This window comes from Ranitomeya imitator, chromosome 1 (assembly GCF_032444005.1).
Source record: "Ranitomeya imitator isolate aRanImi1 chromosome 1, aRanImi1.pri, whole genome shotgun sequence".
Lineage (NCBI taxonomy): Eukaryota > Metazoa > Chordata > Amphibia > Anura > Dendrobatidae > Ranitomeya > Ranitomeya imitator.
The window spans coordinates 1,187,362,668-1,187,434,756 of NC_091282.1; the positions used below are offsets into that span (position 1 = coordinate 1,187,362,668).

General features: G+C 45.0%; 2 protein-coding genes across 2 annotated transcripts; both read right to left on the reverse strand.

The window, feature by feature from the left end:
• Positions 1 to 18,232: 18,232 nt before the first annotated feature.
• On the reverse strand, positions 18,233 to 41,297 carry LOC138657187 (protein S100-P-like). Its single transcript, XM_069744804.1, has 2 exons — positions 41,053 to 41,297; positions 18,233 to 18,421 (listed from the first exon to the last, which is right to left on the reverse strand). Exons 1-2 carry the CDS (start codon positions 41,188 to 41,190, stop codon positions 18,293 to 18,295), a joined length of 267 nt encoding a protein of 88 aa, XP_069600905.1. The 5' UTR covers positions 41,191 to 41,297; the 3' UTR covers positions 18,233 to 18,292.
• Positions 22,245 to 24,749, reverse strand: LOC138657186 (uncharacterized). The gene is made up of 2 exons (XM_069744803.1): positions 24,598 to 24,749; positions 22,245 to 24,506 (listed from the first exon to the last, which is right to left on the reverse strand). Exons 1-2 carry the CDS (start codon positions 24,609 to 24,611, stop codon positions 23,504 to 23,506), a joined length of 1,017 nt encoding a protein of 338 aa, XP_069600904.1. The 5' UTR covers positions 24,612 to 24,749; the 3' UTR covers positions 22,245 to 23,503.
• Positions 41,298 to 72,089: the final 30,792 nt, after the last annotated feature.

Genomic DNA, 72,089 nt, shown 5'->3' on the forward strand with positions numbered 1-72,089 from the left:
CACATCAGGAAGTTATTCGCTTTTTGGTACTGCATAATTTGCATGATGTGGTCGTGTTGGGGTTGCCATGGCTACAAACCCATAATCCAGTATTGGATTGGAACTCTATGTCGGTAACCAGCTGGGGTTGTCAGGGATTACATGGTGATGTTCCATTTTTGTCTATTTCGTCATCCATTCCTTCTGACATCCCAGAGTTCTTGTCGGACTTTCAGGATGTATTTGAAGAGTCCAAGTCTGATGCCCTTCCTCCGCATAGGAATTGTGATTGTGCTATCGATTTGATTCCTGGTAGTAAATTCCCTAAGGGTCGTTTATTTAATTTGTCCGTACCTGAACACACCGCTATGCGCAGTTATGTGAAGGAGTCCCTGGAGAAGGGACATATTCGCCCATCGTCGTCACCATTGGGAGCAGGGTTCTTTTTTGTAGCCAAGAAGGATGGTTCGCTAAGACCGTGTATTGATTACCGCCTTCTTAATAAGATCACTGTTAAGTTTCAGTATCCCTTGCCATTGATTTCTGACTTGTTTGCTCGGATTAAGGGGGCTAGTTGGTTTACTAAGATTGATCTTCGTGGTGCGTATAATCTGGTGAGAATCAGGCAGGGAGATGAATGGAAAACGGCATTTAATACGCCCGAGGGTCATTTTGAGTATCTGGTGATGCCGTTCGGACTTGCCAATGCTCCATCTGTTTTTCAGTCTTTTATGCATGACATTTTCCGTGAGTATCTGGATAAATTCTTGATTGTTTACTTGGATGACATTTTGATCTTCTCAGATGATTGGGAGTCTCATGTGAAGCAAGTCAGAATGGTTTTCCAGGTACTGCGTGCTAATTCCTTGTTCGTGAAGGGATCAAAGTGTCTCTTCGGTGTGCAGAAAGTCTCATTTTTGGGGTTCATCTTTTCCCCTTCTACTATCGAGATGGATCCGGTTAAGGTTCAGGCCATCCAGGATTGGACTCAGCCGACATCTCTAAAAAGTTTGCAGAAATTCCTGGGCTTTGCTAATTTTTATCGTCGCTTCATCTGTAATTTTTCTAGCATTGCCAGACCATTGACCGATTTGACCAAGAAGGGTGCTGATTTGGTTAATTGGTCTTCTGCTGCCGTGGAAGCTTTTCAGGAGTTGAAGCGTCGTTTTTGCTGTGCCCCTGTGTTGTGTCAACCTGATGTTTCTCTTCCGTTCCAGGTCGAGGTTGATGCTTCTGAGATTGGTGCAGGGGCGGTTTTGTCACAGAGAGGTTCTGGTTGCTCAGTGTTCAAACCATGTGCTTTCTTTTCCAGGAAATTTTCTGCTGCTGAGCGTAATTATGATGTGGGCAACCGAGAGTTGCTGGCCATGAAGTGGGCATTCGAGGAGTGGCGTCATTGGCTTGAGGGTGCTAAGCATCGCGTGGTGGTTTTGACTGATCATAAGAACCTTACTTATCTTGAGTCTGCCAAGCGCTTGAATCCTAGACAGGCCCGTTGGTCGTTATTTTTTGCTCGTTTTGATTTTGTGATTTCATACCTTCCGGGCTCTAAAAATGTGAAGGCGGATGCTCTGTCTAGGAGTTTTGTGCCCGACTCTCCGGGGTTATCTGAGCCGGCGAGTATCCTCAAGGAAGGAGTCATTGTGTCTGCCATCTCCCCTGATTTGCGGAGAGTGTTGCAGAAATTTCAGGCTAATAAACCTGATCGTTGTCCGGCCGAGAAACTGTTCGTCCCTGATAGGTGGACTAGTAAAGTTATCTCTGAACTTCATTGTTCGGTGCTGGCCGGTCATCCAGGAATCTTTGGTACCAGGGAGTTGGTTGCTAGATCCTTCTGGTGGCCATCTCTGTCACGGGATGTGCGTGCTTTTGTGCAGTCCTGTGGAATTTGTGCTAGGGCTAAGCCCTGCTGTTCACGTGCCAGTGGGTTGCTTTTGCCCTTGCCGGTCCCGAAGAGGCCTTGGACACATATTTCGATGGATTTCATTTCTGACCTTCCCGTTTCTCAAAAGATGTCTGTCATTTGGGTGGTCTGTGATCGCTTTTCTAAAATGGTCCATCTGGTGCCCTTGGTTAAATTGCCTTCCTCCTCTGATTTGGTGCCTTTGTTCTTCCAGCATGTGGTTCGTTTACATGGCATTCCTGAGAATATTGTTTCTGACAGAGGTTCCCAGTTTGTCTCGAGGTTCTGGCGAGCCTTTTGTGGTAGGATGGGCATTGACCTATCTTTTTCCTCGGCCTTCCATCCTCAGACTAATGGCCAGACCGAACGAACCAATCAGACCTTGGAAACATATCTGAGATGTTTTGTTTCCGCTGACCAGGATGATTGGGTGTCATTTTTGCCGTTGGCTGAGTTCGCCCTTAATAATCGGGCCAGCTCGGCTACCTTGGTCTCTCCATTTTTCTGCAATTCTGGGTTCCATCCTCGTTTCTCTTCAGGACAGGTTGAGTCTTCGGACTGTCCTGGTGTGGATTATGTGGTGGACAGGTTGCAGCAGATCTGGACTCAGGTAGTGGACAATTTGACCTTGTCCCAGGAGAAGGCTCAGCTTTTCGCTAATCGCAGACGCCGTGTGGGACCCCGACTTCGTGTTGGGGATCTGGTTTGGTTATCTTCTCGTCATATACCTATGAAGGTTTCCTCTCCTAAATTTAAACCTCGTTTTATTGGTCCGTATAGGATTTCTGAGATTCTCAATCCGGTGTCTTTTCGTCTGACCCTCCCAGACTCCTTTTCCATACATAATGTATTCCATAGGTCGTTGTTGAGGAGATACGTGGCACCTATGGTTCCATCTGTGGAGCCTCCTGCCCCTGTTTTGGTGGAGGGGGAATTGGAGTATATTGTGGAGAAGATTTTGGATTCTCGTGTCTCTAGACGGAACCTCCAGTATCTGGTCAAATGGAAGGGTTATGCTCAGGAAGATAATTCCTGGGTTTTTGCCTCTGATGTCCATGCCCCAGATCTTGTTCGTGCCTTTCATGTGGCTCATCCTGGTCGGCCTGGGGGTTCTGGTGAGGGTTCGGTGACCCCTCCTCAAGGGGGGGGTACTGTTGTGAATTCTGTGGCTGAGTTCACTTCTGTGGTCACAAGTGGTATTGCAGTCTCTGGGCTTCCTCCCTCAGGTGTTTTGGTGAGCTCGTTGGCTGCCTTGCTATTTAGCTCCACCTGAGTCTGTCTTCCTTGCTCCTTGTCAATGTTCCAGTGTTGGATCTGAGCTACTGCATCTTTCCTTGGGCCTGCTGCTCTGCTAGATAAGTGCTTCTAGTTTGTTTTCTGTTTTTTCTGTCCAGCTTGTTATTATCTTTTGCTGGAAGCTCTGAGAAGCAAAGGGGTGCACCGCCGTGCTGTTAGTTCGGCACGGTGGGTCTTTTTGCCCCTTTGCGTGGTTTTCGTTTTAGGGTTTTTTGTAGACTGCATAGTTCTCTTTGCTATCCTCGCTCTGTCTAGAATATCGGGCCTCACTTTGCTGAATCTATTTCATTCCTACGTTTGTCTTTTCATCTTGCTAACAGTCATTATATGTGGGGGCTGCCTATTCCTTTGGGGTATTTCTCTGAGGTAAGTCAGGCTTGTATTTCTATCTTCAGGCTAGTCAGCTCCTCAGGCAGTGCCGAGTTGCATAGGTAGTTGATAGGCGCAATCCACTGCTGCTTCCAGTTGTGTGAGGATAGATCAGGTACTGCAGTCTACAGAGATTCCACGTCTCAGAGCTCGTCCTATTGTTTTGGGTTATTGCCAGATCTCTGTATGTGCGCTGATTACTGCACGCTGTGTTGCCTGATTGCCAGCCATAACAGAGTAGTTTCCCGGCCTCTCTGGACAGGAACGCAGGAAATGATTTACCCCTCCACAATAAAGACACAAGCCCTGTGCCAACCTCTCCCTGCGACGCTGCTCCGACAACCTAACTCGATCCACCTGCATAGGTTCAGGAGCGGAAGAAGCAGAGGACTTGACCGAGGAGGAACCAGGCACCCAATTAGTCCTAAAGGATCTCCTCTCCCTGACTAATTCTCGAGAGCGCTCCTGGAAACGTAAATCAATATGTGTGGCCAGGGATATAAGGTCCTCCAGGATAGTAGGGGTATCCCGACCTGCGAGCTCATCCTTAATCTTGGACGAGAGCCCTCTCCAAAAAGTCCCTACCAGTGCCTCGTTATTCCACCCAAGCTCAGAAGAAAGTGTCCGGAAGCGGATGGCGTATTGTCCAACAGTAAGGTTCCCCTGTTGAAGATTAAAGAGGGATTCAGTGGTAGATGCCACCCGACCTGGCTCATCAAAGACCTTACGAAATGTGTCCAGAAAAATCTGTATACTGGCAACTACCGGGTCATCCCGCTCCCATAAGGGGTTAACCCAGGACAGAGCTTCTCCCTCGAGATGGGACACAATAAAGGCCACCTTAGCACGATCAGAGGGATATTGCTGGGGTAGGAGCTCGAAGTGTAGACGGCACTGGTTCAAAAAACCCCGACACAATTTGGGATCGCCGCTGTATCGAGGGGGCTTTCCCAAACGAGGACGAGGAAGGGGTACAGGATCTCGATGAGAGGCAGAAGCAGCGGCGGCAAACTGAAGAGAGTGAAGGCGGTCGTCGTCCGATGCCATGTAAGTAAGAATATGGGACTGGGTATCTCGCTGCTGTGCGAGCTCCTGCTGGAGTCCCACCAGCAGAGGGGCGTTACCAGGATCCGAAGTCTGTAGGGCGGTTAAACGAGAGTCCATAGACTTCATAACAGACATAATACGGGTCTGATTCTCCCGTAAGAACAACAACTCCTTCTGGGTTGCTGCGGAGGCACCAGCGGGGTCCATGGCCTGATTGTACTGTGACAATCTGACTGCACTCTGAAGAAATCTGAGCGCAGTCCAATAGTGACCGTGAGGACGGAAGAACCAGACAGAGAGTGGACCCTCTGGGTCACGGTACTGATACACCCAAGGGCGAGCGAACCCGAGATGACAACCCCTATACAGGGATAGTTGGGGAGCAGGCCCGAGGGGAACAATACCGCAACAGCTGGCACCAAGAGGGACAGCTCTGGAAAGGACAGAAGGGAAGGACGGAAGTGGAGGAGAAATCCTGGGAATGAAAGTAAAAGGGAGAGGGGAGGAAGGGACGAACCAAGGGAGACAGGCTGGGAAAACGGAGGGAAGACAGGAGGAGAATGAGCCTGAGAAAACGGACCAGACCGGAGCAGAAAAGGATCTGAACCAGACAGGGCCAAACGAAGGTACAAACTGCACACAACAATCAGGCACCTCCATTATGGAGGCGAGGCCTGATATAGCCCAAAGAAGTACCTGATTGGAGGAGACAGGAGCAGGGAGGGTCCGAAATGGTTAACTGGAGGAAGAAGTGCACGCCCGCATCCTAAGGCGCATGTGTGTAGCAGGTACAGGACGGGAGGGAAGAGGAGCGCGCACCCCACGCCGAAATCCCCCAGCAGCAGGAAGAGGACGCGGGGAACCGGCGCGACACTGAGAGCGGCGAGGAGAAATGGAGAGAGCGGAACTGATAGGAGAAGCGGCCGCAGCGTCAGAGGAGGCCGGTATGACACCGTTGGCCCGACGTACCGACGGACGTTGTGAAAAAACTGCACGACATGGGCAGCGGATGCAGTTTTTCAACGCATCTGCTGCCCATTCTGCAGTCCGAGGAGGAGGGGGCGGAGTTTCGGACGAGCATGCATAGTCAAAAATGGCGGACGCGACGCACAAAAAACATTACATGTAACTTTTTTTGTGCCGATGGTCCGCCAAAACACGACACATCCGTCGCACGATGGATGCGATGTGTGGCCATACGTCGCAATGCGTCAATAATGCAAGTCTATGGAGAAAAAACGCATCCTGCGGGCAACTTTGCAGGATGCGTTTTTTTTCTCCAAAACGACGCATTGCAACGTCCGTCAGAAGACGCAAGTGTGAAAGTAGCCTAATACAGGAGATAAAAGAAGGGCTGATGTAAGAAGAGGCTGCTCACATTGCTATCCACTCTGTCTTTCTGATTTGATACTCGAGATACGAGTCATGCTGAGGTAAGAAAAAACTGCTCATATCGTTGTCCACCCTGTCTATCTGATCTAATACTGGAGATACCAGGGTGCTGAAGTAAGGAGAGGCTGCTCACACTGCTGTCCACCATGTCTATCTGATCTAGTACTGGAGATACCAGGATTGCTGAGGTAAGAAGAGGCTGCTCACACTGCTGCCCACTCTGTCTCTCTGATCTAATACTGGAGATACCAGGGGTACTTAGGTAAGAAGAGGCTGCTCACACTGGAGTCTGAAATGAAGCAATGGAGGCTGGAATGGAGGTCCATCCTCTACAGCGATGAGCTTTTGATTTGAATGCATTGATAGCCGGACATTGATCTGGAGACCACATGAGAAACACCATGAAGAGGCCTTCATGAAGGAATGTCACACTAGTCTTACTCCTGGGATTATGGCGATGTGGGGTGACATAATGTATGGTAGCCGGACTCCTGTAGTCTTCATTCTCCATACACTAGCAACTCAGCTTTACATTGATTTGGTGGTGGAACCAGTGGTACTGCCATGTCTGAGGACATGTGTCCCAGGAGCCATTTTTCAACATGATTATGCCAGGCCACATATTGCTGTTAGCTGTCTAGTAGCCTAAATGTGCTACCATGGCCTGCAGTGTCTCTAAACCTGTCTCCCGTATATCTCAGCATATCTGGAACGTCATTGTTTGCTCAGCTTGATAGCATACAATTTTAAATGTTTTTTAAGGCCTGTGTTTGTGTTTCTTTATTGATTAATGTTAAAATATATCTTTTCCTGTATCCATTGAAGTTTCTTATAGATTATTTTGGATGTGCATTCATAGTTTGGTTAATGTGTGCTTTGTTGTATGACCAAGAGCTGTCACATTTTTCTCTTGTTGATTCAGTTGAGTCATCCAGCTGTAATGTGTGGAAACACAGGTATACAAAAGAAACTGTCAAAAGTCTAACAAAGGGGAAGGTCAACCATAAAAACTGCATTTTTTTTTATATAAAAGGCTAAGTCCAATGCTCCCAGCCAAAAGGGAGTTTCTTAATTAGGGACCTGGTTCAGACTACTGAGCTTGCCAGGGGAGAGAGACTTGGAATAAGGCCGGGATCACACATGCGAGAAACACGTCCGTGTCTCGCATGTGAAATCCAAGCTGTGGCACCGGCACTCCAGAGCGGAGCGTGCGGCCGCATAGCAACACATGGAGCTGCACGCCAGAGCTTGGATTTCACATGCGAGACACGGACGTGTTTCTCGCATGTGTGATCCCGGCCTAAAAAGGCAGCTCTGAAGTAGTGAGTGGCTATGGTCTGCTCCCTACTGATTATCTGTGGATTATCTCAGCCATGTAGAAAAATGTCCTGACTTAAAGTACCACTCTGTTTTTTTTACATTTCACCACCATATTGATATCAGTCATGTATATTCCCTATATGTAGGAAAATACTTACCGGCCACTGTCTTCTGTTGTTCCCAGTGCCACTCCGGTCCTCTTCTGCACACCATGTGACTGTAGTTATGACTGCCGACATTACTCCAATGTTTCCTGGGTGGTCCAGAAGTCACTTCTCAATGTAGGTATAAGGGTTTGCTCACATTTGTGCATAAAATCGGTGATAGCAATGTGAAAAAAATAAATTGCATTGCACTGGCACCAATCTTATTCAATGAGGTAGTGTTCATCTGCGAGTTTTTCCTCACCTGGAATTGGGGTGAGGAAAAATTGCAGCATGCTACGTATGGCCACGTAAAATAGCAGAGACTCAACAATGCTAGTCAATGGGTGTTGGACGTCGGATTTTTACCCACACATTTCATAGGAAATGCTACATTTTATCAGTCAAGTATAGTAGATTCACAGCATGAGCTGTCAGAATAGATAGAAAGATGTTAGTGAGATGTACAGTATAATCAGTGCTTTGTGTGTGTATTTTTCTGTACTTGTATTTCGGTAATAAATAAGTAAATGAAAAACATGGGGTGGGGTCCCCCTTATTTTTTTTAACCAGCTGAGGGAAAGCAGATAGATGAGAGCTGGTGTTATTATTCTCAGAAGGCACCAATATCCATGGAATTTTACAGACTATTAAAATCAGCTCACAGCTGACTACTTAGTTGTGCTCAAAAGTTTACATACCCCGGCAGAATTTTTGCTTTCTTGGCCTTTTTTCAGAGAATATGAATGAAAACACCAAAACTTTTTCTCCACTCATGGTTAGTGGTTGGGTGAAGACATTTATTGTCAAACTACTGTGTTTTCTCTTTATAAATCATAATGACAACCCAAACGATTCAAATGACCCTGATCAAAAATTCACATACCACATTTATTAATACTGTGTATTGCCCCCTCTAACATCAATGACAGTTTGAAGTCTTTTGTGGTAGTTGTGGATGAAGTTCTTTATTTTCTCAGATGTAAAGCTGCCCACTTGTCTTGGCAAAAAGCCTCCAGCTCCTGTAAATTCATGGGCTGTAGTTCATGAACTGTGCACTTGAGATCTCCACAGAGTGGCTCAATGATATTGAGGTCAGGAGACTGAGATGGCCACTCCAGAACCTCCAATGTGTTCTGCTGTAGCCAATTTCAGGTCGACTTGGCCTTGTGTTTTGGATCGTTGTCATGTTAGAACGTCTAAGTACGTCCCATGCGCAGCTTCCAGGCTGATTATTGAAAATTTGCCTCCAGTATTTGCTGATAATGTGCTGCAATCATCTTTCCTTCAACTTTGACCAAGTTTCCTGTGCCTTTGCAGCTTACACATCCCCAAAACATCAACGATCCACCTCCATGCTTTACAGTAGGAATGGTGTACCTTTCATCATATGCCTTGTTGACCTCTCTTCAAATTTAACATTTATGATTGTGGCGAATCAGTTCAATCACTCCAAATTACCTTGTTCCAGAAATTTTGAGGCTTGTCTCTGTGCTGTTTTGTGTATTGTAGGCAACATACTTTGTGGCATTTGCACAGTAATGGCTTTCTTCTTGGCAACTCGACCATGCAGCCCATTCTTCTTCAAGTGCCTCCTTATTGTGCATCTGTAAACAGCCACACCGCTAGTTTTCAGAGAGTCCAGTATTTCATCTGATTTTATCTGTGGGTTTTTCTTTGCATCCCGTACAATTTTCATGGGAGTTGTGGATGAAATTTTTGTTGGTCTACCTGACCGTGGTTTTGTTTTTACAAAGCCCCTGATTTTCAATTCGTTAAGCACAGTTTGAACGCTACTGACTGGCATTCCTTGGATATTTTTTTATATCCCTTTCCTGTATTATACAGTTCAACTATCTCTTTCGGTTAATCCGTTGACAATTCTCTTGGTTTCCCCATGACTCACAATCCAGAAACGTCAGTGGCTGGATGAAACATGCAAGAGTCTGTCTGGATCCCAGAAACTCACTCAGCTTTTATGCACACACGCTGATTACAAGCAAACAGGTCACCGGTGAGGATGTTACCTTTAATAGCCATTCAAACCCATTTGTGTCAACTTCTGTGCTGGTTATCAGGCCAAAATTACCAGGGTATGTGAACTTTTGATCAGGGTCATTTCAAAGTTTTGGGTTGTCATTATGATATAAAAAGAGAAAACACAGTAGTCTACTATATAATTGTCTAAGGGTCACTTCCGTCTTTCTTTCTGTCTGTCTGTCTGTCACGTAAATCCCAAGTCGCTGATTGGTCACGGCCGTTTTGCCGTGACCAATCAGTGACGGGCACAGTCCGGCAGCAAAATGGCTGCTCCCTACTCCCCTGCAGTCAGTGCCCGCTCCATACTCCCCTCCAGTCAGTGCTCACACATGGCTAATGGCAGCCTTAACGGACCGCGTTATGCCGCGGTGTAACACACTCTGTTAACGCTTATATTAACCCTGTGTGACCAACCTTTTACTGTTGATGCTGCCTATGCAGCATCAATAGTAAAAAGATCTAATGTTAAAAAAATAAAAAAAATAAAAAATCATTATATACTCACCCTCCGTCGGCCCCCCGGATCAAGCCCAGGCCTTTCCTGCTCCTCGCAACACTCCGGTGACGGGTCCATGCATTGCGGTCTCGTGAGATGATGACGTGCGGTCTCGCAAGACCGCTACGTCATCCTCTTGCGAGACCGCAATGCACTCTTGGGACCGGAACGTCGCGAGGAGCATTGGTAAACGCCTTGCCTGAATCCGGGGGGCCGACGGAGGGTGAGTATATAACTATTTTTTATTTTAATTCTTTTTTTAGCAGGGATATGGTGCCCACATTGTTATATACTACGTGGGCTGTGTTGGATACTGCATGGGCTGTGTTATATACTACATCTCTGTGCTATATACAAGTGGGCTGTGCTATACACTACGTGGCTGTGGCATATATTACGTGGCTGGGCAATATACTACATTGCTGTGCTCTATACTACGTGGCCTGTGTTATATACTGCATGGGCAGTGTTATACACTATGTCTCTGTGCTATATACTACGTGGCTGTGCAATATACTACGTGGCTGTGCAATATACTACGTGGCTGGGCAATATACTACGCGGCTGTGCAATATATTACGTGGCTGGGCAATATACCGTACTACGTGTCTGTGCTATATACTATGTGGCTGGGCAATATACTACGTGGCTGGGCAATATACTACGTGTCTGAGCAATATACTACGTGTCTGTGCTATTTACTACGTGTCTGTGCTATATAATACGTGTCTGTGCTACATAATACGTCTCTGTGCTATATACTATGTGGCTGTGGTATATATTACGTGGCTGGGAAATATTCTACATCACTGTGCTCTATACTACGTGGCCTGTGTTATATACTGCATGGGCAGTGTTATACACTACGTCTCTGTGCTATATACTACGTGGCTGTGCTATATACTATGTGGCTGTGCAATATATTACGTTGCTGTGCAATATACTACGTGGCTGTGCAATATATTATGTGGCTGGGCAATATTCTGCGTGTCTGCTATATACTACGTGTCTGCTATATACTACGTGGCTGGGCAATATACTACGTGGCTGTGCTGTATACTATGTGGCTGTTCTGTATACTACATGGCTGTGCTGTATACTATGTGTCTGTGCTATCTACTACGTGGCTGTGCAATATACTACGTGGCTGGGCAATATACTACATGGTTGGGCAATATACTACATGTTTGTGCTTTTTACTACGTGGGCTGTGCTATATACTACGTGACTGGGCAATATACTACGTGGCTGTGTTATATACTACGTGGGCTGTGTTATATACTACGTGGCTGGGCAATATACTACGTGGCTGTGTTATATACTATGTGGGCTGTGCTATATACTACGTGGCTGTGCAATATATTACGTGGCTGTGCTATATACTACTTGGCTGTGCAATATACTACGTGGCTGGGCATTATACTACATGTCTGTGCTATATACTATGTGTATGTGCTATATACTACTTGGCTGGGCAATATACTATGTGGCTGGGCAATATACTACATGGCTGTGCTGTATACTACGTGTTTGTGCTATATACTACATGGCTGGGCAATATACTACGTGGCTGGGCAATATACTACGTGGCTGGGCAATATACTACATGTCTGTGCTATTTACTACATGGGCTGTGCTATATACTACGTGGCTGGGCAATATACTACGTGGCTGTGTTATATGCTATGTGGTTGTGCTATATACTATGTGGGCTGCGCTATATACTACGTGGGCTGTGCTATATACTATGTGGCTGTGCTATATGCTACGCGGGCTGTGTTATATACTATGTGGGCTGTGTTATACTCTACTTGGCTGTGCTATATACTACGTGTCTGTGCTATATACTATGTGGCTGTGTTATATGCTACGTGGGCTGTGTTATATACTATGTGGGCTGTGTTATACTCTACTTGGCTGTGGTATATTTCTCTGCTGTATCTGTGTATCATGAATTGTGCTATGTTTTAAACCTGGAGCCGGCCCTGGCTTCACTGATTGGTCACGCCCGGCCGTGAACAATCAGCGACAGGCGCAGTCTGCCAGCGAATTGGCGCAGAATTTGAACCACGCTTCGCTAATTGGTCGCGGCCGGCTGAATCCTATGTATAAATTGCATTATTCTGAAAACTTCATAAATAAACTACATACATTTTCTAGAATACCCGATGCGTTAGAATCGGGCCACCATCTAGTATGACAATAAATGGCTTCACCCAACCACTAACCTAGAGTGGAGAAAAAGTTTTGGTGTTATCATTCATATTCTTTGAAAAAAGGCCAAGAAAGCAAAAATCCTGCTGGGTATGTAAACTTTTGAGCACAACTGTAAGCTTTACAGGTTATTAAAAAGAGGGACCAAAAAATTATGTGGGGTCCCTTCTATTTTTATTAACCAGCAAAGGCTAAGTAGACAGGCTGATATTATTAGCCTGGGAAGGGCCATGAATATTTACCCCTTTCCAAACTAATAACACCATCCCTCAGCCGCCCCAGAAATGGCGCTTAGCCTCGAATATTTCCGATTGCCTTCGTGCCTTGCCAATCAGGCCAATCAATTTTACCATACACGGAATGGCATTAAAAAAACAAACAATTCCTGAATTATTGATTTTTGTTTATCCTGCCTCCCAAAAATCAGAATAGAAAGTGATCAAAAAGTGTCATGAGCCCAATAAATGGTACCAATAAAAACGTAAACTCGTCCTGCAAAAAATAAGCCTTCACATGATTCTGTTGGCTGAAATATGGAAAAATTATAGCTCTCAAAATATGGAGTTGAAAAAATTAGTTTTTGAAAAGAGTGTATTTTAATGTGTGATAGCAGCCAAGCAGGAAAACCCCATATAAATCTGGTATTGCTGTAATTGCACTGACCTAAAAAGTAAAGTAGTCTAATCAATTATACTGCATGAAGAATGGCATAAAAAATAAATAAAACCAATTCTTCACCTGCTTTTGATTTGTTAACTCTGTGTCACGCTCGGACCAACATATGCCTGTCCCTAAGCTCCCCTAATGCTCTATGTGGGTCCTTCCCCCCCCACCGTACGTGCCTAGTCCCTGACTCCCACCGCAGCAACACCATTGACACAGGTGAGCTCCTCACCTCTAGTTGGTCTGCATAGAATAACTCTGTTACCGACAATCAGCTGATGAGTCATGTGACTATTTAAAGGAAGGCGGGAGTGGTTACCAACCAACATCAGCTGACCAACCTAAAAGAGCAACCAGCAAGAGACAGACATTAAATCTTGCTGGACCAAAAGTAAGAAACAACATTTAAATTTCAGAAGAACCAGAGCTGACACGAATCCCACAATGAATTGTAACATTCTGCCTCTCAAAGATTACAGTAAGGCGCACATTTATCCTGCGCTCTGCGCTGAGTGCTTACACCGCACTTTCCATGTAAATCTCTGAAATACGTGATTCAGATGAAACCCCCGGCAGAAGATTTCTTATAGTGAGACAGATGGAGGCATTGTGAATGCTGTCTGACCTGTGATCCAACAATGTCCATCTTTTTATTACGAGGGCATAAAAGTGCCACAGTTTTGTGCACCTCTGAAAAAAGGGAACCGCTGAACAGAGGCCAGACAGAGTCCACAGTAACTCTGCTGCCTCATTACAGTGAATGTATCCCTCGGGGATATCTTCTGTCCCATCACTCAGAGATGTAGATGGAAATCCCAAAGTAAGTGGTCAGCATAGAGCATCGGATAAATGTGAGCCCAAACGCTATGTAACATGTTCCCAATAAAAGCTTCAACTAAATCCACAAAAGTCCCTACTCAGGTCTGTCATCTGTCAATGGAAGTATAGGGGGCTTCCACGTCACTAGTAGTACAAAGGTTCTGGAAAAGCGAAGTGGCCCTCGCCCCTCAGAAAAAATTCAGCAAATTCTGTGCTTCCAAATTTAAATGACCCCCTCCCTCCTGAGGCCCACAGTGTGTTTAAACCACAGCTAGTGTCCACATGTTTGGCATTTCTGTAGCAATGAGAGCCCACCTAATTTACGAGTGCATGACCTAGGCACAATGTATGAGCAGCCCTACAACGTACTGCTGATCACTACAGCGGCAGTTTGCAATTTTTATTCAGCAATATCCAATGCTGCTTGCTTCTGGAGAACAATCTTGGAGTTGAAGTAGTCACTACACCTGTAGATAAATTCCCCAACGGGTATAATTTCCAAAAATGGAGTTACTTGAGGGATGATTCTGCTCTTATAGCACTTAGTGGCTCTGTATATGGAGTTTGTAAATGATTATAGAAAATTCTGCATGCACTCCAGGATACCTCCTGTATAGCAGTACTGCTTAGCCATACCGCGAGACTCAGGAGGGACGGATTGCTAATTGAAAAGAGCGTTCCGTCTCTCCCAAGTATTGCCGTATGGCTACGCAGCAATGAAGTATTTCTACATTCAGCAGAAATTGTGGGACAAATTTTGGTGCCCATTTCCCAGTGTGAAAATGTAAAAACCTAAAACAAAATATTGGTGGTTAAAATGTAATTATTTTTTTTCTTCATTACCCAATTATATAAAATTCTGTGACTCACCTGTGGTGTCAATATGATCACTGCACCCCTAGGCGAATTCATTGAGAGGTGTAGTTTGCGAAATGGAGTCTCTTATGTGGGATTCTGTTATCCTGGCACCTCAGGGGTTCTGCCAGTGTGACATGGCTTAAACCAGTCTCGCAAAATGTGAACTCCAATATGGAGCTTCTTCCCTTCTGAGCTTTGTAGTGTGTATTGACGTACTCAGGAGAAATTGCACAAGAAATTTTGGGGTCCATTTTCTCCTGCTTTTCTTTCTTTTTATGGGATTTTTTTTATAATTTTCATTCACAGCTCTGCATTATAAACTTCTGTAAAGCAGCTGGGTGTTCAAGGTGCTCACCACACATCTAGATACATTCCTTGAGGGGTCATGCTTCCGAAATAGAGTCACTTGTGGGTTTTTTTTACATCAGGGGCTCTCCAAACGAAGCGTGATATGGAAAGACCATTCAATCAAAGTCTGTGTTCCAAAACCACACTTTTCTGAGCCTCGCTGTGAGCCCAAACAGTAGTTTTCCCCCACATCTGGGGTATCGGCATACTCAGGAGAAATTACACAACAAATTTCTCCTTTTAACCTTCTGAAAATACTAAATTTGGGGCTAAAAAACATTTTTGTGGGGAAAATGTGATTTTTTTTTCACGGCTCAGTGTTATAAACTTCTGTGAAGCACCTGGGGATTCAAGTTGCTGGCAACACATCTAGATAATTTCCCTGAGGGACCCAGTTTCCAAAATGGTGTCACTAGTGGGGGGGTTTCCACTGTTTAAGCACATCAGAGGCTCTCCAAAATGCGACATGGCATCTGCTAATTATTCCAGCAAATTTTGCATTCAAAAAGTTAAATGACGCTCCTTTCCTTCCGAGCCATGTCGTGTACCCAAACAGTTTTCCCCTGCATATGGGCTATCAGTATACTCCGGAGAAATTACACAACAAATTGTAAGGTGCAATTTCTCCTGTTACCCTTGTGAAAATGCAAAATTTGAGGCTAAAAAACATTTTTGTGGGGAAAATGTGATTTTTTTATTTTCACGGATCAACGTTATAAACTTCTGTGAAGCACCTGGGGGTTCAAATTTCTCAGCAGACATCTAGATAAATTCCCTGAGGGGTCTAGTTTGCAAAATGGTGTCACTTGTGGGAGGTTTCCACTGTTTAGGCACATCAGGAGTCTCCAAACATGACATATGAAAAAGAACCTGGCACTCAACTTTTTTATCTGGAAATGTATTTTATTGTCAGCAACAAAATGTTTCGGTCGCAAACTGGACCTTCATCAGTTACTGAAAGTGTAAATAAAACAATATATAAACAAAAATAAAGGTAAACAAAGTATGTACAAAACTGGACATCCAGCGTATAAAGAACATGGCAATGTCACCATGTTGGTGACGTTGTTCCTGGCCTCAACATGACTGCACGCCGGACACGCCTACCCCCGTGACACGCAAGCGCCGCTCCTTGGAACGCACCACCATGTTGGTGACATTGTTCCTGGCCTCAACATGACTGCACGCCGGACACGCCTACCCCCGTGACACGCAAGCGCCGCTCCTTGGAACGCACCACCATGTTGGTGACTTTGTTCCTGGCCTCAACATGACTGCACGCCGGACACGCCTACCCCCGCGACACGCAAGCACTGCTCCTTGGAAGGCACCACCATGTTGGTGACATTGTTCGAGGCCTCAGCTAAACATCACTGCACGCCAGACACGCCCACTTCCGGCCGGTGGCACACAGGCTCCCGCGGTCAGTATATATATATATAGAGCCCATAATCGGCGTACATGGCGACAAACTAGCGGCGGACACCGCGTCAGCCACGCCACCATAATACGGTAGGATAACCTTATATACTGCTCGGTCACGTAGGATAAAGTCCTCCAATTACCATACTTTGTGTTTTGCACCCAGTAGGTTGTTGCTTTCACAGCCAAGCACAGATTATACACTCTGCATCTTTGATCGGTATGTTATGCTCCTCTTATTTCACAACGTCCCTGTGCCTATCACTCACATATCATAATTCTTCATTCCAGAAGCCAATTACCATCTGCCTACATGGGCATATCTCTTCTAAATAACTTTCACAGCACGGTATGTGACTACCTTCTTATAAATAGCCATTCACTATCCTCAATAGCATTGTGCCAATGTTGGTTGGTTCTATACTGTTTTTGGACCCTTCCAATAGCTACATTGCCATGTTCTTTATACGCTGGATGTCCAGTTTTGTACATACTTTGTTTACCTTTATTTTTGTTTATATATTGTTTTATTTACACTTTCAGTAACTGATGAAGGTCCAGTTTGCAACCGAAACGTTTTGTTGCTGACAATAAAATACATTTCCAGATAAAAAAGTTGAGTGCCAGGTTCTTTTTCATATTGCTATGGTGTTGGAACCTACCTGAGCACCACGAATCAAAAGCAGTGCACATGTCCATGAATTAAGTCCAAACGTGACATGGCATCCATTAATTATTCCAGCAAATTTTACATTCAAAAAGTGAAAAGGCACTCCTTCCCTTCCAAGCCCTACTGTACGCCAAAACAGTAGTTTGCCCCCGCAAATCAGCATACTCAGGATAAATTGAACAACAAATTTTATGGTGGAATTTCTCCAGTTTCCCTTGTGAAAATGCAAAATTTGAGGCTAAAAAAAACATTTTTGTGGCGGAAATGTGATTATTTTATTTTCACGGCTCAATGTTATAAACTTCTGTGAAGCACCTGGGGGTTCAAGTTGATCACCACACATCTAGATTAGTTACCTCAGGGGTCTAGTTTCCAAAATGGTGACACATGTGGGGGATTTCCACTGTTTAGGCAATCAGGAGCTCTCCAAACGCAACATGGCGTCCGCTAATTATTACAGCAAATTTTACATTAAAAAAGTCAAATGGTGTTCTTTCCCTTCCAAACCCTGCTATGTGCCCAAACAGTGATTTTCCCTCACATATGGGGTATCAGTATGCTCAGGAGAAGCCTCACAAATTTTGGGGTCCATTTTTTCCTGTTAACCTTGCAAAAAAAATTGGGGTCTAAATTAAAAATTTTGTGACAAAAAGTTCAATATTCATTATTTCCTTCCTCATTCCAGAAATTCATGTGAAGCACCTGAAGAGTTAGCAAACTTTTTGAATGTGATTTTGAGCACCTTGAGGGGTGCAGTTTCTAGAATGGGTAGAATGGGTATTTTCTGTCATATAGGCCCCTCAAACTAATTTCAAATGTGATGTGGTCCCTAAGAAAAGTTTTTGTAAATTTTGTTGAAAAAATTAGAAATCACTGGTCAACTCTTAACTCTTAAATTGCTAACAAAAAAATTATGTTTCAGAAATTGTGCTGATATAAAGTCGACATGTGAGAAATGTTATTTATTAACTATTTTGTGCGATATAACTCTCTGATTTAAGAGCATAAAAATTAAAAGTTTGAAAATTGCAACACTTTTAAAATTTTTACCAAATTTCCATTTTTTCACTAAAAAAGTACAAGTCCTAGCAAGGAAATTTTACCACTATAATGAAGTGCAATATGACATGAAAAAACGTTCTCAGAATCAGTCAGATCTGTTGAAGTGTTCCAGAGTGATTACTTCATAAAGTGACACTGATCAGAATTGTAAAAATTGGACTGGTCATTAACGTGCAATTAGCCTTTTGGGGTAAAGGGGTTAAATACAGAACTTTATTAGTCAACGGTAAATTGATATTAATAGCTATTTTTTAGGCATGTTTTCCCAGACAGGTGAGCGCAGCAACAAAGATCATAAATTCCTTAAAATCAACTTCAGAGTCTCCATTTTCATCCAGATCCTTTAGGAGTTTCTCGCAATCGTTCTTCTCCTTGGCATTCTAAAAATAAAAATAAAATTATTTTAGAATAAAAGAAGCTCATCTGTTAATTATCATTATATGTCCAACTGAATTAGCCATGAAGAAATGGTATAAACATGAAAATTAGAATTTCAGAATTTCCTAAATTGAATATAAAAGACCCCCCTCAAAAATAAATCCTCATACACTACATGATACAAGCAATGATCTGTAAGACTCTTTGAATATTTATACAAGACCCTTCGATGCAACCAGCCGTAACCCTAAACACCTAAGCACATAGGACCGCGGTCTTAAAACTCCTACTTGAAGGACGTGGCCACTTTTGCAAAATTTTAATGGTTTCAATGTACCTTAACCTTAATATGAGGACAACCAGCAGAGGGCGCCTCTTATGAACTCGAGCCAGGGAGCTTTCTAGGAAAGTTCCCACGATCTAGGAACAGCCAGCAGAGGGCTCCTCACCGCAAATGAAGGTAAATATAGGTCATTGACCTACTTTACCTTCATTCCCCGGGGTTTTGCAGCCACGAACAACGTTGCATTAGCAAAGCTCGTGGCTGCAAAATATTTTAACCCCTTCAGATGGATTTACATAGTTGGATTTTACAGATCTGCGGAAGGTAAGGATATTGTTGGTTTATTATGTTTTTTTTGTTACAGAACGAGGGTCTTCAGTGATTGGATTGGGCGTCCAATAAAATATTGCAACAACCTTTGTTTTTATTTCATTAAAATCATTTTTAATAATGTGTTTGTGTATTTTTTTAACCCTTTACAAGTATTGGATTAATAATGGATAGGTGTCATAATTGACGCCTCTCCATTATTAATTTGGCTTAATGTCACCTTACAATAGCAAGGTGGCATTAACCCTTCATTACCCCATATCCCACCGCTACACGGGAATGGGAAGAGAGTGGCCAAGTGCCAGAATAGGCGCATTTTCCAGATGTGCCTTTTCTGGGGTGGCTGGGGGCAGGTGTTTTTAGCCAGGGGGGGGCCAATAACCGTGGACCCTCTCCAGGCTATTAATATCTGCCCTCAGTCACTGGCTTTACTACTCTGGCGGAGAAAATTGCGCGGGAGCCCACGCCAATTTTTTCCGCCATTTAACCCTTTAATTTAGTAGATAGAACGGTCCAATTTTGCAGATACACTCTACTGACATTAGTAGTGTGGAATCTGCAAACAAAATGGAGAGAAGACATGGTTTACTGTAAGTAAACCATGTCTCAAATCATGTCGGGTTTAGGAAGAAGAGAGCAAAAGCCGGTAATTGAATTACCGGCTTTAAAGCTGTCTAGCGCTGGAAGAAATATTAATATATATATGTGTCTCACTGACATATATATATATGCCTATTCTATGTGTACACATTTATTCTACCTATTCTACTGGAAGCTGTCAGTGTGATTTTACTGTACACCGCACTGAATTACCGACTTTTCTCTCTAACACCGCTGCGTATTTCTCACAAGTCACACTGCTGGTCCGTGTGTAATCCGTATTTTTCTCGCCCCCATAGACTTTCATTGGCGTATTTCTTGCGCAGTACGGTGACAAACGCAGCATGCTGTGATTTTCTACGGCTGTAGAAAGCCGTATAATACGGATCAGTAAAATACGGCAGATAGGAGCAGGGGCATAGAGAATAATTGTGCCGTTTGTTTTGCGAGTTTTACGGACGTATTTTCTGCACTCATACGTCCGTAAAACTCGCAAGTGTGACGGCGGCCTAACAGCCACGAGAGCAGTGGAGCTTCATCCGTGGCTATTAACCTGTCGATCTCTGACAGTGAAAGCAGCATTTAACACCTGCCAAGAGGGGAGCATGTCGTTCCACGCTCTCATCAGCAAGCCCATAATGTGATCACAGGGTGTCGACGCGATGTCATGACAGCAAGGGGTTTGCTGATGACTTCCGCACTTATCATAACGATCCTCCTGTGAACACCAGTCTCCGGTGTTAGTAGATTGTGATTTTTGCTATACATACCACAAGCAATCGATGACTGCAGCATCAAGTCTCCTTAGGGGATTATTAACCCCTTCACGACCTTGGGTTTTTCCATTTTTTGCATTTCCATTTTTTGCTCCCTGTCTTCCCAGAGCCATAACTTTTTATTACTTTTTAGTCAATAGGGCCAAGTGAGGGCTTGTTTTTTGCGGAGCAAGTTGTACTTTTGAACGATGGCATTGGTTTTACCATAATTATGTACTGGAAGAAAAAGTGCGGTGAAATTGCAAAAAAAAGTACAATTCCACAATTGTTCTTTTTTTTTTTTTTACCATGTGCACTAAATGCTAAAACTGACCTGCCATTATGTTTCCCCAGGTCATTACGAGTTCATTGATAGCAAACATGTATAGGTTGTTTTTTTTATTAAGTGGTGAAAAAAAAAAAAAATCTCAAAATGCTATATTCCGAGACCCGTAGCATCTCCATTTTTCAGAATCTGAACCTGGGTGAGGGCTTATTTTTTTGTGTGCTGAGCTAACGTTTTTATTGATATAATTTTTTTTAGTTTTAATTTTTTTCTGGTTATGACATTTACCAATCGGATTAATTATTTCTATATATTGATAGATAGAGTGTTTATGAACATGACTATACCAAATATGTGTATTTTTTATTTTTTCATTGTTTTATTTTGAATGGGGCGAATGGGGGTGAGATCAAACTTTTTTTTTTTTAAACTTTTTTTTTTTACATGCTTCAATAGTCGCCTTGGGAGACTAGAAGGTGCGATCATCCGGTGGCCTGTTTCAGGCTGCCATCACACTAGCAGTATTTGGTCAGTATTTTACATCAGTATTTGTAAGCCAAAACCAGGAGTGGAACAATCAGAGGAAAAGTATAATAGAAACACCTCACCACTTCTGTATTTATCACCCACTCGTGGTTTTGGCTTACAAATACTGATGTAAAATACTGACCAACTACTGCTAGTGTGACGGCAGCCTTACACACAGGTGAGCTGCAGCCCTGCTGTGTGTAGCTAAAATGATTTCCTACTCTGACCGCCGTCCACAGGGCGGCGCTCATAGCATTCCGGCAATGAAAACCACAGGGGTCTCCTCCAGACTTCAGGTTGTCATGCCAACCCATCGGCAACCCGCAGGTCATGCGTTACTGGAGCGGATGGACGGGACTAGTGATGCAACAGGTGGACCCCTCCCATCTGCCCTATATGTTCTCTAGCATATTTTGGCTGTGTTGCTTTGACCTTACAAACATGTCTGACCATGTGTATTTAAGCACAACTCAGCGGGTGTTGCTTCACTGGGTGTTGTCTCGTCGCTTTGGCCAGCCATATCCGGTCAATGTTGATCCGCGAAGGAGGAGACGAAGATTGTGGGTACATCCTCTATTGACCCAACGCCAGAGTAAAGGACATTTCCAGAGACTATATTCAGCTTTGAGGGCACATCCTGACAAGTTTTACCTGTATAGTCGCATGTCCATCAGGACTTTTGACATGTTGTTGGAGATCTTACGTCCTGGGATCACCTATCAGGACACCTGGATGAGAAAAGCCATCTCTGCTGAGGAGCGTCTGCTCCTAACCTTACGGTATGTATTCAACATTCGCACATACTGTATGTTGATGATCTTTTTTTTAAATGTGTTGTGTCTTACTATGTTTCAGTAACTTTAGTTGGACATGAAGCCACAAGCACATCAACAAAACTGGTGTTAATATTCTAGTATAGTAAGAATGTTAAATGAACATTTTTATATTGTAAATAATGTCATAGTTAATGAAATATACACTTGTGCTTATTCATGATTTCTTAGTCCTCATGTTAATGTTTTTTAATTATTTTTCTTGTATTTCAGCTTCCTGTCCACAGGCTTGTCCTATGCGGGTCTACACCTGGAGTTTCTGATTGGGCGGTCGACAATTTCAGGCATTGTTCGGACAACCTGTTCCCAAATATGGCAGAAACTTCAGGAAGTTGTGATGCCTGAGCCCAAACAGGAGGATTGGCTTAAAATCGCCACTGGTTTCAAAAACACTTGTGACTTCCCTAACTGCATTGGAGCTGTGGATGGGAAACATATCAGGGTGCGTAAGCCGCCGAACTCTGGTTCCCAATTCTACAATTATAAGCAGTTTTTCTCTGTAGTTCTGTTAGCAGTTGCTGACAGTAACTACAGGTTTATAATTGTAGACATTGGGGCCTATGGGCGAACTGGAGACTCTAGGGTCTTCAATTCGTCCATAATGGGTCAGCGGCTACGTGACAACCAGTTGAACCTCCCACCACCACAACAATTCCCAGGCTCCAATGCGGAAGCAGTGCCTTTTGTTTTGGTTGGAGATGAGGCATTCCAACTGACGAGGCACGTCATGAGGCCTTACCCCAGGCGCAAACTTGACCACCGGCAGAGGGTGTTTAATTTGAGACTTTCCAGGGCACGGAGACTGGTTGAATGTGCCTTTGGGATTCTTGTAGCCAAATGGCGGGTTCTTCAGTCTGCCATTCAGCTGAGTGAGGCTACAATCAATGAAGTGATCAAAGCCTGTGTTATTCTACATAATTTCACCAGAATACATGATTGTTCCTCACCAAATTTTGAAGATCACCTCATGAGCAATGTTAGTAGGCCTACCCCATATGTCCCTCCTCCGCGTCGTCCACTTTCTGGCCTCAAAGTTCGGGATGTATTGACAAATTATTTTTTGACTCCTCAAGGTGCTACTCCCTGGCAAGACTATGCAATTTTGCATGTGTAATTATTGAGATATATAAATATTTTTATTCACAATTTTGAAACTAGGTCTGTTGTATTTAATTATTTCACATATGGTTATGAGCATATCATGTGTGTGTGTGATGTAAGAATGAATAGAGCGCATCCAGAGTTTGATTTTTAGTAACGAAAATGTTACTTATCTAAAAAAAATTTTTGGTTGGTTATTGTTTTGTCATAACCTTTTGTTTTTTTAAAATTCCCCAGTTTTTTGTGGCCCTAAAAATTAGGATCAACATCCACATTACAGATTGCTATGTAAGCACAAACAAACACAATATTGTGTATACAAATCAAATATAAAAAATAAGCAAAATGGTTAAATTAAAAAAAAAAAATCACAAGTCCTGGTAGGTAGGTGGTGGAGATGTGGATTGCTCAGGGTCAGCATCAGGTGGCCTTTGTAGGCCCAATTGTCCAGCACCCTGTGCGGATGTGGTAGTGGCCTGAGGGACATTATGCCTGCTATGATGCTGGGCACTTTGAAGATTTGGGACAGGATTTTGGAGATACCCCTGATGTTGATGACCATATGGCCGGGAATCATACCCCAAACCAAAATGACCATATTGTCCAAACCCAGGTTGGGACCAGGCTCCAGCACTGGGTGTGGACAAGTGGCCATATTGGGATGGTTGCTGATATCTTGCCATATGGTACTGAGGTTGCCATTGTGGGTTCGTTGTGGGTTGGGGTTGAGGTGTTGGCTGATGTGGAGGGGGTGCTTCAGATCCTTGTTGAGCATGCATGCCTTGTAATCTCTGAGGCCGCAGAATATTTTCTGGTGACATCTGCCACTGTTCAATCATCTGCAAAAGATTGTATGGGTTATTTGGGGGGGTGCATGCATCAATAAGGATCTGAAAACACCCTCTCACACGAAGCCTCAACTCCCGCTCTATGGACCTTAAGTACTGGGCAAGGCTCCTTGTAAAGCCCTCCTCCCCATCATCCTCTTGAACCCTTGCCAAATAGTTCATGACCCCAGCATCCACGTTTCTCCTGCTTTGGAGAAGCTCTCTCCTGCGACGTGAACGCTGTGGTCTGACTGCAGCCTGTGGTGATCGCTCCAGGGCAACAGTAGGGCTGCTGCTATTTCCAGGGTCATCCTGGCTAGGTGGTGCTGCTGCTGCTGCTGCTGATGCTGCTGATGAGAACTGTGGGGCCTCTTGATGTTGTTCTGGTGCAGCTGGAGCTGGCTGGCCAGATGAGGAGGATCCTGGAGGGATGGAGCCTGAGGGAGCAGAAGATGGACCAGCCACCTCTTCACCTTCACCAACTGGGTCAATGACCAGTTCAGAGTCAGACCCTGTCTCCCTGTCAGTGAGGTTAGACTGTGTTCTGTAAATGAAAAATGTATTGAGTTGAATTTTTATTTATAATCATTTCTCAAACTTAAAAAATAAAAAAAGGTTGTGATGTTTGTACTTACGGCCTGAGGTCCATGCTGGGGTTCAAAAAGGTTAGCCGCTCAAAATACACATATTTCCTTTTTTTTGGAGGTGCCCCGGCTCCACTTCTCTCCCGCTGCTGCCTCTCCCTCCTGTATTGGTCACGGATACTCCGCCACCTTGTTGTAACATCACCCACTGAAACAACAAAAATTAAACACATTGATTAGCCCATTATGCAGAGTGCTCACACAAGGTGTAATTGACTACACAGATTTAAGTGTAGCATAGAAATAGGCATTTGTGGAGCACATTTATTATTAAATTTGAAAAACTCACACAATTATGAAGCAAGGCCACAAGGACAGAGTCCGCTACCCTCTATCCCAGAAAGCATAATTACTGGAAAACACTGTTAGTAAGGGACATCTGCTCAAAACATTACTGAAATCCGTTTATCATGTACAACACCATGTATCTACTGGGGTGCTTTCTATTACTTTCTGGATTAATTAATAAATTCATGTTTAGAAATTCAAAGTAGTAAGGGCCTGCTGTTTAACAAGAACATTACATTTCAAACATGAGTGTACTTACTTATTTGTCGCTGTGCCTCACGTGGCTGCTGGTCATAATGTGGGAAGAGGGACCCACACACACTCCTCCATGCTGCCTCTTTTTGGGCCCTGTTAGCATAGTTTGGGTCTCTTTGGTCCCAGATTACAGGCCTCTCTTGGACCAAAATGATCAGCATGTCTACATTAATTATGCTGGCCATGCTAAATCTCACTCCGTGGAGGCGTGCAGCAGACTTCCGGGTTCACTGTCTGGCTTTTTCAGCTAATTAGCATGGCTCACCTGCCTGATTAAGGCCTTTGGACATTTCCGGACATCTGCCAGTGAGTTGCGTATTTCTCGCAAGTCACACGCATGGTCCGTATGCATTCCGTATTATACGCTCTCCCATAGACTTGCATTGGCGTATTTTTTGCGCAATACGCTGACAAACGCAGCATGCTGCGATTTTGTGCGGCCGTAGAACGCCGTATATTACGGATCCGTAATATACGGCTGATAGGACTAGACCCATTGAGAATCATTGTGCCGTATGTTATGTGAGTTTTACGGTCGTAGTTTCTGCGCTCTTACGTACGTAAAACTCGCAAGTGTGACAGCGGCCTAAGAGATAAAACAAAACTTGTTGCTGCAGGTGAAATGGCAGGCTCTGTGCAAGTCCTGTCAAAGTAGGGTAAAAGTAATATTGAGGTTTGTAATCACCACACTACAATAGAAAAAGTTACTGGTAGTGTACTCCTGTGTGAAATAATGCGTGGTCACAATATGCCAGGTGCACAGAATGGATTAGTCAAGCAGATGGCAGCAACCAATAATAGGACTTACTTCTGATATCAGGGCGTACCGCTATGGTTCCATGTTAGGATGGCTGATGCTGTGGTATGGGGAGCATCTTCCCGTGATGGCGACTCGCACAGGTTGCCGGAGACTCAGGTTGTGAAAGTGCAAAACGCTGTTTAATTAATAACATCAAAATTCAAGGAATATGAGAATATAAAATATGAAAATATGAAAGTATGGATACGTGTTAATCACAAATAATTTGGTAAAACTGGTAACCCTGATGAAAAAGGATCAAGTTCTTCGAAAAGTGTTGGTTGATTTTTTGGTCTCACCACACATCCGTCGTTTTGAGCCAAGTGACATCACGCTTTCCGGCAACCTTGTCCCTGCTTCAGAAATGCTTCCAGCCAGAGCACGCCGTTAGCTTCCATCTCGGTGCACCTTCACAACTTGAGTCTCTGTGCATCTGTGTGAGTCGCCATAACGGGAGGATGCTCCCCATAACCCGGATTCTCTGTACATCAGCCATCCTAGCACGGAACAATCGCGGTACGCCCGGACACTAGAAGTAAGTCTTATTATTGCTTGCTGCCATCTGCTTGACTAATCCACTCTGGGCACCTGGCATATTATTCCACACAGGAGTACACTACCAGTAACTTTTTCTATTGTAGCGCAGTGATTACATACTTCAATGTCAATTTAAACACTGCCTGATTGTGGTGAGCCAGCTGCGCAGTACAGAGGTGGTGGGAATTCACTCTGCACTTTTGGATCGTGTTTCTCATTAAGGCAGAGGTTGAGGGTGCAGGTGGAGGCCCTAGAGGAGGTGGAGGAGGCAGAAGCAGTGGATGAAGTATGAAATAAAGAGGTTTATCCTGCAAGCTTTGGGGATTTCAAGACTTGTGGAGCAGCACCTTCCCCGCTTGCCCCCACAGCCACTAAAGTCACCCAGTGCCCAGTCAGCGAGATCCAACACCCTTGGCCATGCTTAGTCATCCAAGTGTCTGTAGTGAAATGCACCCTGGCAGACAGAGATTTAAGGTACCGTTACACTAAACGATTTACCAACGATCACGACCAGCGATACGACCTGGCCGTGATCGTTGGTAAGTCGTTGTGTGGTCGCTGGAGAGCCGAAGTCCCCGGGTAACCAGGGTAAACATCAGGTTACTAAGCGCAGGGCCGCGCTTAGTAACCCGATGTTTACCCTGGTTACCATTGTAAATGTAAAACAAAAAAAAACTACATACTCACATTCCGGTGTCTGTCACGTCCCCCGCCGACCCGATGACAGCGGGTGATCCAGTGACGAAATAAAGTTCTGGCCTTCTAGCTCCGACCAGCGGTGTCACAGCAGGATCCTGATCGCTGCTGCATGTCAAACACAACGAGATCGCTATCCAGTACGCTGCAACGTCATGGATCGCTATTGTTCTCGTTCAAAAGTTGCTCAGTGTGAAGGTACCTTTAGTCAAGAAACTGGTGTTGTTGTCTGCGACATGCTGGTGAAGCGCAGGCACAGCTTTCTTAGAGATGTAATGATGACTGGGCAACTGGTACTGGGGGACTGCGATGGCATTCAGCTTCCTGAAACCGTTTATATCTACCAGGTGGAAAGGCAGAATTTCCTTAGCCAACACATTGGAGATGGTAAAGTTCAACCTCTTAGCTTTGTCCTGCATAGGAGGAAACAATCTTTTACATGACCACAACTGCAGGACCGTGGGCCAGCTGCAGTGCTGAGATAGGGCCGAGTGGTGTGGTGTGCTCATTCTCTGAGATCAGTCAAAAACAACAGGCATGTCAGCTTGCATTACAGTTGATGGCAGGCTCTCAGTTAGCCTGACTGAGGAGGAGGAAGAAGCAGCAGATGTGATTGATGGGGCAGCTGATGGTTGTTCAGTTCAGCTGGTCTGCATTTTAGCGCAATGGGATTCCCAGAGCAACGAATGTTGATTACGCATAAAAAGGGCCATGCATGTAATAGTTAAATTAATGCACTATTATAATGTGAGATTGCTCGTCCTTTTGCGGTGTCAAAAAGGCCCAGGCTAATCAACCCTTGCCGCCCCTCTGAACTGCAGACCCTCAAATGCTGCTGGCTACATCACTACATGTCTGCGAAGTACAGTGCACCATAACCTCCTCATCTTCCTCTTCCTCCATCTCCTCAGATGATCTACTCAGCTGTGTGCCTTTGTGTTCATGCCAACTGGGATCTACCACCTCATCATCATCCTTTGTGTTATCACATTCCTCGCCCAGAGAGTCACCCTCCTCCTCTTCCTGCCCTGACAGCACAATACAGTCTGCGTGAGCCTCAGATATCTGAGTCTCTGCAGACTCACCCATCTGTGGTTCCCTACAGCAAGTTGGGTGGTTGGAGAGTTGTGCCATGGGGGAAAGCAAGGGCAATTTGGATGCCACCTCTGTGGACTGTACTGAGTATGATGTTGAGGAGGATGAAGAGGAGCAGAGGCCACTTGAAGCTGTACTTGACATCCACTCAAGCACATGCTCTTTATAGGCCTCATCAATAATAAGGCGTACCTCTGTGCATCTGCCAAAGAAAGGTAGTAGAGTAGCCGGTCCAGTAACAGGAGTTGTAAGTTGTCTTTGTATAGGACGTGATATTGTTGGTTCACTAGTTCTTTCAGAAACATTACCACCTACCTCACATACACCTTGAACACCAAGCCTAATTCACCTTCTACCACAACCTTGCTTTTTCCCAGTCATGTTGCTTAGATAGTGTGGTAGGAGCACAGTATTAGCAACAAAAATGTGATTTTTTACTTTCCAGCAGCTCCGCACACAGCTCAATTTTAGCATCACTAAATGACAAGTTGAACTATGGCGTGGTGAATCGCGTTAGTCACAGATGAAAGAACTGCTTGAATGTAGATAAGGCCTGTATGACAAAAAAGATGTGTTCCAAACAATTTCAAACTGAGATCTCCCCTACTGTATCATGTTAGTAACAGAAGAAATTTGTTTTTAGTGTGGATGAGGCCTGTATAACCTAGAATATATGCTCTAAACAATTTTAAACTTGGATCTAGCCTGCTGTATCATGCTACAGCTCAAATCACAGAACAATGTCACCATCACTAAATGACAAGGTGGGATATGTGTTATGGCTGGTAATTCAGAACCACAATGGACATAGAGGTCAGTGCACATACAGTGACCTGGCAATAACCCAAAAAATAAGAACGAGCTCTGAGACGTGGGAACTCTGTTGACCGCAATCCCTAATCCTCTCCAACACAACTAGAGGCAGCTGTGGATTGCGCCTAACGCTACCTATCCAACTCGGCACGGCCTGAGAAACTAGCTAGCCTGAAGATGAAAAATAAGCCTACCTTGCCTCAGAGAAATACCCCAAAGGAAAAGGCAGCCCCCACATATAATGACTGTGAGTTAAGATGAAAAGACAAACGTAGAGATGAAATAGATTTAGCAAAGTGAGGCCCAACTTCCTGAACAGAGCGAGGATAGAAAAGGCAACTTTGCGGTCAACACAAAACCCTACAAAATCCACGCAAAGGGGGCAAAAAGACCCTCCGTACCGAACTAACGGCACAGAGGTACACCCTCTGCGTCCCAGAGCTTCCAGCTAGCAGAAAAAACAAATTGACAAGCTGGAAAAGAAAAAACAGCAAACAAATAGCAAAGAGGAACTTAGCTATGCAGATAAGCAGGCCACAGGAACACTCCAGGAGGAAACAGGTCCAACACTAGAACATTGACTGGAAGCAAGGATCCAAGCACCAGGTGGAGTTAAATAGGGTAGCACCTAACGACTTCACCATATCACCTGAGGAAGGAAACTCAGAAGCCGCAGTACCACTTTTCTCCACCAACGGAAGATCACAGAGAGAATCAGCCGAAGTACCACTTGTGACCACAAGAGGGAGCTCTGCCACAGAATTCACAACAGTACCCCCCCCTTGAGGAGGGGTCACCGAACCCTCACCAGAGCTCCCAGGACGACCAGGATGAGCCATATGAAAGGCACGAACAAGATCGGGAGCATGGACATCAGAGGCAAAGACCCAGGAATTATCTTCCTGAGCATAACCCTTCCACTTAACCAGATACTGGAGTTTCCGTCTAGAAACACGAGAATCCAAAATCTTCTCCACAATATACTCCAACTCCCCCTCCACCAAAACCGGGGCAGGAGGATCAACAGATGGAACCACGGGTGCCACGTATCTCCGCAACAATGACCTATGGAATACGTTATGTATGGAAAAAGAATCTGGAAGGGTCAGACGAAAAGACACAGGATTAAGGACCTCAGAAATCCTATACGGACCAATAAAACGAGGTTTAAACTTAGGAGAGGAGACCTTCATAGGAATATGACGAGAAGATAACCAAACCAAGTCCCCAACCCGAAGTCGGGGACCCACACAGCGTCTGCGATTAGCGAAACGTTGAGCCTTCTCCTGGGACAAGGTCAAATTGTCCACTACATGAGTCCAAATCTGCTGCAACCTGTCCACCACAGTATCCACACCAGGACAGTCCGAAGACTCAACCTGCCCCGAAGAGAAACGAGGATGGAACCCAGAGTTGCAGAAAAACGGTGAAACCAAGGTAGCCGAGCTGGCCCGATTATTAAGGGCGAACTCAGCCAAAGGCAAAAAGGACACCCAGTCATCTTGATCAGCAGAAACAAAGCATCTCAGATATGTCTCCAAGGTCTGATTGGTTCGTTCGGTCTGGCTATTAGTCTGAGGATGGAAAGCCGAGGAAAAAGACAAGTCAATGCCCATCCTACCACAAAAGGCTCGCCAAAACCTCGAAACAAACTGGGAACCTCTGTCAGAAACGATATTCTCTGGAATGCCATGTAAACGAACCACATGCTGGAAAAACAATGGCACCAAATCAGAGGAGGAAGGCAATTTAGACAAGGGTACCAAATGGACCATCTTAGAGAAGCGATCACAGACCACCCAAATGACTGACATCTTTTGAGAGACGGGAAGATCTGAAATAAAATCCATAGAGATATGTGTCCAAGGCCTCTTCGGGACCGGCAAGGGTAAAAGCAACCCACTGGAACGAGAACAGCAGGGCTTAGCCCGAGCACAAATCCCACAGGACTGCACAAAAGTACGCACATCCCGCGACAGAGATGGCCACCAAATGGATCTAGCCACTAACTCTCTGGTACCAAAGATTCCAGGATGACCAGCCAACACCGAACAATGAACCTCAGAGATGACTTTATTCGTCCACCTATCAGGGACAAACAGTCTCTCCGCTGGGTAACGATCAGGTTTATTAGCCTGAAATTTCTGCAGCACCCGCCGAAAATCAGGGAAGATGGCAGACACAATTACTCCCTCTTTGAGGATACCCGCCGGCTCAGACAAACCCGGAGAGTCGGGCACAAAACTCCTAGACAAAGCATCCGCCTTCACATTTTTAGAGGCCGGAAGGTATGAAATCACAAAGTCAAAACGGGCAAAAAACAGCGACTAACGAGCTTGTCTAGGATTCAACCGCTTGGCGGACTCGAGATAAGTCAAGTTCTTATGATCAGTCAAGACCACCACGCGATGCTTAGCTCCTTCAAGCCAATGACGCCACTCCTCAAATGCCCACTTCATGGCCAGCAACTCTCGATTGCCCACATCATAATTTCGCTCAGCAGGCGAAAACTTCCTGGAAAAGAAGGCACATGGTTTCATCACCGAGCAATCAGAACTTCTCTGCGACAAAACAGCCCCTGCTCCAATCTCAGAAGCATCAACCTCGACCTGGAACGGAAGCGAAACATCTGGCTGACGCAACACAGGGGCAGAAGAAAAACGACGCTTCAACTCTTGAAAAGCTTCCACAGCAGCAGAAGACCAATTGACCACATCAGCACCTTTCTTGGTCAAATCGGTCAATGGTTTAGCAATACTAGAAAAATTGCAGATGAAACGACGATAAAAATTAGCAAAGCCCAGGAACTTTTGCAGACTTTTCAGAGATGTCGGCTGAGTCCAATTATGGATGGCTTGGACCTTAACAGGGTCCATCTCGATAGTAGAAGGGGAAAAAATGAACCCCAAAAATGAAACCTTCTGAACACCGAAGAGACACTTTGATCCCTTCACAAACAAAGAATTAGCACGCAGGACCTGAAAAACCGTTCTGACCTGCTTCACATGAGACTCCCAATCATCCGAGAAGATCAAAATGTCATCCAAGTACACAATCAGGAATTTATCCAGGTACTCTCGGAAGATGTCATGCATAAAGGACTGAAACACTGATGGAGCATTGGCAAGTCCGAATGGCATTACAAGATACTCAAAATGACCCTCGGGCGTATTAAATGCAGTTTTCCATTCATCGCCTCGCTTAATTCGCACAAGATTATACGCACCACGAAGATCTATCTTGGTGAACCAACTAGCCCCCTTAATCCGAGCAAACAAATCAGATAACAACGGCAAGGGGTACTGAAATTTAACCGTGATCTTATTTAGAAGGCGGTAATCTATACAAGGTCTCAGCGAACCATCCTTCTTGGCTACAAAAAAAGAACCCTGCTCCTAATGGCGACGATGACGGGCGAATATGCCCCTTCTCCAAGGACTCCTTCACATAACTGCGCATAGCGGCGTGCTCAGGCACAGATAAATTAAACAATCGGCCTTTTGGGAACTTACTACCAGGAATCAAATTGATAGCACAATCACAATCCCTATGCGGAGGTAGGGCATCGGACTTGGGCTCATCAAATACATCCCGGTAATCAGACAAGAACTCTGGAACCTCAGAAGCGGTGGATGACGAAATTGACAGAAATGGAACATCACCATGTACCCCCTGACAACCCCAGCTGGACACCGACATGGATTTCCAATCTAATACTGGATTATGGACTTGTAGCTATGGCAACCCCAACACGACCACATCATGCAGATTATGCAACACCAGAAAGCAAATAACCTCCTGATGTGCAGGAGCCATGCACATGGTCAGCTGGGTCCAGTACTGAGGCTTATTCTTGGCCAAAGGCGTAGCATCAATTCCTCTCAATGGAATAGGACACTGCAAGGGCTCCAAGAAAAAACCACAACGCCTAGCATACTCCAAGTCCATCAAATTCAGAGCAGCGCCTGAGTCCACAAATGCCATGACAGAATACGATGACAAAGAGCAGATCAAGGTAACGGACAGAAGAAATTTTGACTGTACCGTACCAATGGTGGCAGACCTAGCGAACCGCTTAGTGCGCTTAGGACAATCAGAGATAGCATGAGTGGAATCACCACAGTAGAAACACAGCCCATTCAGACGTCTGTGTTCTTGCCGTTCAACTCTGGTTAAAGTCCTATCGCACTGCATAGGCTCAGGTCTAAGCTCAGGTACTACCGCCAAATGGTGCACAGATTTACGCTCGCGCAAGCGTCGACCGATCTGAATGGCCAAAGACATAGACTCATTCAGACCAGCAGGCATAGGAAATCCCACCATGACATCCTTAAGGGCTTCAGAGAGACCTTTTCTGAAAATAGCTGCGAGCGCACCTTCATTCCACTGAGTGAGTACGGACCACTTTCTAAATTTCTGACAATATACCTCTATTTCATCCTGACCCTGACACAGAGCCAGCAAATTCTTCTCTGCCTGATCCACAGAATTAGGCTCATCGTACAGCAATCCGAGCGCCAGGAAAAATGCATCGATATTACTTAATGCAGGATCTCCTGATGCAAGAGAAAATGCCCAGTCCTGAGGGTCGCCACGCAAAAAAGAAATAACGATCCTAACTTGTTGACCTGGGTCACCAGAGGAACGAGGTTTCAAAGCCAGAAATAGTTTGCAATTATTTTTGAAACTCAGAAATTTGGTTCTATCTCCAAAAAACAAATCAGGAATAGGAATTCTCGGTTCTAACATAGAATTCTGAACCACAAAGTCTTGAATACTTTGTACTCTTGCCGTGAGCTGATCCACACATGATGACAGACCTTTAATGTCCATTGCTACACCTGTGTCCTGAACCACCCAAATGTCTAGGGGAAAAAAAAGGCAAAACACAGTGCAAAGGAAAAAAAATGGTCTCAGAACTTCGTTTTTCCCTCTATTGAGAATCATTAGTACTTTTGGCTTCCAGTACTGTTATGGCTGGTAATTCAGAACCACAATGGACATAGAGGTCAGTGCACATACAGTGACCTGGCAATAAACCAAAAAATAAGAACGAGCTCTGAGACGTGGGAACTCTGTTGACCGCAATCCCTAATCCTCTCCAACACAACTAGAGGCAGCCGTGGATTGCGCCTAACGCTACCTATGCAACTCGGCACGGCCTGTGAAACTAGCTAGCCTGAAGATGAAAAATAAGCCTACCTTGCCTCAGAGAAATACCCCAAAGGAAAAGGCAGCCCCCACATATAATGACTGTGAGTTAAGATGAAAAGACAAACGTAGAGATGAAATAGATTTAGCAAAGTGAGGCCCAACTTCCTGAACAGAGCAAGGATAGAAAAGGCAACTTTGCGGTCAACACAAAACCCTACAAAATCCACGCAAAGGGGGCAAAAAGACCCTCCGTACCGAACTAACGGCACGGAGGTACACCCTCTGCGTCCCAGAGCTTCCAGCTAGCAGAAAAAACAAATTGACAAGCCGGAAAAGAAAAAACAGCAAACAAATAGCAAAGAGGAACTTAGCTATGCAGATAAGCAGGCCACAGGAACACTCCAGGAGGAAACAGGTCCAACACTAGAACATTGACTGGAAGCAAGGATCCAAGCACCAGGTGGAGTTAAATAGGGTAGCACCTAACGACTTCACCATATCACCTGAGGAAGGAAACTCAGAAGCCGCAGTACCACTTTTCTCCACCAACGGAAGATCACAGAGAGAATCAGCCGAAGTACCACTTGTGACCACAAGAGGGAGCTCTGCCACAGAATTCACAACAGATATGGTGTGCTGTATCACATTTAGCAACTGAAATATTAAGATTTAGAATGGTCTTCTCGTGCATGAAGCATAATAGAAGCAGTGCACAACACACTTCTATGAAATGTGCACAATGCTGTCTTTGTCTGTAGACCTCAGTAATGGCAAAAACAAAAATGCTGGAAGCTCCATTTCACAGCCACACAGGACACTTGCTATCTAAACTATCTGGCTTAGAAACAATTGCCCAACTAATTAGCTAAAAATGCTGTTATATTGACAAAATGGCGCTAAAACAAGATGGCCGCTCTATATACAGAGAGGGACATGTGATGTCAGCAGCCCATGACACAAGCCATTGTGTCAGGACATTGTGGATGTTTCCTCATCCTGATTGGCTAGCCTCAATGTGCACACATACAGTTAGGAAAAAAAAAGTTTACAAGCACACTTCTCCTCTGAGACCTTCCCACCCCATATCCTCATCAAACATGTGCCCTGTTGTGAATTCTGTTTTCGGGCTCCCTCCTGTGGTCATGAATGGTACTTCGGCTGGTTCTATCCATGGAATTCCTCTGGTGGCTGTGGGTGTTTCTGAGTTTCCTTCCACAGGTGACGAGGTTAATTCGTTAGCTGGCTGCTTTATTTAACTCCACTTAGATCTTTGCTCCATGCCACCTGTCAATGTTCCAGTATTGGTCTTGTTCACTCCTGGATCGTTCTTGTGACCTGTCTTCCCAGTAGAAGCTAAGTGCCTGCCTGTTTTTCTCTGGTTTGCTATTTTTCTGTCCAGCTTGCTATTTTGTTGTTTTTTTGCTTGCTGGAAGCTCTGGGACGCAGAGGGAGCGCCTCTGCACCGTGAGTCGGTGCGGAGGGTCTTTTTGCGCCCTCTGCGTGGTCTTTTTGTAGGTTTTTGTGCTGTCCGCAAAGCTACCTTTCCTATCCTCGGTCTGTTCAGTAAATCGGGCCTCACTTTGCTAAATCTATTTAATCTCTGTGTTTGTATTTTCATCTTTACTCACAGTCATTATATGTGGGGGGCTGCCTTTTCCTTTGGGGAATTTCTCTGAGGCAAGGTAGGCTTTATTTTTCTATCTTCAGGGCTAGCTAGTTTCTTAGGCTGTGCCGAGTTGCATAGGGAGCGTTAGGAGCAATCCACGGCTATTTCTAGTGTGTGTGATAGGATTAGGGATTGCGGTCAGCAGAGTTCCCACGTCCCAGAGCTCGTCCTTTATTATCAGTAACTACCAGGTCATTTCGTGTGCTCTTAACCACCAGGTCCATTATTGTCCTGACCACCAGGTCATAACAGTGCCCCACACTCATCATACACCACTATTATTGTAGCCAAAGTGTTCAAAATACTTTAGTGGCATTGCAAATATGTTACCGATTTTCTTGTGTTTCCGATCACGAATCCGAATGTGGCATATTTATGCCGAATTTATGTTTGGCGATTGGTTTTCGAATATATTCGCATATCTCTAGTCATCGGCCATGTTATCCTGAGGAACTGATCACACTTGGGGCGGCAGGAGTACCTCCATCATTCCCAGTTCACCTATTTAAGTCCTTCTCATATTGTCTTGTTAACCTGCCTCAATTGGGCAGATAAATACGCCTGCTCAGGAGCGTGATGCCGTGGAACCTCTGTGGATGACGCAGGGACGTGTCATCCACATAGCAAGCAGGAGGGCGGCATCGCAAGAAGATGGGAGGTGGCGGACCAGGACCAGCGACACCAATTGGATGACCAGACCGCAGGTGAGTATAATAAAACATATTTTTCTTCTCTTGCTGGTCGGACCGGGGGCTTATCTTCAGCATTATAGAATGCTGTAGATAAGCCCTGAAAGGGGGTGGCCGTAACTCGTATCGGCCAAAACTGCTGACAGGTTCGCTTTAATTTTTTACTGTACATATACTCTTTTGTTTCCTAGTGTGAGTTTTCAAATAAGTGGCCATTTTATTGCTGAAGGGGCAGGATTAGTGGTCTGATTATTGCTTTATTGTTATGGTGCCTGCATTGGTGTTCCAGAATTCTCCCATTCATATTGTGGGGCTTTACTGGAATTCAATGCAATAGGGAATTATAGCACATTTTAAATTGTATCCTCGTCATTCTGTATTATTAATAATGAATTACAATTAGTGATGAGCGAATATACTCGTTACTCGAGATTTCCCGAGCATGCTCGGGTGTCCTCCGAGTATTTTTTAGTGTTCGGAGATTTAGTTTTCATTGCCTCAGCTGATTGATTTACAGCTATTAGCCAGGCTAAGTACATGTGGGGGTTGCCTGGTTGCTAGGGAATCCCCACATGTAATCAAGCAGGCTAATAGCTGTAAATCATCCAGCTGCTGCGAAAAAAACTAAATCTCTGTGCACTAAAAAATACTCAGAGGACACCCGAGCATGCTTGGGAAATCTCGAATAACGAGTATATTCACTCATTACTAGTTACAATGTGTTTTGAAATACAGCATTACGAACTCTGTTTATTGCTGCTTTATCAATATTGTTTTTGCAATAGTCACCTGTTATTGCATTGCCCACATGGCCGACACATATACAACACACCACATGACACCCACTTAGTCCAACCACCACTGGAAGCATGTGACGTCTGCCTCTTTTACGGGAAGGTGTCCTCACGGGGTGGTGCATGCCTTCTAACGTCATAGGAATATATTAATGTCTGACATGCACCACGGCACGACACTGGAAGGGACGGTTCTGTCAGCAGATGTCCGGCCTCCATATGCTCGATGAATGCAGTTGGGCGTGTTCCGTTCCTCTCATTGGTTGTGAGAGGACCCAGGGGGTTATAAACTTCACAAGATGCATGTAACACACTGCTTCCCCCCTTGCCTTGGCCTGGCACTTTATTACAGATGGGTAAGAGGATTTGTTACTGTCTATTTGACTTGCAACCATCCATACTGGCCATAGTGTCTTTTATGCTTGCATCCATCGCCCCTGCCTCTCATGGTTATATCATTATGCAGTGACTGAGCCTACCGGGGTAGTCCGGGGTCACGTTTACATGAATTGTAGAGGGTCTGCGATTTATATTCATAGCGCATCTCATTCACAATGCATCCCTCTATTTCTGCATTTTTTTAACGTACTTGCGCTCCATGTCTGTTTGATTGATGGCACATTTATTCTCCTCTTCTCCTTTTTCTCCATAAGGGGTTTGAGCTATTTTGATTCCAATTTATATTTTTGTGACATTCATCTACTAGCATCTCCCTCTCATTTATCACATCACTGCCTGTACTGTCGCCCCATGGTTGTATGGTTGTCTCCTGTTTTTATAATAGTTACAAGAGTACGTCATCACAACAAGATGGGAGACGCTGGACCGGACCGCGACGCCCATCGGACCGGTACCGCCCCTGTGTCAGTATAATCTAACCTCTTTTGATCATCTTTGAGGAAACATCGAGGGCTTATCTACAGCATTACAGAATGCTGTAGATAAGCCCCTGATGCTGGTGGGCTTAGGTCATCTTCGATTTTGTGGGTGACAGGTTCCCTTTAAGATTACTTATCAGTTGGATATAGTATTTAATGACACTATTCTATTCATTGTAGGTTCGCGATATACCTGCTATATGGCATGCCGCTGATGTGTCCTACAAGGACAAATATTTCTGTGACCATTGCTGGACCAAGATTATGAGGGACCTTTATCCGGAGTGGGATTCCCTGTCCATTGCCAACCAATTGGAAATTGGTAATTATAATGTTGCCGATTATTATTAGAGTTTATTATAAATTTACTTTGACAATATATATATACTAGCTGAAGAGCCCGGAGTTGCCTGGGCATAGTAAATATCTGTGGTTAGTTATAGCACCTCACTTCTCTTATTTTCCGATCACGCCTCTCATTTTCCCAATCACATCTTTCATTTTCCCCCTCACACCTCTCATTTTCTCCCTCATTCCTCTCATTTCCCCCTAACACTTGTCATTTCAACCTCACATCTGTCATTTTCTGATCACTCCATTATTTTTCCTCACTCCTCTCATTTTGCACTCACACCTTTTCATTTTCACCTCACACCTCTCATTTTCACCTCATCACCTCAGTATATACATGTTTGTCATCTCCCTTATATATAGTATACATCTGTATGTCATCTCCTGTATATAGTATATACCTGTATGTCATCTCCCCTGTATATATTATATACCTGCTGTGTGTCATCTCCCCTATATATAGTATATACCTGAATGTCATCTCCTTCTATATATAGTATATACCTGTATGTCATCTCCTCCTGTATATAGTATATACCTGTGTGTCATCTCCCCTGTATATAGTATATATCTGTGTGTCATCTCCTCCTGTATATAGTATATACCTGCATGTCATCTTCTATATATAGCATATACCTGTATGTCATCTCCTCCTGTATATAGTATATACCTGTAGGTCATCTGCTCCTGTATATAGTATATACCTGTGTGTCATCTCCTCCTGTATATAGTATATACCTGTATGTCATCTCCTCCTGTATATATATGTACCTGTATGTCATCTCCTCCTCTATATAGTATATACCTGTGTGTCATCTCTCCTGTATATAGTATATATCTGTGTGTCATCTCCCCTGTATATAGTATATACCTGTGTGTCATCTCCTCCTGTATTAGACCTCGTTCACACGTTATTTGCTCAGTATTTTTACCTCAGTATTTGTAAGCTAAATTGGCAGCCTGATAAATCCCCAGCCAACAGGAAGCCCTCCCCCTGGCAGTATATATTAGCTCACACATACACATAATAGACAGGTCATGTGACTGACAGCTGCCGTATTTCCTATATGGTACATTTGTTGTAGTTTGTCTGCTTATTAATCAGATTTTTATTTTTGAAGGATAAGACCAGACTTGTGTGTGTTTTAGGGCGAGTTTCGTTTGTCAAGTTGTGTGTGTTGAGTTGCGTGTGCGACATGCATGTAGCGACTTTTGTGAGATGAGTTTTGTGTGGCAACATGTGTGTAGCAACTTTTTGTGTGTCGAGTTGCATGTGACAGGTTAGTGTAGCATCTTGTGTGCAGCAAGTTTTGCGCATGGCGAGTTTTGCGCGTGGCGAGTTTTGTGTGGTGCCTTTTGAGTATGTGCAAGTTTTGTGTGAGGCAAATTTTGCATGTGTTGCAACTTTTGTGCATGTGGCAATTTTTCCGCGTGTGCAAGTTTTGCATGTGGCGAGTTTTCCATGAGGTGAGTTTTGCACTTGTGGCGAGTTTTGCAAGAGCCTAGTTTTTGCATGTGGCGAGTTCTACGCGTGGCGAGTTTTGAGCGCCGACTTTTGTGTTTCGAATTTTATGTGGCGAGGTTGGAGAATGTGTGGTGAAATGTGTGCTGAGGGTGATATGTGTTCAAGCATGTGGTAGATTATGGCGCATTTTGTGTGTGTGTTCATATCCCCGTGTGTGGTGAGTATCCCATGTCGGGGCCCCACCTTAGCAACTGTACGGTATATACTCTTTGGTGCCATCGCTCTCACTCTTTACGTCCCCCTTGTTCACATCTGGCAGCTGTCAATTTGCCTCCAACACTTTTCCTTTCATTTTTTCCCATTATGTAGATAGGGGCAAAATTGTTTGGTGAATTGGAAAGCACGGGGTTAAAATTTCACCTCACAACATAGCCTATGACGCTCTCAGGGTCCGGACGTGTGACTGTGCAAAATTTTGTGGCTGTAGCTGCGACGGTGCAGATGCCAATCCCGGACATACATATACACACACATACACACATTCAGCTTTATAGATTAGATTTCTACCTGTATAAGTTTGTACTGTAACCTGTTTTGTTTATGTGACTTTATTAAAATTTTGTATTTTATGATAAATCAGACATGTGAATTTTCCCTGTCCAAATCCATATATTTTACAGCCAGGTGTTCAAGCTCCATATGTTCTCTATTCACCAGCTGTATGTCAATCACAGTATATAGACAACCTAGCACCCATTTATCTATCAATGCCCTGCTGAAGTGTTCCTTATTTAGAGTAAATCAGGAATTACTATCTAGTTGTTTTCTAGCAGTTTTAGGGAGATGTTCTAATTTTAGTAAATTGCTATTTACTTAATTTTCCATATATTTTTGTGACACAACCACAAAGAAGCTACACAGCTGATACCTAAGTATTTTGTATGTGTATGTGGATTAAAATCTTACCGCCATGAGCACAGGCACGTCCTTCTCCAGCATAGTCTTCATTCCCCCTTTGGTTAACGTGTTCTTTTTGTCCTCAGTATTGGAGTATTTGTTGTAGACATTAGTTAACGTATCTATTGCAGTCGCCAGCTCGGACATGTTTGGATGTGATATTATCTTTTCTGTTCGTCCCGACAGCTTGTTGTAGGCAGAATGTAATACAGGGATGGATGGGGTACTTATATAGGAATTATGTCTATAGGGTGAAGAGCAAATATTATACTAGTACGTAAATATTTACTGGGTGTAACAGTGATACAAATTCTAGTAATGAATACACTATTCATCACCAATAATTATCCGTTAAAGGTGGAGTTCGTATATAATTGCTGACTTTATCCATTTGAATTAATGACACACCTTAATTATATTTCACTCTCCACCTGTAAAAATTGCGAAACTAATCTCAGAATTATGAATTTAAAGTTTCACACAGGTGAACTGCAATGTTTAAAAGTTCCCATATTTATTATATGCAAGTCACCTAATTCCTGATTTCAGCACAACTGCAGACCATCAATAGGCGTCACCCAACAGCAACGGTCAAAGAAAAGGTCAAAATAGGAAGGATAGTGCAAAATATTGGAATCCTGGTTGCAACCTCAATGGACCCCATTATAGTTATTGATGAGTATAATCCCGCTGAATCTACTAATCTGTGAAATGTCGTTCTCCACATCACCTGCAAATATAGTAAAAGTTATTAGATATGGAGGTATAATATACCAATAGACCTTTGTGGTGTCAGTTCTATAAAACATTTATTTGTTGGCAAGATTAGGAGCTGTGCAATATCAGGTGAAATAAGTTATGGTTTATATAGGAATGTATCCAGGTCACAATAATCGGTTGTATGAAGTCTACAATGTACAGTAAATTTGGATAAAATATAAAGTATAAATATGTATAGAGTATTGGGCAACTAAAGAACAATTCACTGAAAAGGATATTACATCTAGAAAACAACACATTAAAGGGCATTGGTTCATCATACTGATAAAGAACAACTCACACAACTATTATCCATGGGAAGGAGGGGGGAACAGGGTCGCTATTATAGGGGATGTGAAAACTGGGCAGTTGCCCAGGGCCCCCACTACCGCAGGGGTCCCAATCCTGTGATGTGCCACTATTAGTGGCAGACCATGTGGCTACTATGGGGCCCTTGATTTGGGGGATGCCAGGATTCAGCGCCGCCTCTGGGCACCCTCAGCCCAGAATCGCACATTCAGGATACAGACACAGTTGAAAGCAACGAAGGAGGAGGCATACCGTCCACTCCCTCCCCCCATCATTCTCCCTCGGCATCTGATGTCTCAGCCAGCGGGTGCGAAGATGTCACTTCATCGTGCCACGCTGTGCTGGGCAGTGGAGCTGCTGAAGAGTCGCACAGTGGAGACCGGAGCAGCTGGGAAATGGGGAGAAATAAGTTTGTATTTATTTTTTTAAAGTCATTGAGTATAATGAGGTGACCATAATACTGTATGGAGGCCTATGGAGTATGTACTGCATGTGCATTTTTCTCTATGGATGACTATGGGGAGCAGATTATACTGTTTGGAGAACTATAGGGTGTGCAATATACTGTATGGAGGACTATGGGCTGTGCATTATACTGTATGAAGGACTAAGGGGTGAATTATACTACAAGGAAGAGTATGAAGTGCACTATACTATAAGAAGGACTTTGGGGTGCATTATACTATATACGATACGATACGATACACTTTATTGATCCCGTGGGAAATTATGGTATCACAGCAGCACAACTTAAATCATAAAAATCATAAAGGAATTACATAGTTGACATGACAGTTTGTTGACAGGAGAACATTATACATTAGAATAGGACATACACAACAAGTGAACTGAAATGTAGAGAAATAAGTAGACATTCACCTTGGTGGTTTAACCCTAATGTTATTGTTGTACATTCCCATGGCAGTTGGCACAAACGATTTCCTATATTTTTCCTTCTTACACCTCAGAAGTATTAGCCGGTTGCTGAATACTTCTGAGGTGTAAGAAGAATATGATAAGAATGATAGGGTGCATTATACTATATGGAGGACTATTGGGTGCGCATTATACTGCATGGAGGACAATGGGGCATGCACTATACTATATGAATGACTATGGAGCGCATTATACTATATGAAGGCATTTTGGATGCATTATACTACATTGAGGACTAAGGGGTGCATTATACTACTGTACATGGAGGACTATAGGGGATGTATTTTACTATATGGGGGATTATGGGGAGTGAATGATACTATATGGAGGACTATGGGGAGTGCATTATACTTTATGGACAACTAGGCGGTGTTATTTATTATATATATGCATTATACTGTATTAAGGACTATGTGGAGTACATTGTGCTGTATGCTGGACTATTGGGTGTGCTTTATACTGTATGGAGGAATATGGGGTGCATTATACTATATGGAAATCTATGGGGTACATTTTACTGTATCGTTGACTGTGATGTCCATTCTACTGTATGGAAGAATATGGGGCTGCATTATATTATATAGATGACTATGGGATGTTCATTATACAGTATGTACTGTATTGGCGACTATGGAGCGTATTATACTATACGGATGACTATGGGATGTTCATTATAATGTATCTACTGTATGGGGGTTATGGAGTGTGCATTATACTATATGGAGGATTATGGGGTGCATTATACTGTATGGAAGACAATGGGGTATGCTTTATTCTGTATGGATGACTATGAGGTCAATTATACTACGTGGAGAACTATAGAGTGAGCATTATACTATGTAAGACTACGGAGCACATCATACTATATGGAGGAATCTAAGGTGCATTATACTATATGGAGTACTATGGGTGTACATTCTACTATATAGGGGATGCATTATACTATATGGAGGACTATGGGGAATGAATTATACCATATGGAGGACTATGGTGAGGGCATTATACTATATATGGAGGTCTGTGAGGACCGTTGTACTGTATGGAAGGCAATGTTGGGTCTATTATAGTATTTGGATGGCTATGTGGAGGCCATTATAATATTTGGAAGGCAATTATAATATTTGGAGGTCTATTTGGAGGCTATTATAATATTAGAAGGGCTATGGGGATTGCATTATACTATGTAGATGATTATCGGGAGGGTAATATACCGTATGGAGAACTATTGGGTGCATTTTACTATATAGAGGACTACTGGATGTGTATTATACTGTATGTAGTACTATGGGGCACATTATACTGTATAGAGGACTATGGGGTGTGCATCATACTGTATGGAGGACTATGGGGAGAACAGATAGAGAGAGAAGATAACTGTCTGAGAACTTGAGAACCAAAATTGTTTAGCAATATCAACAATCTCAAGGTTATAAGTCCATCTCCAGAGATCTTGGGGTACGATCCCACGGTCAGTAAACACTGCGGGTTGGACGCTGCCTACATCCTATCTCCACTATGCATGCACGGACAACCTTCGGCTTCCCTGCGGAGATTGACATGTGGCACGTCTTTCCAGATCGCAGCATATCTGTTTATCTTGCGGAGACGCAAGACACACTATGCTGTCATGGATTAGAATCCTGACGGACACGCAAGGTCCCCCTGCTCACGCCATCACATGCCCAGATCCGTTTGAAGTTCGCCAGTGACCATCTGGATTTTCCACATGAGGCATGGGAGAAGGTCATGTGTTCAAATGAGACCAAAATAGTACTTTTTGGCATCAACTCCACTCATTGTGTTTGGGGGAAGAAGAAGGATGAGTACAACCACAAGAACACCATCCCATCTGTGAAGCATGGTGGTAGAAACATCATATTTTGGCCAGCTTTAGACGAAGTCGAGTCCTGGGTAAGAGTATAAAGTGGGGTCCCAAATGCTAACATTTTGCACCATCACAAACATTTCAGTTGTATTTAAATGTGCTGAGTTCAGGACATTAAACGAGCGTGATCGACAATATTGAAGTCATTTAATTCTTGTTTCCCGGTCTCTTTACACCGGCTGAGGAAGAATGATGGGCATGGTATGATCAGCCTGATGCCTTTATATCCAAAAAACAAGTGTTGACAGATTCCCTATAATGTTTGGAAATACACCCAGCACAACCAAGTGTGTGAATCCATGCATGAATTTTAAAAGCTTCCTTTGGCACCAATGTAGGGTCTTCTAAGTACATACTGCAAATTGTATTGGCAGAAACATTACTACATAACAGGCACTTTTACTATATTAATGAGGCTTTTTCTGTGCGGAGTAGTTTACATTTCTACCTGCAGGTGTCACTGTTTTCTGCCTTGTAGTGATCAATCAGTGATTGTGGTAGACTACTGAAAACTTTCAGCTTAGTTATAATAAGAAGCAAAATGACTTTTTAAGGATAGACATTTATATATTTGAAAAAAACAATTGTTTTGTTATGGTCCTTTCAGTTCACTTTTCAGAATTAGCGCGTGCATCACTATTTCAGTCCTTATATACTGTATTTTGTGCTCTACATTATTTAGCAGTGTTCCCTCCACAGGTCATAGTCACCAGAAGCTTCAGTAGTATCTTCTTGTATGCTCTGCCTATCCATTATCCATGGTCCATATGCTTCCAGAGGCAGCAGTAATTTGATCCCTCAGTGAAGACAGATCTGTAGACAGAATTTAGCAATTTTAGTGGACGATCAGTGAGGGTATGTGCACACGTTCAGGTTTTTTCGCATTTTTTCACGATAAAAACGTGATAAAAACGCATTAGAAAATGCCTACATATGCATCCTATCATTTAGAATGCATTCTGCAATTTTTGTGCACAAGATGCGTTTTTTTCCGCAAAAAAAACGCATTGCGGTAAAAAAAAGCAGCATGTTCATTAATTTTTAATAGCTAAATTATGAAGCACCAAATTAGATGATATAAGGGAGCAAACCAGATTAGCTCTCCCAAAGCGTCCAGTGGGCGACAGAACATCAGGACAACTCCAAAGGAGATTCAATACGAAAAAACAGAGCAAAAATGTCCATAGCAACATAGTTATGTGTTAAAATATATAACGTCTTTATTATTTTATTAACTGAAGAGCCCGGTGTTGCCTGGGCATAGTAAATATCTGTGGTTAGTTATAGCACCTCACGTCTCTTATTTTCCCATCATGCCTCTCATTTTCTCCCTTACATCTCTCATTTTCTCCCTTATACCTCTCATTTTCCCCTCACTCCTCTTATTTTCCCCCTCACTCCTTTCATTCCCCCCTAACACTTGTCATTTCGACCTCACATCTGTCATTTTCCGATCACTCCACTATTTTCCCTCACTCCTCTCATTTTGCACTCACACCTTTTCATTTTCACCTCACACCCCTCATTTTCACCTCAGTATATACATGTTTGTCATCTCCCTTATATATAGTATACACCTGTATGTCATCTCCCCTGTATATAGTATATACCTGTATGTCATCTCCCTTGTAAATAGCATATACCTGCTGTATGTCATCTCCTCCTGTATACTGTATATACCCATGTGTTATCTCCTCCTGTATATATTATATACCTGTATGTCATCTCTTCTGTATATACTATATACCTGTATGTCATCTCCTCCTATATATAATATACCTGTATGTCACTCCTGTATATAGTATATACCTGTATGTCATCTCCCCTGTATATAGTATATACCTGCTGTATGTCATCTCCTCCTCTATATACATATGTGTCATCTCCTCTTTTATATAGTATATAATAATAATAATAATAATAATTTTATTTATATAGCGCCAACATATTCCGCAGCGCTTTACAAATTAATATACCTGTATGTCATCTCCTCCTGTATATAGTATATACGTGTGTCATCTCCTCCTGTATATAGTATGTACCTGTAAGTCATCTCCTCCTGTATATAGTATATTGTTGTGAATTCTGTTGTCGGGCTCCCTCCTGTGGTCATGAATGGTACTTCGGCTGGTTCTGTCCATAGACTTCCTCTGGTGGGTGTTTCTGAGTTTCCTTTCACAGGTGACGAGGTTAATTCGTTAGCTGCTGCTCTATTTAACTCCACTTAGATCTTTTCTCCATGCCACCTGTCAATGTTCCAGTATTGGTCTAGTTCATTCCTGGATCGTTCTTGTGACCTGTCAGAAGCTAAGTTCCAGCTTGTATTTCTTTGGTTTGCTATTTTTCTGTCCAGCTTGCTATTTAATTTGTTGTCTTGCTTGCTGGAAGCTCTGGGACGCAGAGGGAGCGTCTCCGCACCGTGAGTCGGTGCGGAGAGTCTTTTTGCGCCCTCTGCGTGGTCTTTTTGTAGGTTTTGTGCTGACCGCAAAGTAACCTTTCCTATCCTCGGTCTGTTCAGTAAGTCGGGCCTCACTTTGCTTTATCTATTTCATCTCTGTGTTTGTATTTTCATCTTTACTCACAGTCATTATATGTGGGGGGCTGCCTTTTACTTTGGGGAATTTCTCTGAGGCAAGGTAGGCTGTTGTGAATTCTGTGGCAGAGCTCCCTCCTGTGGTCACAAGTGGAACTTCGGCTGATTCTCTCTGTGAGCTTCCGTTGGTGGAGGAAAGTGGTACTGCGGTGTAACAACCCTGTCGGCATCACTGCATGGCCTTCCATTCCCCACCTGCCTGCTACATCTACTCACTCACCCAGTTCCATGCTGTGAGATCTGTCTGCTGCTGGTTCCATGCCATGTGCTTCATGGCGGCCTGCTCTGTGTACACTTCCTGGCCGTGTGCATAGGGGGGCGGCGCCAGCCATTCCGGATTCTTATTGAGACTGTGTGCACCTCCCTAAGGTGCTTCTGGCCAATTGCCAAGAGGCCTCCTGTATTTAGGGCAGCTCCACCCTGTGGTCTGGGCCTGTGCAATGTGTTTGCTCAGTTAGTGTTTTGCTTCTGAGTTTGCCAGGTCTAGCTCTATGTTACTCCCTCTCTGGAGGCTTTTCTAAACTGTTACGCTCGCGCCCTGACTGGTGGGCGTGAGCTCGGGGGTTTTGTGGCCCCACTGTGCCACAAACCAGACTACCCTGGAAGGGGCGTGACTATAACAGCTGCCTGGGTTTTCACTGGAGCCTCTGATGGTGAGGACAGGCTTGTGCAGCAGGCAGCTGCCAGGTGCTACTCCAGGGTGGTGTCTGGCTGTGGCTGCTGATCCCACTTGGGAGACAGGAACACCAGGATTGGTGCGGGCATTAGGCAGGACTGGCAGAAGAGCACGGCTGGAACACAGACGAGTAGGCTGGCACGGCTGAGACAGGGCTGGCAGAGACACGGCAGAGAACACAGGGCTGGCAGAGACACGGCAGGAAACAGGACTGGCTAGGACAGCAGGAACACAGGACTGGAAGGCAGGGCAGGAACGGCAGGACTGGCAGGAACACAGGATTGGGAAGCACGGCAGAGAACACAGGACTGGTTGATGTGGTATATGAAGGAACAGGTAAGGGCCTGTTCACACTGGACGTGCAGGTACAGATATGTAGTTTGGAGGAACAGGTAGGGACCTGTTCACACAGGAGAGGAGTGAAAGACTGCAGATAGGGATGGAAAAGCAGCAAGCGGTAGCGTAGCGACAAAAGCTGAGCAGAGCCACAAAGAATGTGGAGAGAAGCTGCAGCAAGAGATACTGCAGAAGCTAAGCAAAGTGGAACCGCAAGGATTGCAGAGAGGAGCTGTAGCAAGAGGTTTCTGCAGCAACGGGAGCAGAGCAGAGTAAGACGGAGCAGAACCGCAGAAGTGCGGAGCAGCGGTAAAGCCACCAAGATGCAGAGCAGGCAGAGCTGCAAGAGTGCGGAGTGTAAGCAGACTGAGAACACAAGGAAAGACATAGCAGGGAAGGAAGCCACACACAAGGAGACCGAGATAAGACTAAGTACAGACAAGGCAATGGAACAAAACACAAGGACAAAGACACAGGGACAAAGACACAGGGACCAGGATATTCTGCCTCCTGGAGGGCGGACAAAGATCAAGGCAAATGCACAGAGAAAAGCCTCCAGAGAGGGAGTAACATAGAGCTAGACCTGGCAAACTCAGAAGCAAAACACTAACTGAGCAAACACATTGCACAGGCCCAGACCACAGGGTGGAGCTGCCCTAAATACAGGAGGCCTCTTGGCAATTGGCCAGAAGCACCTTAGGGAGGTGCACACAGTCTCAATAAGAATCCGGAATGGCTGGCGCCGCCCCCCTATGCACACGGCCAGGAAGTGTACACAGAGCAGGCCGCCATGAAGCACATGGCATGGAACCAGCAGCAGACAGATCTCACAGCATGGCACTGGGTGAGTGAGTAGATGTAGCAGGCAGGTGGGGAATGGAAGGCCATGCAGTGATGCCGACAGGGTTGTTACATGCGGCTTCTGAGTTTCCTTCCTCAGGTGATGTGGTGAAGTCGTTAGGTGCTGCTCTATTTAACTCCACCTAGTGCTTTGATCCTGGCCTCCAGTCAATGTTCTAGTATTGGACCTGTTTCCTCCTGGATCGTTCCTGTGGCCTGCTGCTCTGTATAGCTAAGTTCTGCTTTGCTATTTTGTTTGCTGTTTTTTTCTGTCCAGCTTGTCTATTTGTTTTTTCCTGCTTGCTGGAAGCTCTGGGACGCAGAGGGTGTACCTCCGTGCCGTTAGTTCGGTACGGAGGGTCTTTTTGCCCCCTTTGCGTGTTTTTTGTAGGGTTTTGTGTTGACCGCAAAGTTACCTTTCCTATCCTCGCTCTGTTCAGAAAGTCGGGCCTCACTTTGCTAAATCTATTTCATCTCTACGTTTGTCTTTTCATCTTAACTCACAGTCATTATATGTGGGGGCTGCTTTTTCCTTTGGGGCATTTCTCTGAGGCAAGGTAGGCTTATTTTCTATCTTCAGGCTAGCTAGTTTCTCAGGCTGTGCCGAGTTGCATAGGGAGCGTTAGGCGCAATCCACGGCTGCCTCTAGTGTGGTTGGTGAGGATTAGGGATTGCGGTCAGCAGAGTTCCCACGTCTCAGAGCTCGTTCTATGTTTTTGGGTTATTGTCAGGTCACTGTATGTGCTCTGACCTCTATGTCCATAGTGGTACTGAATTACCTTATCATAACAGTACTGGAGGCCGAAAGTACTAATGATTCTCAATAGAGGGAAAAAAGAAGTTCTGAGACCATTTTTTTTTCTCTGCACTGTGTTTTGCCTTTTTTTTCCCCTAGACATTTGGGTGGTTCAGGACACAGGTGTAGCGATGGACATTAAAGGTCTGTCTTCATGTGTGGATCAGCTCACGGCAAGAGTACAAAATATTCAAGACTTTGTGGTTCAGAATTCAATGTTAGAACCGAGAATTCCTATTCCTGATTTGTTTTTTGGAGATAGAACTAAATTTCTGAGTTTCAAAAATAATTGTAAACTATTTCTGGCCTTGAAACCTCGCTCCTCTGGTGACCCAGTTCAACAAGTTAGGATCATTATTTCTTTTTTACGTGGCGACCCTCAGGACTGGGCATTTTCTCTTGCGTCAGGAGATCCTGCATTAAGTAATATCGATGCGTTTTTCTTGGCGCTCGGTTTGCTGTACGATGAGCCTAATTCAGTGGATCAGGCAGAGAAGAATTTGCTGGCTCTGTGTCAGGGTCAGGATGAGATAGAGGTATATTGTCAGAAATTTAGAAAGTGGTCCGTACTCACTCAGTGGAATAAAGGTGCGCTCGCAGCTATTTTCAGAAAAGGTCTCTCTGAAGCCCTTAAGGATGTCATGGTGGGATTTCGTATGCCTGCTGGTCTGAATGAGTCTATGTCTTTGGCCATTCAGATCGGTCGATTCTTGCGTGAGCGTAAATCTGTGCACCATTTGGCGGTATTACCTGAGCTTAAACCTGAGCCTATGCAGTGCGATAGGACTTTGACCAGAGTTGAACGGCAAGAACACAAACGTCTGAATGGGCTGTGTTTCTACTGTGGTGATTCCACTCATGCTATCTCTGATTGTCCTAAGCGCACTAAGCGGTTCGCTAGGTCTGCCACCATTGGTACGGTACAGTCAAAATTTCTTCTGTCCGTTACCTTGATCTGCTCTTTGTCATCGTATTCTGTCATGGCATTTGTGGATTCAGGCGCTGCCCTGAATTTGATGGACTTGGAGTATGCTAGGCGTTGTGGGTTTTTCTTGGAGCCTTTGCAGTGTCCTATTCCATTGAGAGGAATTGATGCTACGCCTTTGGCCAAGAATAAGCCTCAGTACTGGACCCAGCTGACCATGTGCATGGCTCCTGCACATCAGGAGGTTATTCGCTTTCTGGTGTTGCATAATCTGCATGATGTGGTCGTGTTGGGGTTGCCATGGCTACAAGTCCATAATCCAGTATTAGATTGGAAATCCATGTCTGTGTCCAGCTGGGGTTGTCAGGGGGTACATGGTGATGTCCCATTTCTGACTATTTCGTCATCCACCCCTTCTGAGGTTCCAGAGTTCTTGTCTGATTACCGGGATGTATTTGATGAGCCCAAGCCCAATACCCTACCTCCGCATAGGGATTGTGATTGTGCTATCGATTTGATTCCTGGTAGTAAATTCCCAAAAGGTCAACTGTTTAATTTATCTGTGCCTGAGCACGCCGCTATGCGGAGTTATGTGAAGGAGTCCTTGGAGAAGGGGCATATTCGCCCGTCATCGTCGCCATTAGGAGCAGGGTTCTTTTTTGTAGCCAAGAAGGATGGTTCACTGAGACCTTGTATAGATTACCGCCTTCTAAATAAGATCACGGTTAAATTTCAGTACCCCTTGCCGTTGTTATCTGATTTGTTTGCTCGGATTAAGGGGGCTAGTTGGTTCACCAAGATAGATCTTCGTGGTGCGTATAATCTTGTGCGTATTAAGCGAGGCGATGAATGGAAAACTGCATTTAATACGCCCGAGGGCCATTTTGAGTATCTAGTAATGCCATTCGGACTTGCCAATGCTCCATCAGTGTTTCAGTCCTTTATGCATGACATCTTCCGAGAGTACCTGGATAAATTCCTGATTGTGTACTTGGATGACATTTTGATCTTCTCGGATGATTGGGAGTCTCATGTGAAGCAGGTCAGAACGGTGTTTCAGGTCCTGCGTGCTAATTCTTTGTTTGTGAAGGGATCAAAGTGTCTCTTTGGTGTTCAGAAGGTTTCATTTTTGGGGTTCATCTTTTCCCCTTCTACTATCGAGATGGACCCTGTTAAGGTCCAAGCCATCCATGATTGGACTCAGCCGACATCTCTGAAAAGTCTGCAAAAGTTCCTGGGCTTTGCTAATTTTTATCGTCGCTTCATCTGCAATTTTTCTAGTATTGCTAAACCATTGACCGATTGGACCAAGAAGGGTGCTGATGTGGTCAATTGGTCTTCTGCTGCTGTGGAAGCTTTTCAAGAGTTGAAGCGTCGTTTTTCTTCTGCCCCTGTGTTGTGTCAACCAGATGTTTCGCTTCCGTTCCAGGTCGAGGTTGATGCTTCTGAGATTGGAGCAGGGGCTGTTTTGTCGCAGAGAAGTTCTGATTGCTCGGTGATGAAACCATGCGCCTTCTTTTCCAGGAAGTTTTCGCCTGCTGAGCGAAATTATGATGTGGGCAATCGAGAGTTGCTGGCCATGAAGTGGGCATTCGAGGAGTGGCGTCATTGGCTTGAAGGAGCTAAGCATCGCGTGGTGGTCTTGACTGATCATAAGAACTTGACTTATCTCGAGTCCGCCAAGCAGTTGAATCCTAGACAGGTTCGTTGGTCGTTGTTTTTTGCCCGTTTTGACTTTGTGATTTCGTACCTTCCGGGCTCTAAAAATGTGAAGGCGGATGCTCTGTCTAGGAGTTTTGTGCCCGACTCTCCGGGTTTATCTGAGCCGGCGGGTATCCTCAAAGAGGGAGTAATTGTGTCTTCCATCTCCCCTGATTTGCGGCGGGTGCTGCAAAAATTTCAGGCTAATAAACCTGATCGTTGCCCAGCGGAGAAACTGTTTGTCCCTGATAGGTGGACGAATAAAGTTATCTCTGAGGTTCATTGTTCGGTGTTGGCTGGTCATCCTGGAATCTTTGGTACCAGAGAGTTAGTGGCTAGATCCTTTTGGTGGCCATCTCTGTCGCGGGATGTGCATACTTTTGTGCAGTCCTGTGGGATTTGTGCTCGGGCTAAGCCCTGCTGTTCTCGTGCCAGTGGGTTGCTTTTGCCCTTGCCGGTCCCGAAGAGGCCTTGGACACATATCTCTATGGATTTTATTTCAGATCTTCCCGTCTCTCAAAAGATGTCAGTCATTTGGGTGGTCTGTGATCGCTTCTCTAAGATGGTCCATTTGGTACCCTTGTCTAAATTACCTTCCTCCTCTGATTTGGTGCCATTGTTCTTCCAGCATGTGGTTCGTTTACATGGCATTCCAGAGAATATCGTTTCTGACAGAGGTTCCCAGTTTGTTTCGAGGTTTTGGCGAGCCTTTTGTGGTAGGATGGGCATTGACTTGTCTTTTTCCTCGGCTTTCCATCCTCAGACTAATGGCCAGACCGAACGAACCAATCAGACCTTGGAAACATATCTGAGATGCTTTGTTTCTGCTGATCAGGATGACTGGGTGTCCTTTTTGCCTTTGGCTGAGTTCGCTCTTAATAATCGGGCCAGCTCGGCTACCTTGGTTTCGCCGTTTTTCTGCAACTCTGGGTTCCATCCTCGTTTCTCTTCAGGACAGGTTGAGTCTTCGGACTGTCCTGGTGTGGATACTGTGGTGGACAGGTTGCAGCAGATTTGGACTCATGTAGTGGACAATTTGAACTTGTCCCAGGAGAAGGCTCAACGTTTCGCTAATCGCAGACGCTGTGTGGGTCCCCGACTTCGTGTTGGGGATTTGGTTTGGTTATCTTCTCGTCATATTCCTATGAAGGTTTTCTCTCCTAAGTTTAATCCTCGTTTCATTGGTCCGTATAGGATTTCTGAGGTTCTTAATCCTGTGTCTTTTCGTCTGACCCTTCCAGATTCTTTTTCCATACATAACGTATTCCATAGGTCATTGTTGCGGAGATACGTGGCACCTATGGTTCCATCTGTTGACCCTCCTGCCCCGGTTTTGGTGGAGGGGGAGTTGGAGTATATTGTGGAGAAGATTTTGGATTCTTGTGTTTCAAGACGGAAACTCCAGTATCTGGTTAAGTGGAAGGGTTATGCTCAGGAAGATAATTCCTGGGTCTTTGCGTCTGATGTCCATGCTCCCGATCTTGTTTGTGCCTTTCATATGGCTCATCCTGGTCGTCCTGGGGGCTCTGGTGAGGGTTCGGTGACCCCTTCTCAAGGGGGGGTACTGTTGTGAATTCTGTGGCAGAGCTCCCTCCTGTGGTCACAAGTGGTACTTCGGCTGATTCTCTCTGTGAGCTTCCGTTGGTGGAGGAAAGTGGTACTGCGGCTTCTGAGTTTCCTTCCTCAGGTGATGTGGTGAAGTCGTTAGGTGCTGCTCTATTTAACTCCACCTAGTGCTTTGATCCTGGCCTCCAGTCAATGTTCTAGTATTGGACCTGTTTCCTCCTGGATCGTTCCTGTGGCCTGCTGCTCTGTATAGCTAAGTTCTGCTTTGCTATTTGTTTGCTGTTTTTTTCTGTCCAGCTTGTCTATTTGTTTTTTCCTGCTTGCTGGAAGCTCTGGGACGCAGAGGGTGTACCTCTGTGCCGTTAGTTCGGTACAGAGGGTCTTTTTGCCCCCTTTGCGTGGTTTTTGTAGGGTTTTGTGTTGACCGCAAAGTTACCTTTCCTATCCTCGCTCTGTTCAGAAAGTCGGGCCTCACTTTGCTAAATCTATTTCATCTGTACGTTTGTCTTTTCATCTTAACTCACAGTCATTATATGTGGGGGCTGCCTTTTCCTTTGGGGTATTTCTCGGAGGCAAGGTAGGCTTATTTTCTAGCTTCAGGCTAGCTAGTTTCTCAGGCTGTGCCAAGTTGCATAGGGAGCGTTAGGCGCAATCCACGGCTGCCTCTAGTGTGGTTGGTGAGGATTAGGGATTGCGGTCAGCAGAGTTCCCACGTCTCAGAGCTCGTTCTATGTTTTTGGGTTATTGTCAGGTCACTGTATGTGCTCTGACCTCTATGTCCATAGTGGTACTGAATTACCTTATCATAACAGTAGGCTTTATTTTTCTGTCTTCAGGGCTAGCTAGTTTCTTAGGCTGTGCCGAGTTGCATAGGGAGCGTTAGGCGCAATCCACGGCTATTTCTAGTGTGGTTGATAGGTTTAGGGATTGCGGTCAGCAGAGTTCCCACGTCCCAGAGCTCGTCCTTTATTATCAGTGACTATGAGGTCATTCCGTGTGCTCTTAACCACCAGGTCCATTATTGTCCTGACCACCAGGTCATAACAGTACAGGTGGCCCAAAGTACTAATGCATCTCAATAGAGGGATAAGAGAAGTTCTGAGACCATTTTTTTTTCTTTGCAGTGTGTTTTGTCTCAATTTTCCCCTTTACCTCTGGGTGGTTCAGGACACTGGTGTAAACATGGACATTCAAGGTCTGTCCTCTTGGATGGATAATCTCACTACAAGGATACAAAACATTCAAGATTTTGTGGTTCAGAATCCGATGTCAGAGCCTAGGATTCCTATTCCTGATTTGTTTTTTGGTGATAGATCTAAGTTCTTGAATTTCAAAAATAATTGTAAATTGTTTCTTGCCTTGAAACCTCGCTCCTCAGGTGACCCTGTTCAACAAGTAAAGATCATTATTTCTTTGTTACGTGGTGACCCTCAAGACTGGGCATTTTCCCTTGCGCCAGTAGATCCGGCATTGTGTGATGTTGATGCGTTTTTCCTGGCGCTTGGATTGCTTTATGACGAACCTAATTCAGTGGATCAGGCAGAGAAAATCTTGCTGGCTCTGTGTCAGGGTCAGGATGAAGCGGAGATATATTGTCAGAAGTTTAGAAAGTGGTCTGTGCTAACTCAGTGGAATGAATGTGCCCTGGCAGGAATCTTCAGAAAGGGTCTCTCTGAAGCCCTTAAGGATGTCATGGTGGGGTTTCCCATGCCTGCTGGTCTGAATGAGTCTATGTCCTTGGCCATTCAGATCGATCGACGCTTGCGTGAGCGTAAGGCTGTGCACCATTTGGCGGTACTATCTGAGCATGGGCCTGAGCCTATGCAATGTGATAGGACTTTGACCAGAGCTGAACGGCAAGAACACAGACGTCGGAATGGGCTGTGTTTTTACTGTGGTGAATCCAATTCTGCTATCTCCGATTGTCCTAAGCGCACTAAGCGGTTCGCTAGGTCTGCCACCATTGGTACGGTACAGTCTAAATTTCTATTGTCTGTTACTCTGATTTGCTCTTTGTCATCCTATTCTGTTATGGCATTTGTGGATTCAGGCGCTGCCCTGAATTTGATGGACTTGGAGTATGCTAGGCGCTGTGGTTTTTTCTTGGAGCCCTTGCAGCATCCTATTCCATTGAGAGGAATTGATGCTACGCCTTTGGCCAAGAATAAGCCTCAGTATTGGACCCAATTGACCATGTGCATGGCTCCTGCACATCAGGAGGATATCCGCTTTCTGGTGTTGCATAATCTGCATGATGTGGTCGTTTTGGGGTTGCCATGGCTACAGGTTCATAATCCAGTATTGGACTGGAAATCTATGTCTGTGTCCAGCTGGGGTTGCCAGGGGGTACATGGTGATGTTCCATTTTTGTCTATTTCGTCTTCCACTCCTTCTGAAGTTCCAGAGTTTTTGTCGGATTATCGGGATGTATTTGATGAGCCCAAAGCCAGTGCCTTACCTCCTCATAGGGATTGCGATTGTGCAATTAATTTGATTCCTGGTAGTAAGTTTCCTAAGGGCCGATTGTTCAATTTATCTGTGCCAGAACACGCCGCTATGCGGAGTTATAAAAAGGAATCCTTGGAGAAAGGCCATATTCGCCCGTCGTCATCACCATTAGGAGCAGGGTTCTTTTTTGTGGCCAAGAAGGATGGTTCTTTGAGACCTTGTATTGATTACCGCCTTCTTAATAAAATTACAGTCAAATTTCAGTATCCTTTGCCGTTGCTGTCTGATTTGTTTGCTCGTATTAAAGGGGCTAGTTGGTTCACCAAGATAGATCTTCGAGGGGCATATAATCTTGTGCGTATTAAACAAGGCGATGAATGGAAAACAGCATTTAATACGCCCGAGGGCCATTTTGAGTACCTGGTTATGTCATTCGGGCTTTCCAATGCTCCATCAGTATTTCAGTACTTTATGCATGACATCTTCCGAGAGTACCTGGATAAATTCCTGATTGTGTATTTGGATGATATTTTGGTCTTTTCGGATGATTGGGAGTCTCATGTGAAGCAGGTCACAATGGTGTTCCAGGTCCTTCATGCGAATTCCTTGTTTGTGAAGGGGTCAAAGTGTCTCTTTGGAGTTCAGAAGGTTTCATTTTTGGGGTTCATTTTTTCCCCTTCTACTATCGAGATGGACCCTGTTAAAGTCCAGGCCATTTACGATTGGACTCAGCCGACATCTGTGAAGAGCCTGCAAAAGTTCCTGGGCTTTGCTAATTTTTATCGGTGCTTCATCGCTAATTTTTCTACTGTTGCTAAACCGTTGACTGATTTGACCAAGAAGGGTGCTGATGTGGTCAATTGGTCTTCTGCGGCTGTAGAGGCTTTTCAGGAGTTGAAGCGTCGTTTTTCTTCTGCCCCTGTGTTGTGCCAGCCAGATGTTTCGCTTCCGTTTCAGGTTGAGGTTTATGCTTCTGAGATTGGAGCAGGGGCTGTTTTGTCGCAAAGAAGTTCTGATGGCTCGGTGATGAAGCCATGTGCTTTCTTTTCTAGAAAGTTTTCGCCTGCTGAGCGTAACTATGATGTTGGTAATCGTGAATTGTTGGCCATGAAGTGGGCATTCGAGGAGTGGCGTCATTGGCTGGAAGGAGCCAAGAATCGCGTGGTGGTCTTGACAGATCACAAGAATTTGACTCATCTTGAGTCTGCCAAACGGTTGAATCCGAGACAGGCTCGATGGTCGTTATTTTTCTCCCGTTTTGATTTTGTGGTTTCGTACCTTCCGGGCTCTAAGAATGTGAAGGCTGATGCCCTGTCAAGGAGTTTTGTGCCTGACTCTCCGGGTGTTCCTGAGCCGGCGGGTATTCTCAAAGAGGGGGTAATTTTGTCTGCCATCTCCCCTGATTTGCGGCGGGTGCTGCAAAAATTTCAGGCTGATAGACCTGACCATTGCCCAGCGGAGAAACTGTTTGTCCCTGATAGATGGACTAGTAGAGTTATCTCTGAGATTCATTGTTGAGTGTTGGCTGGGCATCCTGGAATCTTTGGTACCAGAGATTTGGTGGCTAGATCCTTCTGGTGGCCGTCTTTGTCACGGGATGTGCGTTCTTTTGTGCAGTCCTGTTTGACTTGTGCTCGGGCTAAGCCCTGCTGTTCTCATGCCAGTGAGTTGCTTTTGCCCTTGCCGATCCCGAAGAGGCCCTGGACGCATATTTCTATGGATTTTATTTCGGATCTCCCCGTCTCTCAAAAGATGTCGGTCATTTGGGTGGTTTGTGATCGCTTTTCTAAGATGGTCCATTTGGTACCTTTGTCTAAATTGCCTTCCTCCTCTGATTTGGTGCCATTATTTTTCCAGCATGTGGTTCGTTTACATGGTATCCCGGAGAACATCGTTTCTGACAGAGGTTCCCAGTTTGTTTCAAGGTTTTGGCGATCCTTTTGTGCTAGGATGGGCATTGATTTGTCTTTTTCCTCGGCTTTCCATCCTCAGACAAATGGCGAAACCGAACGAACTAATCAAACTTTGGAAACATATCTGAGATGCTTTGTTTCTGCTGATCAGGATGATTGGGTGTCCTTTTTGCCGTTGGCTGAGTTCGCCCTTAATAATCGGGCCAGCTCGGCTACTTTGGTTTTGCCGTTTTTCTGCAATTCTGGTTTCCATCCTCGTTTCTCTTCAGGGCAGGTTGAGTCTTCAGACTGTCCTGGTGTAGATACTGTGGTGGATAGGTTGCAGCAGATTTGGACTCATGTGGTGGACAATTTGACATTGTCCCAGGAGAAGGCTCAATGTTTCGCTAACTGCCGGCGCTGTGAGGGTACCCGACTTCGTGTTGGGGATTTGGTTTGGTTGTCGTCTCGTTATGTTCCTATGAAGGTTTCCTCTCCTAAGTTTAAGCCTCGTTTCATTGGTCCGTATAAGATTTCTGAGGTTATCAATCCTGTGTCATTTCGTTTGGCCCTTCCTGCTTCTTTTGCCATCCATAATGTGTTCCATAGGTCCTTATTGCGGAGATACATGGCGCCTGTGGTTCCATCCGTTGATCCTCCTGCCACGGTGTTAGTTGAGGGGGAGTTGGAGTATGTGGTGGAGAAGATTTTGGATTCTCGTGTTTCGAGACGGAAACTCCAGTACCTGGTCAAGTGGAAGGGTTATGGTCAGGAAGATAATTCATGGGTTTTTGCCTCTGATGTTCATGCTGCCGATCTGGTTCGTGCCTTTCATTTGGCTCATCCGGGTCGGCCTGGGGGCTCTGGTGAGGGTTCGGTGACCCCTCCTCAAGGGGGGGGGTACTGTTGTGAATTCTGTGGCCAAGCTCCCTCCTGTGGTTGTGAGTGGTACTGCGGCTTCTGAGTTTCCTTCCTCAGGTGATGAGGTTAAGTCGTTAGGTGCTGCTCTATTTAACTCCACCTGGTGCTTTGATCCTGGCCTCCAGTCAATGTTCTAGTATTGGTCTTGTTTCCTCCTGGATCATTCCTGTGGCCTCTCTATCCTGCATAAGCTAAGTTCTGCTTGTGTTATTTTTGTTTTGCTATATTTTCTGTCCAGCTTGCTATATTGGTTTTTTGCTTGCTGGAAGCTCTGAGATGCAGAGGGAGCACCTCCGTACCGTTAGTCAGTACGGAGGGTCTTTTTGCCCCTCTGCGTGGTTGTTTATAGGTTTTTGTGTTGACCGCAAAGCTATCTTTCCTATCCTCGGTCTATTCAGTAAGTCGGGCCTCACTTTGCTAATTCTATTTCATCTCTGTGTTTGTATTTCATCTTAACTCACAGTCATTATATGTGGGGGGCTGCCTTTTCCTTTGGGGAATTTCTCTGAGGCAAGGTAGGCTTATTTTTCTATCTTAGGGCTAGTTAGTTTCTCATGCTGTGCCGAGTTGCATAGGGAGCGTTAGGCGCAATCCACGGCTACCTCTAGTGTGGTGTGTTAGGATTAGGGATTGCGGTCAGCAGAGTTTCCACGTCTCAGAGCTCAACACATGAGTATCCATTCTGCCCCATATCATGTCACCATAATGCCCCATCTGTCCCATGATACTGCCACAACTGTCCCATTACCCTGCCCCATCTGTCCCATTATCCTGCCCCATGAACCTGCATGTCATCTCCTCCTGTATACTGTATATACCCATGTGTCATCTCCTCCTGTATATATTATATACCTGTATGTCATCTCTTGTGTATATACTATATACCTGTATGTCATCTCCTCCTATATATAATATACCTGTATGTCACTCCTGTATATAGTATATACCTGTATGTCATCTCCCCTGTATATAGTATATACCTGCTGTATGTCATCTCCTCCTCTATATACATATGTGTTATCTCCTCTTTTATATAGTATATACCTGTCTGTCATCTCCTCCTGTATATAGTATATACATGTGTCATCTCCTCCTGTATATAGTATGTACCTGTAAGTCATCTCCTCCTGTATATAGTATATTGTTGTGAATTCTGTTGTCGGGCTCCCTCCTGTGGTCATGAATGGTACTTCGGCTGGTTCTGTCCATAGACTTCCTCTGGTGGGTGTTTCTGAGTTTCCTTTCACAGGTGACGAGGTTAATTCGTTAGCTGCTGCTCTATTTAACTCCACTTAGATCTTTTCTCCATGCCACCTGTCAATGTTCCAGTATTGGTCTAGTTCATTCCTGGATCGTTCTTGTGACCTGTCTTCCCATCAGAAGCTAAGTTCCAGCTTGTATTTCTTTGGTTTGCTATTTTTCTGTCCAGCTTGCTATTTAATTTGTTGTCTTGCTTGCTGGAAGCTCTGGGACGCAGAGGAAGCGCCTCCGCACCGTGAGTCGGTGCGGAGGGTCTTTTTGCGCCCTCTGCGTGGTCTTTTTGTAGGTTTTGTGCTGACCGCAAAGTAACCTTTCCTATCCTCGGTCTGTTCAGTAAGTCGGGCCTCACTTTGCTTAATCTATTTCATCTCTGTGTTTGTATTTTCATCTTTACTCACAGTCATTATATGTGGGGGGCTGCATTTTCCTTTGGGGAATTTCTCTGAGGCAAGGTAGGCTTTATTTTTCTGTCTTCAGGGCTAGCTAGTTTCTTAGGCTGTGCCGAGTTGCATAGGGAGCGTTAGGCGCAATCCACGGCTATTTCTAGTGTGGTTGATAGGTTTAGGGATTGCGGTCAGCAGAGTTCCCACGTCCCAGAGCTCGTCCTTTATTATCAGTGACTATCAGGTCATTCCGTGTGCTCTTAACCACCAGGTCCATTATTGTCCTGACCACCAGGTCATAACAGTATATACCCGTGTATCATCTGCTCCTGTAAGTAGTATATACCTGTATGTCATCTCCTCCTGTAAATAGTATATACCTGTGTGTCATCTCCACTGTATATAGTATATGTTAGGACTGGCGGAACGCACCAAGAGAGATGTAATGGATGCGTTCGCAGTCCGGGGTCCACCGTGCAGGTGAAACCTGCTGCTAGGACATTGCAGACGATATGGCGGTACTCATAAGTATACACGCGTGGGTTAAACCTCACCCAGCGTGAAGAAAGCGATCCTGTTGCGTCACAGGATCGCGGTACTGCACATAGAGCGCGAGCAAGTGGTCAGCGAACTAGACCCCAACAGGGATAGTAGTCCGATTAGACCCTTGCTGGCACTACACCACAACTGGGTGTGAAAAGTATATACAATAGAGGCACCGAAGTGCAAACTGTGCCGTGCTGGCAGGCACCACTAAGTACCCAGACATGGGTCAGGAAGCGCACACAGGCGCGTGGCGCCGCACTGGCGGTCACAGCAGAGGACGCTGACACGTGTGTGACACGTTGAGTGTTAAGTCGGGCGCTAGATAGCAGCCATACACCATACGCGAACAATCATACAGTAGGGTAGGGGTATTTAAAGGACGACTTGCACTCACAACAAACACACGTATAAAGTTGTACACTAGCGCATGGCCGTGCGGTCATGCGCAGTTTATATAGCTGCAGGACAGGAAGCGGCCACAGAAACTTTGCCCTTCCAAGACCTGCCAAGAGGACCAATAGAATGCGCTGCAGAGTCTGAGCACATGACCCTCGATCTCCAACGGGAGATCTTGCCCTGGGCATGCTCAGTGTGCGCAGACAAGGACTTAGTCCCAGAGAAGTCCACTCGCTGCTGACCAGTATTGGCTTTAAAGGCAGAAGCTGGAGAAGCAGCAGTAACTCTTCTCACAGAGTCAGACTGAGCGAGACGCTGGGATCGACGTCCCTGCTGAGCAGGGTCCACTGCGGCTGGAGGAGAATGGGAGACCGCAGCGGAGACGGATCGAGATTCCCCCTGTGCAGCAGAGGAAACTCGACTCCTAACATTACCCCCCCTCCTAGGGCCCCCCCCTCCTTGGGCCTCGCTACGTTCGAAGGCAGCAATGAGCTGTGGGGCCCGAATGTTTTCAGCAGGCTCCCATGACCTGTTCTCTGGACCATAACCCTTCCAATCCACCAGATAGAACTTTTTGCCGCGTACCACCTTACACCCCAAAATAGCGTTTACCTCGTAATCGTCTGTAGATGAACCCGATGTCCCGGCAGATGACTCCGAAAACCGGGACATGTATACGGGTTTCAAGAGGGACACATGAAAGGTGTCGGTGATACCCAAGCGTGGAGGAAGAGCCAGGCGGTAGACCACAGGATTAACCTGTTCGAGAACCTTGAAGGGACCCAAGTAGCGAGGAGCAAACTTAGTGGACTCAACTCGCAGCCTGATGTTACGGGCGGAGAGCCACACCAAGTCGCCAGGGACAAAAGTCGGAGCAGGGCGCCGATGAACATCGGCGGAGGACCTCATTCTCTCCTTGGAGGCCCGAATGGCATCCTGCGTGCGATCCCAAATGTCCCGTGCCTCCACAGCCCAGTCTGCCACCCTGGGATCAGCGGAAGACACAGGCATGGGCACTGGAACACGCGGATGCTGGCCGTAATTTAAGAGGAATGGAGTCTGACCGGTGGAGTCGGCTACGGCATTGTTAAGTGCAAACTCTGCCCACGGTAGCAAGGATGCCCAGTCATCCTGTCTGGCAGAAACAAAATGTCGCAGATATGTGACCAAGGTCTGGTTGGCCCTTTCTACCAACCCATTCGTCTCGGGATGATATGCCGAAGAGAGATTTAACTCAATACTGAGTAAACGACATAGCTCCCTCCAGAATCGAGACGCAAACTGGGGACCCCGGTCACTAACAATTTTGTCTGGCATACCGTGTAAGCGAAAGATATGCTTGATAAACAAGACAGCCAACGCCCGTGCAGATGGTAGCCGTGGAAGAGGCACCAAATGCACCATTTTGGAGAAATGGTCGGTGATCACCCAGATAATGGTGCAATTACGAGACTTGGGTAAGCCCACCACAAAGTCCATCCCGACCATCTCCCAGGGCCTGTCAGCCACGGGCAGAGGGTAAAGCAAACCAGCTGGCCGTTGCCGAGGAGTCTTGTTCCTGGCGCAAGAGACACACGCCCGAACGTACTCCGCGACATCACGAGCCATATGCGGCCACCAGTATGTCCTCGCCAGTAACTCAGATGTCCTTTTAGTACCAAAATGTCCACCCACCCTGGACGAGTTCGCCCAAGAGAGAACCTCCGGCCGCAAACTAGATGGAACAAAAGTCTTGCCCGGGGGCACAGACTCCAGCGAAACCGGGGCCACGGTTCTCAAACTCTCGGTGGGGACAATAAGCCGAGGCTCCTCCTCCGCAGATGACACAACGGAGCGAGAGAGAGCATCGGCCCGAATGTTCTTCTCCCCAGAAAGGAAATGGAGGGTGAAATGAAACCGGGAGAAGAACAAGGACCATCTGGCCTGGCGAGAATTCAACCGCTGAGCTGTCTGCAGATACACCAAATTTTTGTGATCTGTGAAGACTTGGAAGGGAAAACGTGCTCCCTCCAAGAGATGTCTCCACTCCGAGAAAGCCAACTTCATGGCTAGCAACTCCCTGTCCCCGATGGAATAATTCCTCTCTGCTGGTGCGAAGGTCTTGGAGAAAAAGAAGCAAGGATGCTTCCGACCTTGAGCATCCTTTTGGAAGAGGACTGCTCCAGCACCAACAGAAGAGGCATCCACCTCCATGATAAATGGCTTATCAACATCGGGGCGATGAAGTATGGGAGCGCTAGCGAAGTGTGACTTTATAGAGATAAAGGCCTTGGAGACCTCCTCAGACCACAATTTAGGATTTGCCCCCTTCTTGGTGAGGGCAACCAAGGGAGCTACCAAAGTTGAGAAATGCGGGATGAACTGGCGATAATAATTGATGAACCCCATAAAGCGCTGCACCGCTTTAAGAGAATGAGGTTCCTGCCAGTCCATCACAGCCTGTAGTTTGGCAGGATCCATAGCCAATCCCTGGGCTGAGATGATGTAGCCTAGGAAAGGTAAGGACTCCTGCTCAAACATGCACTTCTCCAACTTGGCATAGAGGGAGTTTGCCCGTAGGAGGTCGAAGACTTTGCAAACATCTCTCCGGTGGGAGTCAATATCTGGAGAGTAGATGAGAATATCATCCAGATAGACTACGACCGAGGTGGAAAGCATATCCCGGAAGATATCGTTCACAAAGTCTTGGAAAACGGCTGGGGCATTACAGAGCCCAAAGGGCATCACCAGATATTCATAGTGCCCATCCCTGGTGTTAAAAGCCGTCTTCCATTCGTCCCCCTCACGGATGCGAATCAGGTTGTAAGCACCCCGCAGATCTAATTTAGTAAATACCCTTGCTCCCCGAAGCCTATCGAACAGTTCAGATATCAAAGGCAAAGGGTATTTATTCTTAACGGTGATGGCGTTAAGACCCCTGTAGTCTATGCATGGACGCAATTCCCCACTCTTCTTCTGCACGAAGAAGAATCCTGCCCCAGCAGGTGACACTGACTTCCTGATGAACCCTCTTGCCAGATTTTCCTGTATGTACTGTGACATTGCCTCCGTCTCCGGGAGAGATAGCGGATAGACTCGGCCCCGGGGAGGCTCAGCACCAGGCAAGAGGTCAATAGGACAGTCATAGGGGCGATGGGGTGGAAGGGTCTCCGCCGCCTTTTTGGAGAATACGTCTGCATATGACCAATACTGCTTGGGGAGAGAGGATAGATCTGCGGATACCTCAGTAGTAGCAACCTGAACGCACTCCCTCTGACACCTACCCCCACAAGATTCACCCCAACCCAGAATTCTGCCTGAGGACCACTCGATATGAGGAGAGTGGTACCGTAGCCAAGGTATTCCCAACAGGATCTCATCAAGTCCTTCTGGAATGACGAGCAGAGAAATTATCTCCTGATGAGATGGCGACATGGACAGAGTAAAAGGGATGGTCTGGTGTGTTATCTGTGAGGGCAATGTCGACCCATTCACCACTCGCACCGTTACTGGTTGAGCAAGCATAACCAAGGGTATTGCGTGACGTTGGGCGAAGGCAGAAGACATAAAGTTGCCCTCCGCCCCAGAATCCACGCAGAGCTCTACCGAGTGGGAAAATGAGCCAATAGTAATTGTCCCCTTAAAGGACAACTTAGAGGCAAACGTCGCCGTGTCTAGTGTACCTCCACCAACTACCACTAGACGCTGACGTTTCCTCGACCGCTGAGGACATCTGGTGGCTAGATGTCCTGACTGCTGGCAAACATGACAGACCCTGAGTGCACAAGCGGTCCGGGACTTAGATCCTGCTTGTGACACCTCCCTGGCCTCATGTGACTCAGGAACCAGGACTGGAAATTCAAGAGGTTTGGCAAAAGTAGGAGCCAGCCGAAACCTCTGCCTACACTGGGCTCGCTCTAACCTCCGCTCGTTAAAACGGAGGTCAATTCGAGTGGAGACAGTTATTAACTCCTCCAGTGTGGCAGGAATCTCCCTAGTGGCCAGAGCGTCCTTTACGTGGTCAGCCAAGCCCCTCCAAAATATGGGGATAAGAGCTTTATCCGACCAATCCAGCTCAGATGCTAAGGTGCGGAATTGGACGGCAAAATGACTGACCAAGGACTCACCCTGAGTTAATGCCAGCAATTGGAGCGCAGTATCATGGGTGACTTGAGGTCCTAAAAAGACCTGTTTCAGAGCGCTCAGAAACAGCGGAGCACTCTGCACCACATGATCGCCACGCTCCCACAGCGGCGTAGCCCATTCCAACGCCTTGTCCGACAATAGAGACAAAATAAATCCCACCTTAGCCCGCTCTGTGGGAAAACGTGTAGCCAGGAGCTCGAGATGAATAGAGCACTGACTCACAAATCCCCTACAAAACTTGCTATCACCAGAAAATTTTTCTGGCAGCGGGAGGTGAGATAATGTCGGAACAGGGGTGGCAATGGACATAGTAGCTGCAGCCACGCTGGCAGCCTGTACAGCTACTGCAGTAACATCCACAGCTGAGGTCGCGCTCTCGAGAGCCGCCAACCTACCCTCCAGCTGCTGGATATGCCGCAGAGATTGCTGTATGTCTGTCATCACTAGCCAGACCCTGGCGCTAGTGTAATGTTAGGACTGGCGGAACGCACCAAGAGAGATGTAATGGATGCGTTCGCAGTCCGGGATCCACCGTGCAGGTGAAACCTGCTGCTAGGACATGACAGACGATATGGCGGTACTCATAAGTATACACGCGTGGGTTAAACCTCACCCAGCGTGAAGAAAGCGATCCTGTTGCGTCACAGGATCGCGGTACCGCACATAGAGCGCGAGCAAGTGGTCAGCGAACTAGACCCCAACAGGGATAGTAGTCCGATTAGACCCTTGCTGGCACTACACCACAACTGGGTGTGAAAAGTATATACAATAGAGGCACCGAAGTGCAAACTGTGCCGTGCTGGCAGGCACCACTAAGTACCCAGACATGGGTCAGGAAGCGCACACAGGCGCGTGGCGCCGCACTGGCGGTCACAGCAGAGGACGCTGACACGTGTGTGACACGTTGAGTGTTAAGTCGGGCGCTAGATAGCAGCCATACACCATACGCGAACAATCATACAGTAGGGTAGGGGTATTTAAAGGACGACTTGCACTCACAACAAACACACGTATAAAGTTGTACACTAGCGCATGGCCGTGCGGTCATGCGCAGTTTATATAGCTGCAGGACAGGAAGCGGCCACAGAAACTTTGCCCTTCCAAGACCTGCCAAGAGGACCAATAGAATGCGCTGCAGAGTCTGAGCACATGACCCTCGATCTCCAACGGGAGATCTTGCCCTGGGCATGCTCAGTGTGCGCAGACAAGGACTTAGTCCCAGAGAAGTCCACTCGCTGCTGACCAGTATTGGCTTTAAAGGCAGAAGCTGGAGAAGCAGCAGTAACTCTTCTCACAGAGTCAGACTGAGCGAGACGCTGGGATCGACGTCCCTGCTGAGCAGGCTCCACTGCGGCTGGAGGAGAATGGGAGACCGCAGCGGAGACGGATCGAGATTCCCCCTGTGCAGCAGAGGAAACTCGACTCCTAACAGTATATACCTATAATAATAATTTTTATTTATATAGCGCTTTACAAATTATAGAGGGGACTTGTACAGACAATACAATATATTACAGCATAACAGAAATACAATTCAAAGCAGATACCAGGAGGAATGAGGGCCCTGCTCGCAAGCTTACAAACTATGTACCTGTGTGTCATCGCCCCTGTATATAGTATGTACCTGTATGTCATCTCCTCCTGTATATAGTATATACCTGTGTGTCATGTCCTCCTGTATATAGTATATACCTGTATGTCATCTCCTCCTGTATATAGTATATACGTGTGTGTCATCTCCCCTGTATATAGTATATATGTGTGTGTCATCTCCTCCTGTATATAGTATATACCTGTGTGTCACCTCCTCCTGTATATAGTATATACCTGTGTGTCATCTCCTACTGTATATAGTATATACCTGTGTGTCATCTCCTCCTGTATATAGTATATACCTGTATGTCATCTCCTCCTGTATATAGTATATACGTGTGTCATCTCCTCCTGTATATACCTGTAAGTCATCTCCTCCTGTCCCCCTGACGAAGGACTCCGATCCGAAATGCGCGTCGGGGTGCGCTCTTACAAAGGACCAGGCTGACCCTTAGTATTTCAGTATAAGGTATGGTGTGCCTCCCTATTGATTATATCATTTGCACTTTGTGGTGTGACACCTTTTTGCTGGACTTCTCCTGTAGCTGTGTGTGGCGTTCCAGGAGATTTCTTTGCTGACACTAGCATATATTTTGGTTGGATCTTATTTAAAGGCATTGTGTGTTTCTCTTTATTTATTATATTCTCTTGCACTATGTGATGGCAGTTTCCCTGCAGCCTTACCTGGTTATGCAGCTGATTGTCTACTGACATCAGGATATACTTTCTGGACGGACAGTTTAGTTGTGGTTTTATGTACCGCCATTGTGTGCACTTTTTTGCTATTTTGCACTAATCCATTTTGTTTTATACAATCTTGTGTGACTGATAATTTATATTCAAATATTGCTTATTTTGCACGTTTTTTTATGTGCACTGTTTATATAAAATATTTTTTTATTGTCACGTTGCACTTTAGATAGGGCGGTTGTCTCCCATATACTACCTCTGGAATCCCTCTCTTTTATTTTTATACCTTATTCCCCGTTTTTCCTTGCTGCTTTTCAATATTTCCAATTTTTCGGCATCAATTTTTTCGCCTTTTTTATGTGTGTATTTCGATATATTTATATTTATTGTGTGGTTATTTTTAGGGGTCGCTTCTACCTTTATATATTTCTGGGTCAGTCCTTACAATATTCCATCTTTTATTAATTTTTATATATATATATACATTGATTTTATATTACTAATTAACAATAAAAAAAAAATTTGTCCTGTTGTGCGCACAAATTATGTTTTGTTAAAATATATTTATTTGCCAATCATATATAATAAAGGCATTTTATACATATTCTCTGCTTGGTGTCTTACCTGGTGCTGGTCTATACTTTGGTTGTGGTTGCTCTTGTCCTGTATATAGTATATACCTGTGTGTCATCTGCTCCTGTATATAGTATATACCTGTATGTCATCTGCTCCTGTATGTAGTATATACCTGTGTGGCATCTCCTCCTGTATATAGTATATACCTGTGTGTCATCTCCTCCTGTATATAATATATACCTGTATGTCATCTCCTTCTGTATATAGTATATGCGTGTGTCATCTCTCCTGTATATAGTATATACCTGTGTGTCATCTCTCCTGTATATAGTATATACCTGTGTCATCTCCTCCTGTATATAGTATATACCTGTGTGTCCTCTCCTCCTGTATATAGTATATACCTGTGTGTCATCTCTCCTGTATATAGTATATACCTGTGTGTCCTCTCCTCCTGTATATAGTATATACCTGTGTGTCATCTCTCCTGTATATAGTATATACCTGTGTGTCATCTCTCCTGTATATAGTATATACCTGTGTCATCTCCTCCTGTATATAGTATATACCTGTGTGTCCTCTCCTCCTGTATATAGTATATTGTTGTGAGTTCTGTTTTTGGGCTCCCTCTGGTGGTTACTGATGGTACTGGGTGATTTGTGTTCTGCTGTCTCTGGTGTCCACCTGTTCTATTAGGATTTGGGAGTTTCCTATTTAACCGGGCTTTCTTGTCATTTCCCCGCCAGCTATCAAGGTTATCAGAGTGTTTTGTTACCTCAGCTTCTGGCTTCAGTAATCTTCAGGACAAGCTAAGTTTTTGATTTTCTTGTTCCACGTTTTGCTTTATTTTTGTCTTGTCCAGCTTGCATTTAATTGTTTCTTTGCTGCTGGTTGCTCTAGTGGGCTGTAATTGCTCCTCATGTTCCATGAGTTGGAACATGAGTTCAAGTAATTACAGGATGGTTTTTTGAAGGGTTTTTTGCTGACCGCGCAGTTTACTTTTGTATCCTCTGCTATCTAGTTTTAGCGGGCCTCATTTTGCTGAATCTGTTTTCATACTGTGTATGTGCCTTCCTCTCATTTCACCGTCATTATATGTGGGGGGCTGCTATTTCTGTGGGGTATTTCTCTGGAGGCAAGAGAGGTCTGTGTTTCTTCTAATAGGGGAAGTTAGATCTTCGGCTGGTGCGAGACGTCTAGGATCAACGTAGGCACGTTCCCCGGCTATTGTTATTTGTGTGTTCAGGTTTAGGGTCGCGGTCAGCTCAGGTTCCATCACCCTAGAGCTCGTTTGTGCTTGTCCTTTTGTGATTCCCTGCCATTGGAATCATGACAGTATAGCCGGCCCAAAAATGTTTGGGCTGAAGTAGGAGGAAAAGTAGTCTGAGGAAGTTTTTTATTTTTTTTATTTTTTTTTCTCCTCTGAGGTTGCTGCCTAGCCCTAATTGCAGCCTGGCTGATTTTTTTTTCCCTCCTCTTAATCCTTGAATGGCTCTGACCTTAGCTGTTTATCATGGACGTCCAGAGTTTAGCTTCCAGCTTGAATAATCTTTATTATTCAACAAGATTTTGTTGTACATGCTCCTATGTCTGAACCTAGAATTCCTATTCCAGAGTTCTTTGCTGGAGATAGATCTAGTTTTCTGAATTTTAGGAACAATTGCAAGCTGTTCCTTTCTTTGAAATCTCGCTCTTCTGGAGACCCTGCTCAGCAGGTTAAGATTATTATATCTTTCCTGCGGGGTGACCCTCAAAATTGGGCATTTGCATTGGCACCAGGGGATCCTGCGTTGCTTAATGTGGATGCGTTTTTTCTGGCATTGGGTTTGCTCTATGAGGAACCTAACCAAGAGATTCAGGCTGAAAAAGCTTTATTAGCTCTCTCTCAGGGACAAGATGAAGCAGAAATATATTGTCAAAAATTTCGGAAATGGTCAGTGCTTACTCAGTGGAATGAGTGCGCCCTGGCTGCAAAGTTCAGAGATGGCCTTTCTGAGGCCATTAAAGATGTTATGGTGGGGTTCCCTGCGCCTACGGGTCTGAATGAGTCTATGACTATGGCTATTCAGATTGATCGGCGTTTACGGGAGTGCAAACCTGTGCACCATTTGGCGGTGTCTTCTGAACAGGCACTTGAGACAATGCAATGTGATAGAGTTCAGTCTAGAAGTGAACGGCAAAACTATAGGCGGAAAAATGGGTTGTGCTTTTATTGTGGTGATTCAGCTCATGTTATATCAGCATGTTCTAAACGCACAAAAAAGGTTGATAAGTCTGTTGCCATTAGTACGTTACAGTCTAAGTTCATTCTGTCTGTGACTCTGATTTGCTCATTATCATCCATTTCCGTCGATGCCTATGTAGATTCAGGCGCTGCCCTGAGTCTTATGGATTGGTCATTTGCCAAGCGATCTGGGTTTAGTCTTGAGCCTCTGGAAGTCCCTATTCCTTTGAAGGGAATTGACTCTACACCTTTAGCTATGAATAAACCTCAGTACTGGACACAAGTGACCATGCGTATGACTCCCGTTCATCAGGAGGTGATTCGCTTCCTGGTATTGTATAACTTACATGATGTTCTAGTACTTGGTCTTCCATGGTTACAAACTCATAATCCAGTCCTTGACTGGAAAACAATGTCTGTGTTAAGCTGGGGATGTCAGGGGGTTCATGATGATGCACCTCCGATTTCTATCGCTTCATCTACTCCTTCTGAGGTTCCTGTATTTTTGTCGGATTATCGGGATGTTTTTGAGGAGCCTAAGCTCAGTTCGCTTCCTCCTCACAGGGATTGCGATTGTGCTATAGATTTAATTCCTGGTAGTAAATTTCCTAAAGGTCGTTTGTTCAATCTGTCAGTGCCAGAGCATACTGCTATGCGGGATTATGTTAAG

Bases quoted from the DNA above. Each gene is read 5' to 3' on its own strand.
- LOC138657187 (XM_069744804.1), bottom strand. From the start codon at position 41,190: ATGTCCGAGCTGGCGACTGCAATAGATACGTTAACTAATGTCTACAAC. The intron at 18,422-41,052 runs GTAAGATTTTAA...TTTTATTTTTAG, and splicing joins ACGTGCCTGTGCTCATGGCG to AATGCCAAGGAGAAGAACGA.